The sequence below is a fragment of the Indicator indicator genome, chromosome 13 (genome assembly GCF_027791375.1).
Source record: "Indicator indicator isolate 239-I01 chromosome 13, UM_Iind_1.1, whole genome shotgun sequence".
Taxonomy (NCBI): domain Eukaryota; kingdom Metazoa; phylum Chordata; class Aves; order Piciformes; family Indicatoridae; genus Indicator; species Indicator indicator.
In genome coordinates, this window is record NC_072022.1 from 16,721,715 (window position 1) to 16,783,149 (window position 61,435).

Consider the following 61,435-nt stretch of genomic DNA (forward strand, 5'->3'; position numbering starts at 1 on the left):
CAGCACTGACCCCTGCAGGACTTGTGTCAGTAGCCTGGCACATTGGTGCCACTGTCACAGCAGGACAGCTGCCCAGTGCTGGACAGGTCATGCTCACCAAGCTGTGCACATGAGGTTTATCTTAGAAGCCCAATCAGACCCCCCCAAAAAAAGTGGTCTGCTTCACTGTTACTGGGACTGCCCTTGCTCACTTCACTGTGAGTGACATCCTGATTGTGCCTTGAGGATTTGGTGACAATGGCTTCAAGGCTTTTGTGCTCTTGACTCCCATCCTGGCCTGAGCCTTCTGCCTCCTAGATTGTAAAGGAGTTCTTTTTCAGTTAAAAAAAAAAACCCAAATCACTCTTTTTCATTAGCAGGAAGAGTTTCATTCCAGAAAGCCTCTTTATATAAGTTACATATTTTAATAAGAAGAAATAAATATTTCTCTTTTCACATTAGATAACTCCCTGGACACAGGAAAAAAAAAATCCCAACAAACAAGAAAGCAACCCCAGCTACAGGGGCTTCACTATGGATTTGTTACAAATCAAAGGACAGTCAATGCTTGCTTTCTATGGTCATCACAAATCCAGTTTTAGGAATCAAGTAGATCACAGATGTTCCAGAGACAGAAAATCCCTCCTTGAGGAAACAGTTGCTAAGCAAGTTTTCCTGGGAAGGTAAGTTCAGCTAACACACCTGGTACACCCACCACAGGGGACAGTCCCCTTCGTCCATAGTGTGGCCACGTGCGCTGCAAGTTCCGAGCGTCCATCAACATCCCTGACAGCATTTGTTCTTAACCCTTACCATGATGAGGTCACAGCCATCCTTCTGGCTTTGCACTTAAGGTGCATGACTTAATTTCAATGAGAGTGACTGCCTCCAAAATCGGGAATAAAACCCCAAATGTAACCACTGCTTCCTAGCCTGAGGAGGAAGATCTGTGTGCCTGCTGCCTTTTCAAAGACAACCCTGGAGCAGTAACTAAAGCAGGAGTTAGTCACCCTGGGGTGATCACAGTGTTACTCTAATAGTGCACGTCTCACAGCAGCTGCTGGTGGATTATTTCCCACACCATCCTCTTGCGGAAGTAAGGCATGTTCTTCTGGAAAGGAAAGGAAAGTCCATGAAATAGGAAGTGGTGGCAGACAGAGGCAAAGTGCATGAACACCCCATGAGCTTGTCAATGTGGAGTTCCTTTTACCAACCTTCAGCTCTTGCCTTTGGCTACAAGAAGGCTTTCAGCCACATGGCTCCTAAGAGGGTGAATTAACAACCCAACAAACCCAGGCTGACCTGACTCCAGAGCAGCTACAAGCACTCCAGTAATAGCCCACAGCACTGGGAAATAACCAGGCTCCTAATGGGTCAGAGGCTGAAACCCATTTCTCCAGAACATGCAGAGGCCAGATGCCACAAATCCACAGACTGCTCTACCTTGCCCCAGAGGAACGTCATGGCTTCCACTAGGAAGCAGATATCAGACAAGGATGGAGGAGACAGCTCTGTCCTGTCCTGCTGAGCCCACTTGGAATTTCCAACCCAAGCAGCCATGCACCAAAATCAGAGAGGTACAAAAGCTCAGCCCCTCCCCCTGACACAACAGCTGCTGCAGAACCCCCCTGGCTCTTTCATCTGTGCCAAAAGCTCTGGAGCTGCTCACAGCCTTCACTAACCTGGGTAAAGGTGGTGGCTCTGTCCCTGGAGATGTACTCAGCATATTTGCACATGAACACCCCACAGTCACTTCCGTTGGATTGCTGAGGGATCTCCTAATGAATGCAAAGCAGATGAAGAATTTCACTCTCTGGTGAAAGAAAAGCCATTTGGCAGCAGTACACATTCCCCATGCCAACAATTCCTGACCAGGCACCCATGAACCTCCTTGCATGATCCATCTCCCACTGCTGGACACAAGGAATAGACCAAAAGCACTGCACATCATCCCTGCCCTCTGCTTCCTTCACTAGGAAGTCACAAGCCCCATTCTGGGCAGGCTGATACGGAAGAGCAGCATCCTCCTGGCAGGAGCCTGGCGCTTTGCACACTGCTCTGTTTCCTCCATCAAGCCTTCAGATGCAGTGCTTTGTACTCTCAACTTGCTGAGAACCATCAGCTCAACCCTTTGCTTTGGCACACGCCAGGCTCTGTGCTCCAAACAAGACACCAACCTTTCTGACCACAGCTAAACAGACTGTTCAGTGGGACCTGCAAAATGGGGGCCAGGCGAGAATCACCTCCCTGTGGCAGACTCATTAAGAACAGCATCGAGTTTCCAGCCAGCAAGCAGAGGCACTGCTTCAAGAGCTTATCCCAGCATGGTTCCTGCTTCACCTCCAGCCTGAGATGGTGCCACAAGATCGTGAGATGCTCATGGCCTCTCTCTAAGGGCTTGGACCTACTGGAAAAGTGCTAAGACCTTCATGGGCAGCAGCTCAGGTCAGAGTTCAAAGCCAAGGAGTGCTCACATACATGGGACTCCATGCTACGAAGAGTCCACTCTGAAGAAGCCAGCTCCAGGTTTCTTTTCTCATGGCTTTCTTCTTGCAGGTATTGGCTGTGGAAAACAAAACCAAATCTCACACATTGGGTTTACCTCTGGAAGAAAAGCTCTTGGGCTAAGGCCTCTCATTGACGAAGTGCCCAGGCCACCAGCTGCTGGAAGAATGCTCCTGAGGAAGCAATTATTTGCTGCAGGCATCTGTCTTGATGACAATGTCAAAAATAGCAGTAACAACCAGTAAGGGCACGAGAGCTCACTACAATCAACAGGATGAGCTGTACAAGTGTGTGTGTGTGTGTGTGTGTGTGTGTGTGGGAAGTCTCCACACAAGACAAATTTGTTTCCTATTTACAAGAAATGTGAAAGTTTGCAGTCACATTACAGAAACGTAATCCAAAATCCTTCTCATAATTCATGACATGAAAGCATCTACTGAGCAGTTACTTACAACAGAGTCTGACAAATCTTGTCCCCTTTCTGTCCCATGGAATCATAGTATTTGATGGTCTTCCTTCTGACATCTATGACCTGTTATTAGAAGATCACTGTTAGACAAAGCACAGCCTTGTGCTGCACACAGAACTAAACCTACATTACCATCCCTGTGAGCTTTTCCTCCCTGTCCAAACAAAAGCCAGTGTGACTCACCACTAGTGCCCAGTGCACCCTCAGGTGAATGGGCACAAAGATGAGGTCCTGCTGGAACAGATCCACACCTCTGGTCCACCTTCTTACTGCTGTGTAGCCCCCAGAGATTAGTTTTGGGTAGAAGAAAGTACTAAAGGCATGGACTGCTGCGAATCCCTCCTTCTTATTTCTTTCTGCAATAAGCCTCATGTAGAAATTGATGACCTGTACCAAAAGATGTTCTTGAGATGTCAAGTAAGGCACAAGCTTACCAAAGAAACACAGAGCAACATGTCTTTGCTGGCCACCAGTAGAGGCTTAGAATTTGGCACTTAGTTTCTTCTCTTCCTTGGTAAGAACACCTGCCACCCACTGCAGTAACCTGGACTAACTCCTAGAAGATGCCTCATACAAGAAGTAAAAGAACTTCCAGAAACACCAGACCATGAAGTCCCTAAATTAAGAACTGCTCAGACATTTCTAGGCTCTGCAGGGGAGGTTGTCAAGGAACTCTGCAAAGCCTTGTGCAGGCAGTGCAGGGGTGTTGGTAAATCACTGGATTGCAGCTGCTTTACCTCATCGTTCAGCCAGCGATGCTCCCGCAGTGTGCCGATGTCCTCACGGGTCACCTTCAGTTTGAAGGCACTGCTCAAGATCTCATCAGGCTCACCTCTGCCAAATGCAGCATGGACCTCTCTCTCTAAGGCCTGAAACGAACAATGAGCTGGGGAAGCACTTGTGAAACAGAGAACTGAGCACCTCTGGGCAGCTTTCAACTCAAACAAGGCCTGGAAATCAAGCTCAGGTGGTACAGCCAACAGCATGTTCTTGTTGGTTGATTTGGTTCAGCATCCTAACTTGGAACTTCAGAGCCCAGGTTTGCTTCAATTTGTTTTCACAAAGGAAGCTGATCTAATCCATGTGGAGTCACAGACACACCAAAGCAGATGAAAAAAGGAGCAGAAGTTCAGGAAACACCTTTCCCACAGGCTGCAGCCCTCACAGTACCAGGGATGAAGCCAACCACAGCAGGTATTCTCCATCCCAAGGCAGCTAAGGCAGGAGCCTGAAAGAATTGGCAGGTGGGGACTTCAAAGGGCACTGAAGGAACAGCAAAGGGGGAAGCTGAGGCAGCTACATTGGAGTCAGGCAATCAGGAGCCCAGGCTGCGTGTGCAGCTGGCTGTCATATGGATGGTTCTGCCTAAGTTTGTTTTCTCTAACACTGTTAGCTGTGGTACCTCTGTGAGCACAGAAAAGTGTTCTGCTGGTTTTTCCAATCTTGGGAATTTATTTTCTTCTGCCTCAAGGCCAGTTGATTTTCTGGACAGAACAGGTGCCAGATGTAATTGGAATAATGCCTCTTCTGAGAGCTCAGCTCCAGACTGTCCCTGTTAGACAAATGGACATGAGGCTAGCAAGTAAGCACAGGTTTGCTTACTCAGGGATAGTGCAGAAACTCTTGTTCATGGAGAAAACTGAAAGGATTTTCTATACACATCCAACCAGCCAACTCCAAAAGTACATTTTGTTGATGACTCCATTCCAGCTGTGCACCCATGTAGTGCTGCACTCAAAGGGTGGCAAGAGATGAAGAGTGTTAGTTTGGCTTGGACTGGTATTAATAATCCCAGCAAAGCCTCCACATGGAGATGTCAAGTTGAGATTGAAATGAATATTTGTCATTTCCATAATGATTTTTTTTTTTACCTAAGTCCTGACCAGAGATGCAAGTCAAAGAGATGTACATCCCACCTCATGAAACAAGAGAGGACTAAAGATACCACAGTCCAGCTTTGCAGGTCAACTAAGCATGTGCATGAAAGACTTTGAATCCCTACTCAATACATTAAAAGGGAAGAATAAAAATAGTGGTGCAGTGCCCAGAAACACAATTAACAGCAGTGGGAAACCCTTTGCAATAGTGCTACTCATCAAACAATGCTCCCACTTGCCCTGGGAAAAAAACAGCTGGGCCAAATACCTATGTTGTTGAGTGAGTAATGTGAGTGAAGAGCACAAACATTTCTGATCAAACAGCTGTACTTTCCTAAGTGTAATAAGGAATAATACAAGCTTACCCCTGCAGACACTGCTTTCACTGGTCTTCCCTGTTCATGAGAGTTTTCTGCAGGAGTGTAGTACCTGTGAGCAGAGAGAAGAAGAGAGAGAGAGAAGTGAGCTGTGTATCAGTACTGCCCCAGGCAGTGAATTCTCAAGAATTCACCTTTTGGATAAAAATGCTTTTCCAAGGCTGATTCTGACTAGAGCCTCAGTCGCACACATGAACGTATGACAACATTATCCAGCACCACTCCTTCACAGCAGCAAGACTGGCATAGAATGAAGAGCCAGAAGCTTTGCAAACCACCTTCCATCTCCATGTGCAAGACTCCTTTTGTTTCTCTTTATCAGTTTCATTATTTGGAAACCAGTGAAGCAACCAGCAGTTCCTCTAACAAGTGCTTTCTGATCTATTGGTGGTAACACTGCAGGCTAGATCTTATACTGCCAGGTATAACACACACTCACATCCAAATAGACTTAGCTTTTGGAAACTAAGACCAGTACATTGAAGGAAAAATGGGACAGCTACAGGATGTTTACTTGCCTTCTATGGGCTAGTCAAGAGAGTGACTATCTCCATTTGGAGAGGATTACCATTAGAACCATGCAGACTCTAAAGAGCAAACAAATATGCAGACATTAAAATTGTTCATATATATATACCTATATATATGTCCCTTCTTCACAAACAAGAATTTGCACTGTCACCAAAGATCCTCCTGCTCAGGAGGGACACCTACAACAGACTCTCCTGGTATCCTACACTCTTGAAGCCTTTCAGGCCAGCATGGTAAGAGTAGGTATGACAAGCCTTGTCAAATGCCTTCACCTCCTAGCTAAACTGGGAAGTGGGGGGAAGGCAAGAAAATGTTCCTTTTCCTTGGACCTACCACGCTCTAGCAGTTATTTTATTTCTTTCTCTCCCCTCAAGCTTAGGGGAACCAGTGACAACTGAAGCATAGGAATGGTGCTGCACCACTAAATACAGTACTAGTGTTTAAGAAGGGAGAACAACAGTGATAGAACTGGCCAAAAAACAAGACTGCCTCAACTGAATCCCTCTCTGCTCCCATCTATGCCTTCTCCTCTCTCATTCAAAGGCAATCACTGCAGAAAGATGCCATTCATCAGACTGCCACACAAAATCCCTCTGCTGCACTTACTGCAACCAAAAGCCCATCTTCCTCAATGACACATCTGAACTCAGAGCCCTGCCAGTACCAATGAGTCCACCGGCCTCTCAAACAGGAGAGAATCCAACAGCATGCTACCTTTTTGGTCTCATGTTCAAAGCCAAGGCATTCTGTAAGGCACAACAAACTTCTGTCCCCACCAGGCTTCACCAGCTCTCTAATCACAGAATCATTAAGGTTGGAAAAGACCTTTAAGATCATCAAGTCATAACCCAGCTTCCATGACCACTAAAAACTGTATCCTGAAGTGCCACATCTACACACTTCTTGAATACCTCTAGTTTCAAAGTGGAAGAAGTGGAGTCACAGCTCAGTAATGGTTTGGCAGAAAGACAAAAGCAGAAATGGATTCTGCAAATCCAAGGACAACTTGGTATAGCCACCACTATCACCCTCACTGGCCAGCCTTTCCACAGCAAAGGACCCAGAAAACACCAGACCAGCACAATCATTTGTCACACAGCATGGCTTTAGGTATATTTGAGAAGCAATTGGGTTGTGAGAAGCAGTTCCAGAGCTACAAGCTAGCTATTCATCCTCCACAGCACTGAGATGATAAATACGATTTGTCTTCTTCTGGACACTACTGGAGGCTGAAAGAGACATGCACAGAGCCACAAAAAACAAGAACCATGATTAAAATGACTCTACCTGATCAGATCACTTCTCTGAGACCACTGGGGGCTGCAAACATCTGCACAGTTGATACCTGCACAGAACAGCAGTAACATGAAAACAAGAGTCAGTTCTTGATTACCATCAGATGTAGAGAGTTCTCTATTCTGGGTCATAACACACACAAATAGTTAATGACAACTCTATGGTTAGGAAGCTCCACCTCTGGCAAACTGAACTTTGACAATCACATGTGAGTGTAAAGGAGATGAAGCAGGGCATTTATTCAGTTGAAATCTGAAGATTTCAACTGAAGATTGCAGCTTGGCTACAAAAAGTGATTTTTTAAAACCTAGAGGCTCCACCAGGCTCAGGTGGTACGTTTCATGAGCAGCTGAGGGACCTGAGGTTGTTTAGTCTGGGGAAGAGGAGGCTGAGGGGAGATCTCATTGCTCTCTGCAGCTCCCTGAAAGGAGGTTGGAATGAGGAGGGAGGTGGTGGAGTCACAGTCTCTGGAGGTATTCAAGAAACTTAGGGACATAGTTTAATGGCCATGGTGGTCTTAGGTCAGCATGAAGTCATTTCAGCCCAGAACTAGCTATGATTTGGGGTGGAAGTGAAGCCCCGTTCTTTTTTATCTCCCTTTCTTTCCAGAGACAGACCATTTCTTTCATGCCAGCTGATTTAGATTTCCTTATAAAAAGACACAGATTAATGACACACCAGCACTGACAAATCCTTTCAGCATAATCTATACCTCTGACACTTGAGGTAATGCTCTATTTTGATTTGAAGCCTACCTACAAAGCAGAACAGATATGAACCATGTGGATACTCACTGGTCCTTAGTGTCATATATGGGTAGATATCTCCATATTTTCGTTCTTTCAGGTGACCCTCAGTCATCACTGGTTCTTTGGAGAAGGCTTGAACACTTTGGTGAGGCAAAAACACACCAGAGAAGAATGACAATTCATTTATGTATGGTATCTGTTATCAGTGCATACCAATTGACTAGAAAGGATACAGTTTATTTGTACACTACTGCCTACATTAGAGTTGGAAGCCATAGTTAAAGCAATAGGAACGTGTAAAGTGGAATTAGGCTCTTTAATTCTTTCATAGGAACATCCTGTCTCATGCACTGATTCCATGACAGCATGCCAAGGGCATTTCCATGAAGAGGCAGTTTACATTTAGAAGCTTGACCAGTCTCAGCTGGGGCCTGCTGAAGACACAGGAGACATTTTTTGTCTCTTTGGAGTTTCAAAAGAGACTAATCAATCGTAAAATTTGATTACTTTATCTTTTCACCAGCCACTTTTCAGGGACTTCTTTGTTTTCTTCTTTCAAAAGAAAACATAAACTTTGCACATCCTACAACTATTTCTATTAACCTAAGAAGGCCAGTTTACCTATGGAACAGGACAGCATCCACTACAGCCATCGCTGACCATCTCTTTTCAATCCATTGGTTAAAGATTATGCTGCCAGTGAGAATGCAGTGTCCACAACATACATACTTCTGTGGCATTTTAATGCTGACCTGAGAGGCCTCATGCTCATAAGCAGCTGGAGTGCATTAGACACACTCCACAGGAATGCCCTGGTGTAGCTTCACCTGAATGGAATCCATTTCACATGCTCCAGGTCTGCTCTGAGGTATAAGCCACACCACAATAACAATGACAGAGATTAGATGCTATCACCAGTGCACCTAAAATTACACGGGATACTGTTTGCCATGGAAGTTTTGTGCACCAGAACGTTTCAACATGAAATGCTGCTCTGAAGTTGTATGGTTACAAGTTTTCTAGCTGTGAACCACCAAGCACAGATTCTCCTAAGCCCTGGTAACCACCCTTGTTTCACAGCACTAAAGAGAAACTGCAAGCAAGCACTGCATTTTCTACTCTCTTACTGTGTAGAAAGGCATGCTGGAACTTCAGAACCATCTTGCTATCACTACTTTACAAGAATTAGAACCCTTCTGCACAGCTGTGGAGTGTAATTATTCCACTAAGATAAATGCTTCTATTATTTTTGTGGGTTTCGTTTGTGTTATCAACAATCTCTTCACACAGTTACTGATAATATACAAGGCAGAATTACACACAAGTTCCCCTTCACAGGTTGCTTGCTTTTCTGTGCAGATGTCTGCAACTCCCAGAGGTCTCAGAGAGGTGATGTGATCAGGCAGAGTCACTTTAATTATGGTTCTTGCTTCTCTTGGCTCTGTGTGAGTGGAATTGTACACACTAATGGTATTTTGTCAACTTAGTGTACTGCAAAGAGAAAACTTCCTGTCACTGGTATGAGAAGGACTGGGGGAGGTGGAAAGAACAGAGGAAATTCTGGCTTTCCCTTTGTTTACCTTAAGTTTCATACTTTCAGATGAAACTGGATTCCTGACCACAGAAAAACTCATCAACTGCAAACAAGAGGAAGATAAATTCTCTTTGATGGTGCTCCAGAATAATCAGAGCTGGGGATTTTTATACTAGAAGTCACACTGCCAGCACCAGAGGTAGAGACCACCTTTCTTAATGCAAGAGACAGAAAGGAGTATCAGAAACACATCCACACATCAACAAAGCAATTTATCTCTTCAGAATACACGCCCAGAGAACAGCCATCCTTCACTGCAGGGAGCTGAAGAGAGTGTCGGTCTTTTAGTTTGCCCCAACACCTACCCTGTGACACTGGCCAGACCTTTGAAAGCAAGAAAGATGATTTCCCCTCCACTTCCATGTACCACAGCCACAAATTTACCACCAAAAAGTTAATAGCTCTTTTTCCAATAACTACCTGCAGAAGCTTGTCAGCTGTGGAGGAGGGCGGATCCCAGCATATTTTTCCTTTACCAGCTGCAAAAGCTGTTTGTATTTCTCCTTTTCTCCTCGCTGAACATCCTAGTAGAATGAGGGGAAAAACCACAGATAACCACAGCGTATGAAGCAAATGTTTGCAGTCTGGACCATGTGTGTGGTGCACAGGCTGTTCCCCAAATACTGGCACACTATTCAAGTTTACTTTAGCAGGAATTCCCACACCTTCATTTGGTGTTAGCCCTGGTCCAGAAATGTGTCCCCCACTCAAAAACTCAAAATTCCATCTGCAACAGTTCCTTCAAATGGAGGCCTCTTCTCTTCAGCTGTGGTGAGCACCTCTTGCAGACTAATTTGCATTCTTGTCAATATACATATTATTAGGAGCTAGGAGTCCCCAGAGTGTCTTAATCATACTCCACAGCTTGCCACAGCCTGCTTCTCAGTACTTTGGTGTAAGTGCTTCTCCCACGTGAGCTAGGTTAATCAGGAATTTGCCAAGTGTTGCTTCAGGTATTGGAAGGAAAAGCCAGGGAAAGACCTCTCAGATAGTCTGGTAAGGATGAATTATCAGCAACTGAGTGGTTTTTTTGCCTACATTGTCCTTTTAAAATTGTTACGTCAAGACCACACTTGAACTAGGCTAAGGACAAAATAGTGAAACAACCAGAAGGGTCCTCCCCCAGTACACCACTTCCATGAAAATTCATTTCATTTTTGTAGCAACAAAGCAGTGCTCTGTTCCAAGACTGCATAAACCTAAAGGCAAACGGAATGCCATGTGCTGTTCTTTCAACTTCCTTACTACACCCACTGTGCAGTTACAAACTGACACTTTGGCCTTAACATACAACCTCCTTGTAAGTGCTAAGTTGTTTCATTTCAAAAGTCACCTCTCTCAGCCAGCCTACCTCTTCAGCAGTACAGTAAAACCTCCCCATTTTCATGACTTCTGGAGTGGTAGATTCTGGCACAGCACGCTCCTTAATTGGAGGCCTTAGTGTTAAGCTGACGTCTGGAACAGGTTTGATGAAGTGTTTGCCATTCCTGCCCAGGCTAAAACCATCAATGGAAAAAGAAATAGCATCAAGAGAACATTCAGACATGCACCTCCCGATTCAAATTCCAACAACTATTTTGTAAAGCACGTACACTGATGATGATGGAGACAGACAGGAGAAGTTTGTGACTTTCAGATGAAGACCTGCTGCCTTCAACTGGCCAGTGGGAAAGTACACAGAAATAAAAGTGAAAATCAGAACAACTGCCTTTAATATACACTGTTGTTTGATCTGCACATCACAAATGTCCTCAGAGGGACAAGTTATGTCCATGGCAGACCAAGTCCTGAGTCAGTATAAAAGAGTAAATAACCACACAGGTGTGTTATTCATACCATCCAACTGTCAGTTCTTCTAAAAGCACTGTCACCAAACTGTAGCTGATGCTTTCCTCACAAAAATCATTCTGGTAGAGACCTCTGGAGATCATGTGGTGCAAACCCTTGCTCAGGACTCTGTCCTGTTGAGTTTTCAAGCATCTCCAAGGACAGACACTCCACAACCTCTCAAAGCAACCTGTGCCAGTATCTGATCACCCTCAGAGTACAAAACAGTGTTTCCCAACATTCAGATGCAATTCTCTGGTCTTCAGTTTGCACCCACTGCCTCTTGATGATCTTCGAGGTCCCTTCCCACTAGATATATTCTGTGATTGGCTTGTCAGTGGGCACCACTGAGAAGAGTCTGGCTCCCTCCTCTTCATTCTCTCCCTTTGGATGTTTTCACACATTGATGAGATCCCTCTAAGCCTTCTGTTCTCCAGGGTGAACAGTACCAGCATTCTCAACCTCTCCTCACAAGAAAACTGCCTCAATCATCTTTGTGACTCTTTGCCGGACTTGTTCCAGCAAGCCCACATCTTCCTTGTGTGTGGGAGCTCAGCACTGGACACAGCACTCCAAAGGTGGCTTGAATAAAAAAGAAGGATGACCACTCTCAAACAGCCATGCAACACTATTCCTAGCACAGCTCAGGATGCTGTTGGCCTTTGCCACATTGGTTCATGGTCAGCTTTTTGTCTATCAGGACTTCCTTCTCCACAGTGCTGCTTTCCAGCTGCCCAGTTTCCAGCATGTACTGCTGCATGGACTTTCTTCCCCACAGGCAGGGCTTTGCATTTCCGTTTGCTGAACTTCATAAACTCTCTGTCCAGTTCTCCAGCCTGTATGCATCCCTCTGGATGGCAGCACACCCATCAGGTGCATTAGACTCCTCCCAGCTTTGTATCATCTGTAAACTTGCTGAGGGTGCACTCTGTGCCATCATCCAGGTCATTAATGAAGATGTTGAACAGTGCTGGCCCAAGTACTGATCCCTGGGGTAAACCATTAGTGACTGGCCTTCAACTAGACTTTGTGTCACCACAGTATTTCCAAGCTGCAGGCACAAGAATACCAATTCCATTTTGAGACTGGAAAGCAAATAGTAGCATCAAATCACATCATGAGCCATTCCCTTCTCCTTCCAGCCACGTTTGACTTTCAGCTAAGTGTACACACAGTGCCTCAGCATCTACTAAAGAATAATTCAAATCAAATACAATGGTAAAGGTTAGGCCTTTTATCAAATGAGGAACTATTTTATGCCAAATATCATGGAGATTTTTGAGAAAATGTTGATGTGTTTCTTGGGTTTGTTCTCTGTGTGTGAGTGTGTGTGTGTTTGGGATTTTTTTACTAAGTTACGTTTTCCTGTCAAATTAACTATTTGGGACCTTTTCAAAAACATTTCTGGCCTCAGCCTCTTCTCAAGTTTCACACTTCTTCCTACCACATCTAATCTGTGTCTAATCTCCAGTGTCTATGAAGTATCTGGATTTGAAGGAAAAGTTTAAAGTTGAAGGAAAAAAAAGCCAAAGAACTGGAGACCTCCCTTAGTATAATAGCCTGGAGGAGTTCCAGGATACCTTGGAAAAGTATTGCTAGGTAGACACAGAGGAAGTTTAAGAATGAAAGGCAGGAAACCTTCAGAGAAGAAGTCAAAGAAAATGGAAGAATTTTTACCTCAGGTGTGGAACTGTCTTATGAGAAAGGGAAAGTGTTTCTCTGTTCAAGCAAGTATTGGTTCCACAAGGCATTTTTTCTACAAAAGAAGAGCATAAGCCATCAGTGACTATCAAAGGGAACTGAAGAGTTTTATGAGTTTACAGTAAAGAGCTTCATCAGAGATAAATGATTTTCTTTTTCTCTCATACATCATAGTATTATTTGTGTTATGTTACTTCAGGGCATTTTTGGATTTTCATACTGGCTACCACAGAAAGTTGTGCACACAAACTATTGCCTGCCTAAACCTGAAATTAAAAAAAAGGGTTATCAGGATGTACCACCTAAAATTAGTGTTTAAAACAATTTATCACTGGCAAGCTAACAGTGGACATATCAAAACTGAAGGACTGCATCCAAAGCAGCTATGCTACAGAGATGGCAAGATAAATACCTGGCCCCAATCCAGAGGCAATGCCAGGATGCAAGGAGAAAACAGAGTGCATGCTCACATATTCCTATACACCACCTTAACATCATACAAATTAAATACTTGATATCACCCTTACCAAGTTGTAGCATTTCTATTTCTAGTGCAGAACCTGTTGGTCTCTTGGATGAAGGATCAGAAGTAGTGGCTTGACTCTTAAAAAAAAAACAAAACAAAACCAAACCAAAACCAACACAACAAAATGAGTTTCAACATGAGTATAATCTGAATGTGAATCCAAGCTAACGTGAATTCCAAACTTGAGGACCATGATTTGCTGGTTCAGATTGCAGTGGAATACAAATCTTTGCAGGATGTCTGACAAGCATGCTTGAATTTTTTAATACAAGCTGTCACATATAGTGATTAAAATAATACAAGCTTATGAATGAGTTCTCATCAGTCAGCTCCTAAACACTGCATAGTCTGATAGGTTGGCCCTTGAAAAATGTATTTTGTACAAATAAGAGTTCGTGACTTTATCAGGAATGAATAATAAAAGTATGAAAATTTCTTATTCCTTTTATCCTATGGGGCAGTAAGATTAAAAAAAAAAAAAAAATCACTACAACTTTGAACAAATTAGGTTCATGACTCATTTCTACAGACCTAAGGTCCTACAGGAAACCTGTCCTGTACTGGCAGGTAAAAAAAAAAAAAATCTAGCAAAAAAGAGGTTTATTCAGAGGAAGTACACAGTTTTTCCTGTAAAACTTCTTAACTAGAAGCTTGAGAAAAAGCGTAACAGTTTACAAACACACTACAACCATAAACTTGAACAACTGTAAAGTATCTGAGAGATTGCAAACATCTTGCTCCTTCCTCAGCTGCAAGTGCTACAGCAGAGTAGGCACACTGGAATAAGCCAAACTCAGCACACAAGAGTAACCAGCTATGAACGGCAGGACAGCTGGACAGGCTACTGCTGTACAGGCTCAGAGCAGGCCCACTTAAAGATGATTTAGGGATAGCTGCTTCCTCTGTCACCTTGTACAGATTCTACCCAGTCTCAAAAGACTTGCTAACCTCTTCTGCAGACTCTGCAGTCGGAGTGGCATTGTGTTTACTTGTTGTCTTGGCTGGCAGCTTCACCATTGCAGAAACTGCTGGAGCCTTCTCTTTATGCACAGAGATAACATCACCTGGAAAAGAAGAGACAGGCCATAGAAGACCATGATTTAAAAAGAAATGAGAGTTCTAGTTGCACTAAGGCCCATCTCCTTAATCCCACCTAAAGCAGTGTAACACATTGCAAGTCACAGACCCTTCTGCCAAGAACAGAAACTGTTGGGTTTTATCAGTTGGCTCACTGAGCAACGCTTGAAGGGGAGCTCAAAGACTGCCCATGAGTCTGCCAGCCAGAGCTGCAAAAATACCCTGCTTTTGAGAACATTCCCTGTTTCTGGAGAAGCACCACAGGATGCAACATATCCTCCTCATCCTCTCCACAAGGGCAGGCACTTTTGCAGTATATTACGCATCACTTTTGTAGAGCTGAGAGAAGCTCTTCGCTGAGTGCTAGAAACCAAAGCTGCCCGAGCCTGTTCTTTTCAATATGAAAGAAGCTGAGACATGCAACCCCTCCCTCAGACAGTATTTCCAAACAGCTGCAAGGCACAGCTGCCTAACAGGGGGCTGCAAATCCTACAACAGCCTTGGTTTGAAGATAAGAGGATGACACCATATTTTTGGAAGCTATCTGGTGCACTTACTAAGATGTGGGAACTCTTTCTACCAAGAGTTGGTCTTGTTGCTAAAAGGAGAGGTAGAGGAAGAAGAGATCAGTGTGATGTGTTTGTCAAAGCTGTTTAAGCCTGAAAGGAACACTTCAGCAGCCTCTGTCATTAAATCAGGGGCAGCCAAGCAGGAAGCTCCCTACAGAACTTGTAGAACTTTGTAGAACTTGCACAACCTTGTAGAACTAAGAAATGGCATATAGTCTAAAAAGCTCTTCCCTTTTCATCTGCAAAGAGGGGAAATGAGGTAATGTCCCTCTCAAATCATAACCAATGCAGCTGGCATCCAGAGGCCCCAATGTGTCTGCAGGCAGCTGCAATGTTTTACCTTTAAACACTTTACAGAAGGAGATTCAGAGAAAGGCTCACTTAAGACAGCACATCTCTACCTGCTGTTCTCGTCAAGGCCTAGCCTCTGATGCATCTCCATCCTCCTTTACTCATTCTCCCACTGTCTTTTCATAATCCACATGCCAAAATTGTCAGGGTCAGACAAAATGGACTCTTACGATTTCAGTTCAGCTTTTCTTTTTCCCCAAAGCTCACAGAATAGCTTTTTTGTTTGCCTACCATCACTTTGAAGTGACTTTCCCTCACAGCCCAGATTCAAACGATTTCTTGTAAGATGCAGAGGTACATTGTGAGTGCAGGGAGGAGGGAACACACAGCTGGGATTTAAAATGCTCTTTCTGATGACATGCATGCTGACCTTGGGTAGCTCCTGCTGGCAGTAAAAGTCTTGTGCCTTGCCACAGCCAACACAGAGAACATTATAGATACAACCAGGCCCTAGGAGACACCCTCAGGCACTGGCTACACCATGGCCACAAGGAAAGAAAGGCTTGAAAAGCCACAGGTTCAGTCACAGTGCTGAAGGACAAAAGCCAGAATTTTCCCAGGTACACAAAACCTAAGGAAAAATCAGGCAGATAAACACTCCTGTTGTGGGCAATACCTGATTTTTGCCTTTTTGATGGAACCTCCTCCTCATCTTCCAGAGGTGGCTGAATGCTGAGGAAAGAACACACAAAACAGTGTTTTGCTACCATGGCAGGCTTCCAACAGGCTGACTGCCCTTCAGGGGCCCAGACATTCAAAGTTACTTTTCATACCACAAAGGTCTCCCCATCCAAGTGCCCCTGGTAGCACCTCAGACAACCCTCTCTCAAGTGCCACTGCTGAGCACCTCTCATCAACACCCCTCACCTCTCCCAGTCAACAGACTGCTCACAGAGACCTGGTTATCTCACTAAAGGATCCTAGGCTGCTTTTTTTCCGTAACACTTCCAAATGTTTTACGTTTGTTCCCAACACCAAAGAGCTGCTAAAGTGCAAGTACAGGAAAAACCCCAACTTATTGGAAAAGCTCACTAACTCCTCATACACCTGTATTGCCTCAGGCCCTCTTTTCAAAAACTCCTCCCTCATCAGTGCTAAGCACAGTTCATGAAGATTTCTAATTTAAAATTGTACAAAAATTTGAGTTTTCACAGGTTACACCCCAACAACAACAACACACTGTGCTTCAGTAGTGCAGTTCTAGAGCAGCTAATGTTGATCTACTTTCTCCATCAGACCCATGGCCAGAATTTTTCCTTCCCATCAGGGCAAAACTTCAAGCAGCAGATGTAACCATCAGCCGGTGGTTTAGATTGCCTTGAACAGACTCATGCAGGGGACCTGGGAACATCTTTGCCATGTCACAGTACATCTCAAGAGATCACTGATGGAAAACTTATTTTCTACAGGTCAGCTTCTGAAGCTTCCTAATGCAACTTCACTTGGATTTCACCACATCTGCATCACCTGTCACTCCCAGTGATCTCTTAGCAAAACTGAGAGCAGAACTGTGCTCAGCATGGCATTAGGAACACAGGTCTGTGCATAAACTGCCTCTTTCCAGATGCTTGCTTTTCCCATTCTCTTTGTAACAGAAGACACCAAGCAGGGTCTACTATGGAGCAAGTTTTTCCCAGAGGGAGCATCCACATACTTCATACACATCACTGATCCATTCATTCCCTCTCTTCAGGAAGAGCAACAAGTACAGAGACGGCTTATCCATCTGTCACTGTAAGCTCTGGGACATCATCAATAGTTAATGCCTGAGAAGGCATTTGCCTTTCTTCCACTCCACATACCATACACATCACCACGTCATAACTTTCCTCCAGCCCATCTATCCCTGGATGCATATATACTGTTCTCCTTCAACATCCCTACTCCAAGTCTCCACCCCTTTTCCTCTTTTCAAAATCCCCTTGTGCAGATGGAAAGCAAACAAGTGAGTGGGTTTGCCACCAGAGTGATCGCGGGCATCTGGAACCAAAAACCATGTCGGCATCACACATGAACCACGTCCGTGGGGACAGGGTGACCTCACAGCAGCCTGAGCCACTGCCAGAAACACAGGACAGCAGGACCAGGAGAGATGCATCACGCTTTGTTTTACCCGCCCCAGTGCCAGGGTGGAAAATGGCGGTGGGTGGCACAGATAGACCTCTTGGGAGACCCACGCGAGCCCTACCGCCATGGACGGCGGTTCTAGACGAGCAGAGGGGTCGACTCCAGCCCTCTGGCGGGGAGCTGGAATGAGGGGAACCCCAGGGCAAGACACCGCACTGCACCCGATTTCACGATGTCACAGAGCAACTATCGGCACTCCCGTCGTCGGATCGAACCACTCAGGCCGAAGAGAGCCGGCCGAAGGCGCCGGTGGGCTCCCGCTCCCGGCAGGCGGACCCTGGGGGCCCCGCAGGCCCCAACCCCAGGAGGCCGCGGTGGGTTCGGAGTGGCTGGTGAAGGAGCGAGATCCTTGGGGGGCCGTGAGGAAGCGGGGCGGCTCGCTGACCTGGGGAGCGGCCTCTTGCGCGGCGGCGGGACTGGGGAAGGCGTGGGGCGGCGGGCGGCAGCAAGAAGAGCGCTGAGAGTCCCCAGCAGCCATTGGTACATAGGCCCGGCGGGCCCGCGCCGGAAGGACGCCCATTGCACGCGACACCCACCCCGCCCGCGCGCGCGCGGAAGGCCGCCTTCCCATTGGCGGCCGTGCAGGGTCTGGGGCGAATCTCCCGCGCGTGCGCCCTGCGTAGGGCCTGCCCGCGCCCCTCGCGATGCTCTTCGGGTTTGCCATCCAAGCCTTGCCCGTCGAGGTGGGGAGCTGCTGGGCTCTTCCTGGCGCTACTGGCGGGAATAAGCCAATCTTCTCTCAGGGAGAAACCCCGCTCGTACTACATTGGCCAAAGGCGCCTTTCCGCGGGACAGGGGCAGAGACAGGGACTGGCGAGAGCAAGCGGCGGTACGGGCCCTGCCTGTACCCGCTGGCTGCCGCTGCAGCTCCCCACACAGCCTGTGGAGAGGCACAGCCGGGGAGCACCGAGCCTTGTCCAACATGAGCGAGAGAACTTCTTGCCCTTGCTCAGCTCTCTCCCGCCGCAGTATCCCGCACGGCCACAGCTGCAGCGCGACTGGAGGGCAAGATGCTGGGGCTGATTGACTGTGCCATACCCAAAGTTCTTGTCTCTAGAGCAACTTCAGGGGGATGCGATGTTGTTCCCATACCTGCATGCTGAAGCTGCGTGTTCTGACAGAGTGGAGCAACAATAATTCCACTGAAGAATTAATTTGAAAGCTAGAGGAATAGTTGGTGATTTAAGTAAACAAGTGTAGGCATATAAAGCATAATAAACACAGATAATATATAAATACACAGGTATATAAATAAACATATATAAATATACATAAATAATTTTAATAAATAATAAATACATTCTTTCCAGAATTTTGTTCCGTTGCCTCCGGAACAGCAGACGCTGAGCAGAGCCTCCTTGAGCTCCGGTTTCCCCCGGAGGGAGCTTCCCCACTCCGCACGCGCCTGCTGCCCCCGCGCTGCAGAGAGCGGAGCGCGGCCGGAGCGATGCCCGACGGTGGCCTGAGGGCGGCGTTCCCGTCCCGCCTTGCCCGCGGCTTCCTCGCCGGGCCGGCCCTGTCCTACCCCCCGCCCCCCTCCCCCGTGTTCTCCGCCTTCTGAGCGGGCGAGGTTCCTTCCCCTTTGCGAAAGCCGGAGGTGGGCCACGGTGTGGAGCTGAGGGCTGAGCGCCCTGTCGGGAGCTGCCGAGTGCCTTCCCGCGCTGCTGGCGGGGACAGGCCGTTCTCCCCTGAGGGTGACGCCCCGCTCGCCTCATAAGGATCAGAGGCGCATTTCCGCGTCCCGAGGGACAGGGACCCGCAAGAGCCAGTATCGGCCGCCTGCTGGTGCCGCTTCCCCCAGGGCCTGTGGAGAGGTGCAGCCCAGGAGCACCGAGCCCTGCCCGGCTGGAGCGAGAGACCCTTGTCCAGCCGTGACGCGGGAGCGCCCGACTGCCCGCCACAAGAAGCCCATCCGATGGGCTCGCTGAGCTCTTTGTTGTGGAGAGCTGCCCAACAAACCTCCCTCTGGAGCTGCATGCTTTGAGCTTCCTGCGTCAAACCTTGGAGTGTGTTTGCTCCAAATGAGGATATTTGATGCATGTTAGTCCAGAATCCTGTCATTTAAATGCACCTGGATTACCTGTGTCCCATCTCTGATCCAATAGCAAATGCAGATAATTTCAGAATCTGGGCTTATTAACTGTGTGTTACCCAAAGCCTCTTAGAATCATAGAATGGTCCGGGCTGGAAGGGACTTCCAAAGGCCATCCAGTCCGACCTCCCTGCAGTGAGCAGGGACATCCCCAACTAGATCAGGTTGCCCAGAGCCTCGTCGAGCCTTACCTTGAATACCTCCAGGGAAGAGGCCTCAACCACCTCCTTGGGCAACTTGTTACAGTGTTCCACCACCCTGATAGTGAACTTAGTCCTAACATCCAATCTAAATCTGCTCTTCTCTAGTTTGAAGCCGTTGCCCCTTGTCCTGTCACTGCAGGCCTTTGTAAACAGTCTCCATCCTTCCTGTAGGTCCCCTTCAGGTACTGGAAGGCTGCTATTAGGTCTCTCCAGAGCTTCCTCTTCTCCAGGCTGAACACCGCCAGCTCCCTCAGCTTATCCACCTATCAGAGGTGCTTCAACCCCCTGATGATTTTTGTGGCCCTCTTCTGGACCCACTCCATCAGGTCCATGTACTTCCTGTATTGAAGCACCCTGGCCAAGTCTCCCAATCCCATTTTGAGGTCAGAGTGGGAAGTACCACCTGCCTTAATACTTCTCCACTTCCCACTACCATGCCCTCCCTGTCAGGAAAAGAGCCCTGGAGAGGCATCAGCAATGCCCAGGGCTGGTGCTGGAGGCCTCTGGTTTCCCCCAGAGGCATCTCCATTCTGAACTGTTTCAAAAAAGGGCTGCAAACTGAGACCAGGGAAAATCTTGGTGTGAAGACAGAGCGCCTCCAACCTTCCCAGCATCTGCAGTGGGTGACAGCAGCAGCTGTCCTGATACCGCATCTCCTGACTATGGCGGTCCCAGGTCCGTTATCCCTAATTCTCTCCAGGACAAGCAGGCAATTGCTTGACCACTTGCTTCCTGAATCCACCACTCTGTATCACATTTTGTCAGTGGCTGCTGGATTCATGGACCCTCTGGTCTCTCCATGGCACTGGCCCGAATGATGTGTGGTGGCCATCTCTCTCAGGATTGCTCCTCAGCTGCATGGTGTGATTTTATTTACCTATTTTTCAACAGATGGAGCTGCGACTAGTAGGCCAGGTGCTGCTGGCATGTGCCAAGATGAGTTGTGTCATTCTTCTGTGGTTGAGGGCAAACAAAAATACCATGGCGCAGAAAATACTGCTGCTAGTGACTCATGTCCCTACAATGCCACATTAAACTTCCTAAACACAGACAGATTTTTTTTTTTTTTTCCTAAGCAGATGGTGAACTTTCAGATGTGACTGGCAAAAGCTGTGGAAAGGGGAGATGATAGCAGGCTCTTGAAAAAGGACAGCACGCTCAATACAGCTGTGGCCATGTTAGGAGGATGATGCTGGGAAAGCTGACATGGAACCAGGTTTAAATTTGGCTGCTAGACTGAAGGCCACACACAATGAGGAGCCACACATTAAAGCCAGTCATATTTACTGGGACAAAACCAGTTTCTGAAGGATGCATTCATCATGCCTGTGAACTAGCTGTCAGAAGGTCTCCTGGACTTCTGCTGCATTAGCTGGTGGTGAAGAGAGGCAGAAAAGAGAAGAGGACCCCAAGGAAAATGCTTGCAGTAAGGATGTAATGAACTGAGTTGCAAAATCTCAATATTCGAGTTGTGCTCCCATGTGTGGATTCCACGGAGCATCCTCACAGCCCCAGAGAGCTCTATGAAAGCTTGGGCTACAGGAGGGCAGCTGGGGTGAGATTTTGGGGCAGGTAGCCCCAGTCATGCCTGACCATGGGTTGCAGCTGGGGAGGGGGATTGGAACTAGATAACCCCAGCCATCCTGTGATTCAATCTTCTCAAGCATGTGCTTCCATTTAACTCTCACTTTCAGTAGATGAATTATTTCATTATCAGTCCCCTCCACTGCTCTTCCAGAAACTGTCCATTTCTAAGTGGGAGCTGGAGCTTCCTATCAGGACAAGCCACTGGCAGATGGATTTGGAACAGAAGTAGACAAGCCACACATAACTTGGCAATGTCGAATTCTACTTTGTCTGGGATGGTTTGCAGGAAGATGTAAAAGGAGCCTTTATGTTGCAACTGATCCTTTCAGAGGGGTGAGTATTTCCATCTTATGAAAATGTCTGAGCCTTCTTGCTTGCTTCTCCTGCAGGGCTTCTTCCTTTTCCTTCACCAACAGATTCAGACCCTGATGTAGAGTCCAGTTTATCTGACAACTCATAGTCAAGACTAACCACACCACTATGAAATTACTGAAAAGATAACTTGACAAACAGGAGCAAGTTCTGGAAAATAGAGACACAGAGTGAACACCCTTGAAAAATTGGTTCAAATTAAAAAGAAAAGTTTAAAAGAGTATCAGAGAAAGAGGAAGCACATAATTTGGACTGTTTGTTTTTTTAGAGAAACTTAAGTGCTCTTTCCCCCCTGCCTTTTGCATGGCCCTTTGAAAACCTATACATGAAAAAATATTGCTGCTGTTTGTCAAACAGTGACAGCTGGGGACCAGCCAGGGAATGAGCTGGTCAAGCAGCCCAGGGGACTGAACCCACTGGTGGGACTGGACCTGCTCTGGCTTGCCCTTTTCTCATTCAGCCCTGATGGTTCTTAAGGAGTATTTCAATGGACACAAGCAGTTGTGGGGGCATTCCTGCATCTTCTCAATTGGCATTTTGGACCAGAGAGGATGTGAGTGTTTCTACAGTAAGGTAGTTAACAGGCATTGACCCAGCATGACAACCACAGGTCTCAGGCCAAGAGTCTTGGTGGTTGGAGCCAGAACAGTGCTTCTGGCTCTGGCTCTGAGCTTATTGTGGCCTTTCAGTATCTGAAGGGGGCCTACAAGAAAGCTGGGGAGGGACTTTTTAGGATATCAGGTAGTGATAGGACTAGGGAGAATGGAATAAAGCTGGAAGTGGGGAGATTCAGGCTGGAAGTGAGGAAGAAGTTCTTCACCATGAGAGTGGTGAGAGCCTGGAATGGGTTGTCCAGGGAGGTGGTTGAGGCCCCATCCCTAGAGGTGTTTAAGGCCAGGCTGGATGAAGCTCTGGCCAGCCTGATGTAGTGTGAGGTGTCCCTGCCCATGGCAGGGGGGTTGGAACTAGATGATCCTTGTGGTCCCTTCCAACCCTGACTGATTCTATGATTCTATTCTATGATTCTCTCTGCTCCAACAGGCTCAGATTTGGTGTTGCTTTAATTCAGTGTGACCCTGCCTGACTTGCTAAGGAGCAGAGCTGAGCATTTCCACAGTCAAATTCACATTAAACTCTGCCAGAAGGCTCTGGTGACCATATGGAGCTGGGGGAGAGGTGGGGGCCAGACCTGACCTTTATTGTACCCCTCCTGACCCTCTCGCTGCTCCCCACCCCTGCCCCGAGGTGGCTATTTCCATGCAGCTCAGGTTGTTCCACAGAGAGCTTAGGGCTCTCTGCTAAATAAGACAATTAAATCCTTGAGTCCAGGTTTTAGTGTTTCCATGTGCTGTCAAGTGTCTTAATCTGGGCTGTTTGCGGAATTTTTATCCCATGGATCCCTTGGTATGCCTGGAATGTTTGCTTTTCCTACTGTGTGCTGTGTGTTTGAGGCACTCCTGTAAAAACAAGAGCTTCCTGCCTGCCTTGTAAATCTTTCCTTGACTGGCACAGTTGCCTTTGGTGATTAATCAAGGAGTGAGCTGAAGCTGACACCCTCGGGAAGCTCACTCCTTGAAAATGCCCAGCACATTGGTGAGAGATCTGAGGGGGGAATGAGAGAACTGACCAGTCTTCAGAGCCTGCCAAGGGGACACGTGGTGACACCAGTTTTTTATAAGAGCTTGGGAGAGGAAGAGCTAAACGGAAATTCCAGTGAGCTAAGGAAATGCTCTGGAAGGCTGGGACTTAGAGGTATTTTGTATTGTATCATCAAGTGTGCAGCTAAAACCTGCAGCTCCGCATGAAGGTCTTTACTTGGTCCAACCTAGGGCTGGGCTGGGGAAGGGTGAGGTCTACCCCATGCTTTATGAAGGTTCCTCCACTGTAAAAGGAGAAACTGCTGAGAAGACCAGGACCACCTTATTGGTGCACTTGGGCTTCTCTGTAGTTCTCGTGGCTGCTTCCAGGTGTCACAGGCTCTGCCTGTATGTGATACAGGGCTGCCAAGTTAGCTCTGAAGAACAGTTCACCTCCAGAACAACAAAAATAGCTCCCACATCCTGGCCAAGGGGCCTTTAATTTGCCCTGGATAATGCAGCTATTGCTCTTCCAACCCCTAAAACTGCGTGCCATCACCATCCTTGCCCAGAGCTGGCTGTGAGATTCCTGAACTGACACTGTATGTGCAGGGCAGTCGTGTGGACTTGTCCCCACCTTCCCGGAGGAGGCACACCTTGGCAAAACAGGTGGCTCAGGGAGCAGAGCTTCAGGCTGCCAAGCACTGTTCACACATCATATCACAGCTGAGCAGGCAGCCAAGAAGAGTCTATATGTTCATCTGAGCTGAGCCTGGGCACCCCTCACCCTCTCTGCTCTGTACCTCATCCCAGTGCCTCTCCCTTAACACTTCTTCCTGCAGAGAAATGCTCATGCCCATCTCCTTTCATGATAGCCAAGCAGCTTCTGAAGAAATGGAGGCATCAATTGGGCTTTGAAGAATTTGGCCATTTAATTGGTGTACTGATAAGACATTATTATCACTGGCATTTAAATAGAGGAGAAAAAGCAAGGTACTTCCTTCCTTTCTTCTTTCTTTCCACCCATCTATCCATCCATCTATCTATCTTTCTCATTGTATATTCTATATACTGCAAAATAAAGTTTATCTTTACAATTTATCAGGCAGTTCCAAACTGTTGCTAGCTAAAAAGACTAGCCTAGCTGTCCTGAGAAGGTCTGTTGGAACTGTAGCATGGTGAGGACTTTGGGAAATCACTCAGTCTTTCTCCTGACTGCTTTTGCTCTGCATGTTGCTTGGTGGCTGCTGTCTCCCCTACTCGCAGTGCCAAGCTGCTGTATAAAAATGCCTCTCAGTTCTGCATAGGAGTTGGTGTAACAGCAAACAGGGCTGTGAATCCAGCTCCAAGATCCCACACAGCTGTCCCTCGCCACTGCACAGGAGATGGCCATGGATGTGGGTCACCAGACACTGATTCACCTGGAGGAGAGGTCCAAAGAGTAGCTGGTGCTTCTGCTCTCATCAGAGAACAGGGAAAGCAAAATCCTCCCTCCGAATCCCTATTTCTTGTGGCTTCTTAGCCAAGGGCAGATGGTAGCAGGGACCCAGTGGGAGCTGCTCCGGGAGGTTGCAGTTCTCAGGTTCAGATACAATGCCTCTTGTCCTAGTGGAGCCACAGTATGAGCCACTGCTAGGGAAGTGCCTAATTCAATGTCCCATTCCATGGTGGCACCCTTTTGTAGCAGGACAAGAACACCACACTCACACCAGGGGCTTGGTGCCCACTGTGGCTTCCTGAGAGGGTACACCTCAAAACCATGACATGGTACCCAGAAATGAAGGGCTGTTCCCAGTCTGGTGCCACCTGACACCTGTCCTTGTTATCCCTTTACTTTCCTCCTGTGTGTAACGTCTTGAGGTGGGAGCATCAAATGAGTAAAGATGAACAGCATGAGGTAGGATTTGGGTTCCTGGACACCCCATGTATGGGAACCAAATTCCTCCTACAGAGTGGCATAAATCCCTCTAACAGACCATCAGGTCTCTACCAGGACAGGCAGGAGGCAGGAAAAGCATCAAGAAGGCAACAAGTTCCTGCTGCATGTGGAATTTTGCAGTGAAGAATGACCTCTGCCCAGTGCCCTTCTTCCCGCTTCTTGTTTCATATGTCCATGCATTAGAGAAAAGCTATTTGGCAGCCTGCTTTGTAAAGTGTCAGCACTAGGCACAAAAGTGGGCAGCCTTCTTCTCTCCCCCAATCACCCCAGCATGACTTGGCCAGGGCTGATCTTCCAGTATGGATAGTTCTCACTTCCTCTATGTTTAGGAACACACCACCAAGTTGATTTTTCCCAGGCTGCAGCCTTGGCAGGTTATTCTCACAGCCAGAAAGACATGAAGCTTTCTTAGTGCTGCAGATGTGTGCAATCACTTTCATCACAAGAGAGAAATGAGAAGAGGGTACAACCCTCCTGCTTCTGCAGGCAGTGGCTCCAAATTAGGGTGCTGATCCCGTGCTTGGCTGTGAGGGGTATGGACAAGAAGACCGTGTCAACCTGGAGGTGCTCTGGAGCAGAGACAAGTGTGAAATGTGCCCAGCAAGGGAACACTGCCCATGGCCACCTAGGCATCACTTTCTCCAGTGGTACTGTTTCAGGCTATGCTCCCACCCAGCAGTGGGGCAGGGGGTGGAGCTGTGATGTGGACGCCATGGGGTTTTCCCTGCCGGCCCTCCCAAGGCCAGGAAATGACACCCCGCTTCCCATTTCTCAAGAGAGTGAAAATGCTGCAAATGTGAGAAGATGGCCCAGCAACAGCAAAGGGCTTTGCTATGAAAATGCCAAGCTGTGTCCCCTGGGGCTCGTGGCTCCCTGCATCTCACTAGGCCACAGCAGGCTGCTGCAATCAACCTTTGTTCTCAGTGGCATCTCCCAGGTGGATGCCGGCCACTGAAAGCGAAAATCTGGGTCCAGCTGCACTGATGCCAGCAGGTCAGGAACAACAATCCCCTTTCAGAAAATGAGGAAATAAAGGAAAGCACTAAAGAACAATTAAACATTCAGGAATGGAAATTACTCAGGGGCTTAAAATACAGAGAAGAGGAGGATGCATATTGTCCTGGCCACTTTCTGATGGCCAGGTGGCTTTGTCACAACATCGTGCATTGTCCCTCACATTTACTACTTTGTCCCTTATGCCAGGGTTTAGCCCCTGCTGCCTGTTTAATGGGGCTGGAGAGCACAGAAGACATCCAGCCTCAGTGCACCCTTGCTGGGCTCCTGTGACGACAGCTTCCCAAAGGCTGAAAAAAGCTTGGGGTTGTCCCTGCTGTCAGGAATTGGGTTTGGTCATGCAGTGTGGTGGCTGCTGGAGCCAGAGCTAGGAAGGTAAAGGCAGAAGATACCAGTGTGCACACTCAGAAACGCATCCCTGACTGTGTCATGCTCACGAATCTATGTTATCCCATGGATGAGCAGCAGCCCAGGTTTTTCTAGCCATGCTTTTCTTCCCCTCTTTGAATTCTTGGGAAGAGGCTTTGTGAATGCACCTGTGTGGCATCACCTCCCTGGGTGACTGAATAACAGGGAACTGCAGCAAGAATACCCTTGCTGGGAAGGGTGGATGTTCTCTGAGTTACCCAGGTGCCAGTTTTGGAACATCCCAGCTGTGTGGCAGGCAGTCCTCTTCTGCCCCAGGACAAGGTTAGGGGGAAGTGGGATGGTGGAGCAAGAGCAGCCTAACCTTATGCAACTCTCACCTGGGGTCAGACTCAACATCCCCACAAAGGGGAGTGTCAGAGCTCTAGCTCTGAAATAGACATCTGAGGAGTGAAGGCAACTGGCTCTTCCCTGGAGCAATAGGGCAGGTAGGAGCAGTGCTATCTCAGGGAGGGCTGCCTGTGGCAATGTCCCCATCAGTCTCTTTCCAGTAGGACCAGCCCTGGTCCCCCATGACTCCAGCTGAGCTCCTACCAAGGCAGTCTGAGCTTTCCCGTGGGCAGGAAGGTATCTTCCTCTACTGAAGAACAGCCATATCAGTCACCAACTTAGGAAGCAGCAACAAAAGGAGCGAAGGGATTGGGCAAAAGCAAGGAGGACCACATTCCTGCCATGCCCTCCTCAGTCATCTTGAGGTGCATTCCCTGTCTGAGTTGTGACTGTGGGAAAAGCCACAGGAAAGGGGTTGGTCCTGTGGTGCAGCAGTACCTCAAGGCCGCACATCCCCACAGTAGGGCAGTTTGGGACACCCTCAGAGTGGTGCAATTCCAAGCTGCCAAAGAGAAGCCAGTGTCAGAGGGTAGGGAAGAGGACTCACAGAATCACAGATCTGCCCAGATTGGAAAAGGTCTCCAAGGTCATTGAGTACAATCATTAGCCTAACACTGACAAGTCCTTTACTAAACTGTGTCCTTCAGCACTATGTCTACACAACTCTTAAATACCTCCAGGGATGGGGAATCTACCACCTCCCTGTGCAGCCTGTTCTAGTTCCCGAGAACTCTTTCAGTGAAGAAATTCTTCCTAATATGCAATCTAAACTTCCCTTGGCACAACTTGAGGCCATTTCCTCTCATCCTATCACTTGTTCACTAGGGAGAAGAGACTAATCCCCACCTCACTTCAACTTCCTTTCAGGCCCTCAGCTGCCTTTTCTCCAGACTAAAGACCCAGTTACCTCAGCTGCTCCTCACCAGACCTGTTCTCCAGACCCTTTACCAGCTTTGTTGCCCTTCTCTGGACCCACTCCAGCACCTCAATGTCCTTTTGTAGTGAGGGCCCCAAACCTGAACACAATATTTGAGATGTGGCCCCACCAGTACTGAGTAGAGGGGTAAAATCACATCCCTAGTCCTGATGATTGTGATCTTGTAGGATTGTCTCCAGGACTGGAGCACCCAGCTGGGATGCTAGATGGAGAAGAGCCTGGGTGCTGCCTTTGCTCCCTGCCCATGGGGATGTAGCGTGTGGTGCCCTTGTGGGGCAGCCTTGGGGCTCCCCTTGCCATCCACTCTGCATGGAATTTTGCACAGGAACAGTACAGGAAAGGTGCTTGTGTGATTCCTTGAACTCCCTTCCCTTCCTACCTGGTTGCACTTTGAACTGGGAAAGAAGCAGGTACCTGGGGGGAGCTTTACAGGGTAGCTTACCACGGAGCATCATGGAGCTCAGCAGCAGGGCTTGGTGGCAGAGGGACACTCACCACCATAACCATAGCCCCAGGACATGCACTGAGCCCAGCCTGAAGCTCTGTCTGCGAACTTCCTCTCCACTGCAGGCACCCTGAACTGCCCAAATGCCCTGGTTATCTGGGCTCAGCACAACCCAGGCATTTTGGGAACCACAAAGACAGCCTAGGTGATCTCATCCTGCAAGTATTTTCTTGGCTCATACGTCTTGCTCCAACGCCTTGCCGATAAGGCTCGGCGGTGAGGTCAGTGGGAGAGTTTTGCATTGCAGAGCTGTGTGTCAGACAGGGAGCCTGGGACCAGCACACCTGTGCTCACCCACAGCTCCGTGGATCCAGCTGGAGCTGCTAGTGCTTGTCCTAGGGCACGGGTCCAGACTGGCTTTCCACCTGCACACCCCCACCATTCAGAGGGTCCCACCACAGTACCCCACTGCTGTCTGCTGCCAACAGGTCTTGCCCGGTGTGGTGCCCGGTCTTGCTGGCTGCTGTTTCACCTCTTCCAGGGGAAAATGAAAAGGTTGAGGCTTTTCTTACCCACATTATTAGAAAGAAAAGGAGGAAATTGTTCAGATCACTTTCCAAAAAGGTGTTATCAGTCCAGGAGGGGTTTCCTGCTGCCAAAAATAGAGCCGTGTTAAGACAGCAAGGGAACTGGGATGACGCAGGCATAGATAAGGCCAACAGATGAGCTGGGAGAGGCAGCCCAAATGCTGGGGAAACTGGGCTGGCTCCCTCAGGGCTGAGGGTGGGGTGCCCTGGCCACTTGGGAAAGAGCAGGGCAGAGGCATACCTGGGTCCTTCCAGAAGTGCTGCTGCTACGCTTGGTATCTGTTCATCCATCTATCTATTAATCTGTCCATCTGCCTGGTGCTAGACCTGGGCTAGTCTGTCCAGGCTGACATGTGCTTGTGGACATAAGGGCAAGAACAGTGCCCTCCTCTCCTCCATACAAAGGGGTAGACCCTCACTGGGGTTTTGGAGTCTCCCCTGTACACATGGGGTCGGTGCTGATCTCCACTTCCAAAACTCCAGCTGGGTGGATTTAACTTGTCACTGGTAAAACTGGGCTGAAAAACTTGTTTCTTGAGCCCCATTACTGTTTGATGAGCTTCCAAGCACTAAGTACAGGCTCAGGACCTGCCTGGCTTTGCTAAGACCAAATCCAACTCTGGGTCTGTAAGGCAGTGCTCCTGTTCCTCTAAGCAGTGACTCCTCCCTATGCACCTCCTCTGCATGTTTCCCTGACTTTGAGTCTGTTACCTGCTATATCCTAGGGATTAATTTTTCCCTTGTTTTTTGGAAGAGAGGGGAGGGAGCTGTGCCTGCAGGTCCCTGTCTACTATCACATCCTGTGGCTTTCAGAGCACTTGATGTGGCCTGGGGTGATATCAGGGTGTGGGATAAGGTAGATTTCACATCAGCAGAACCAGCAAAGCAAGGAGATGAGCCTGGAGATGACTGTTCCCCCTCTTGAACTGACTCCTGGGTCTCCACCACTCAGAAGACACTCAGTTCCCTTTCCCAAGAATGGGAGCTTAATGTCCTGGAGCTAATGAGCAATTTTCCCCTGCACCTGCCTCTCTGAGACTCCTGCCTTCTCTCCGGCCATCTGCCATTTCAGGCCTTGCAGGCAGCCCTGGCTTTGGGCTCTGCACTGGCAGCTTTGGGTACTCAGGACTAAGACGGTGCTCGTGTTTCTCTGCTTTGTAGTTGAGGGTTCTCCGTGTCCCCCCATAAATTATCTGGGGCTTTTTGGTGTTGAAAGGGGGGAAAGGAATTTGGGCCCTGATGGCTTCCTCCATAATCTCATGTCCTAAGCACAGTGGGTGGCCAAGCCCTGCCGTGGTCTGGTGGCTGTGCTGCAAAGGACATTAGCCCAAAGAGGGAAGTTGTGGATGGGAGGGAGGAAGGAGAGGAATATCCAAAGTTGCCAAACCCAGCACCCGACTGGCAAGACCTGGGAGATACAATGCGCTTGCAGCGAGCAGCCATCCCCCCACTAAGAAGGGTGGGCAGGATGAATGTGAGGAAGGGGGAGTGTGAGGGCAGAGCAGATGGGATCAGCAGGTTTTTGTGGGGCTGGGTTGGCCCTGCAAACAATAGCATGTCTCTCCAGGCTGTGATTAAACAGAAAGATTTATGCTTACAGACAGCTGGTGGGCAGAGCTCGCTGGGCCCCCCTCCCCAGCCTTGGCAGCTGCGAGCTCCCCGCCCGCCTGTAGTGTCCTCAGCACACTGCTGCACCTGCCACCCAGGGCCTGCGCTTGCCTGTGAGCACCCATGGGATGTGCAAGGCCCCTGCCACAGTTCAGGAAGTACCCTGAACACCCAGGGCAACAACCCCATGAAAGCTCCAGGTTTGGGGCAAAGTGGCTGCAAACTGCCCAGCAGAGAAAGTCCTGGGGGCGTTGATCGACAGCCAGATGAACATAAGCCAGTGTGTGCCCAGGTGGCCAAGAAGGCTACCAGTGTCCTAGACTGGATCAGGAATAGTGTGGCCAGCAGGATCAGGGCAGTGATTGTTCCCCTGTACTCAGCACTGGTGAGGCCACACCTTGAGTACTGGGTTCAGTTTTGGGCCCCTCACTCCAAGAAGGACATTGAGGTGCTGCAGCATTTTTTGGAGAAGGTCAACAGAGCTGCTGAGGTGTCTGGAGAACAGGTCCTGTGAGGATCAGCTGAGGGAACTGGGGTTGTTTAGTCTGGAGAAAAGGAGGCTGAGGGGAGACCTTCTCAGTCTCTACAACTCCCTGAAAGGGGGTTGGAGTGAGGTGGGGGTCAATCTCTTCTCCTTAGTGAGCAAGTAATAGGACGAGAGGAAATGGCCTCAAGTTGCACCAGGGGAGGTGTAGGTTGGAGATTTGCTGCAAGAGTGGTCAGGCATTGGAACAGGCTGCCCAGGGAAGTGGTGGAGTCACTGTCCCTGGAGGTGTTCAAGAAATGTGTGGATGTGGCACTTTGGGACTGGGTTTAATGGCCATGGTGGCATTGGTTCGATGGTTTAAGTTGATGATCTTAGAGTTTTTTTCCAACCAAAACAATTCTGTGATTCTGTAACACGCTCCGGTGTGCTCCGTGCAACACCCCTGCGGGCTCGCAGTACCAGCTGGGCTTCGGTGGGCACGGGAGAGGCAGTTTGGGGATGATTTTGAGGAGTGGAAAAACAGGGACGTCAGTCGCGCTCTCCTTGGGGTCCTGACGCCGCCAGCCCCGGCCCCGTGTCCGCGCTCCCCCTGCCGGCAGCGGCCCCACCGGGCCGGCGAGGGCTGGGGCGGAGCGGAGCGGGCGGGCCCAGTCCCTGCATTCCGGGCATAGCAGCGCCCGGGCCTGGCCCGCGCTGCCGGCGGGACGCCCAGTGCCGCCGCCGCGCTCTCCGGGCAGTCACCGCCGCCGCCCCGCTCCGCCATGGTCCGGTAAGTATCGCCCTGGCGGGGCTCCCGTCGGCACCAGAACTCTGCCGGGACCTCCGGCTCGGCTCGCCCTTGCTGCGGGGGTAGTGGCTGGGGCAGAAGGCAGTGCCCTCCCGGTGGCTCTGTGCCCGGTTCCCGGGGGCTACCTCGTTCCCCCATTCTCGGGCCGCGGGGGCAGCGCCGGTCCCTCTGGAGGTCCCTGGGGAGCCAGCCCCCAAGCCAGCCGCGACCCCCGACCCGGCTCCGGCATCCGGAGCCAGCCCCGACCTCCGACCCGGGCCCAGCCCCGGCCCCCGGAGCCAGCCCTGGCTGTGGGTGCGATGAGAGCGTCAGTGCTCAGCCTCGGCAGCGGGGAGGCTGCAGCGGCACCCTCACCGCCGCCACCAACTCCAGCCCGGCCGGTGCGTCCCAGCCACCCTGCCGAGCGGCACTCCTGGAAAACAGACCCTGGTGGACTAGGGTCTGTGCTGCATCATGCCTGAGCTAGCTCCCAATTGTCCCCTCTTTGCCCTGCATAGGTGCCTCGGTGTGGCCAGGTGCTGAAGGTCCCTGAGGACGCTCTTCCCTGGTGGATACATAGCTTTGCTTTCGTCGCGAGCAGAGATGAGGACAGCGGAGGACTCAAACGGGACGGTCCTGCACCGCCTGATCCAGGAGCAGCTGCGCTATGGGAACCTGACGGAGAACCGCACGCTGCTGGCCATCCAGCAGCAGGCCCTGCGTGGCGGTGGTGGTACTGGTGGTGCTGGCAGCCCCCGCTCCTCCCTGGAGAGCCTCAGCCCGGAAGAAACCCAAATGGTGCAGCAATCCACTCGGCAGGAGCCCCAGGGCCAGGAGCATCACTCGGACCATGTCTACTTGGAGAACAGTGTCCTTCGGCTCTGCCAGCCCCAGCACAAGGGTGAGGAGCTCCCAACCTATGAGGAGGCCAAGGCACATTCCCAGTACTACGCCTCTCAGCGGTCTGGGCAGCAGCCTGGAGGGACCAGCCTGCTGATACAGGGTAAAAGCACCCCCCGTGGGGCCGAGAGTGGCACCCGACACCCTGATGAAGGGCTGAAGGACCTGAAGCATGGCCACGTGCGGTCGCTCAGCGAGCGGCTGATGCGGTTGTCACTGGAGAGGAATGGAGCCAAAGCACAGAGTCCCATCAGCACCTCCCACAGCTATCCCCAGCTCTCCCGCCACCACCAACTCGCTGCTCCCCAAGGGCAGTACCATGAGGGGCCAGAGCTGCGGGGACCTCCTCCGGAGTATCCTTATGTCATCCCTTCCCAGGACGCTTACCTGGCCAAACCTCAACCCTGCTCCCAGGAAGGTCCTGGATTTCAGCATCCTGAAATCAGGTAACCTGTGACCCCTGGGCCCCACTTTTGGGTGATCACTGGGTGCCTCCAGCTACAGTGTCCCAGGAGTGGCTGGAATGGATGCTTGGAAGATGTGTGATGTAGAGAGCAGTGAGGGGCCTCAGGCAGCTGTTGCTGAAGCCCTTGTCCTTGCTAGGCTGGATCTGGTTCAGCCCATGAGGATCTGCAGGGACCCGTCCTTTCCATTCCCCAGTTTCCCCCAGCACAGTTGGATTTTTCCAGTCAGTGATGAAAATCCCACTGCCTTTGCAGATCCTGCCTCCACCCCATGTACTGGGAGGAATTTGGGGTTAATTTAAGAGCTGGAACTTACTCAGGAAACAGCTAAATGTGGAACAGGCATGGGGCATTGCTGGAAGGCAAACATGCTCCCTGCTCTGCGGAAAGCCACCCCATGGTTCTGAGCCCAGGGTTGTCCGCGCAGCACTGGTTTGGTGCCAATGCTGTGGGACTGCTGCTCAGCTGAGCCTGGGCTGGTGCCAGGTGGTTCATGGAGGCAATGAGTAGTGCTGGGCAGCTCTCCCCTTCCCTTCAGCAGCTTGACACCTCTGTCAAAACCCAAAGTTGTCTGCAATAGGACTGCAGAGTAGTCTGGGGAGCCAGGAGGTCCAGGCAGGAAAACCTTCTCCTTCCAAGGAACAAAGAGGGGAAGGGGAGCTGCGAGGAAGATGTATTTATTCTTCCTTACTCCTATATCATCCCGCAGGAATGCAGGCCTTTGGCAGGCAGCCTGCAGCAGAATGGGGCTGGGCCATGCACAGCCGCCCCACTCAGGGTATTCGAGGTGGCCATGGGTTGTCGAGGAACTTGAAGTGGTTGCATGAAGAGTGACCATGCTGGCCCTGCTCCTCCAAATACAGTGAGGATGTATTAATAGTTTGGTGGTGAGAAGCCATGCCGGGAGACCTGGCTTTGCCCAGTACACAAGGAAAAGGGGCAGCATTGCTGGCTTCCAAGGTGCATCCTTTGCACAGCTATCTGTCTGCTGCATCCCCACTAATTAGGTAGGCCTCAGGGGCTCAGAGCCCATCCTGACCAGTCAGCCAGACCCTGGAGTTGTTAGATCAAGCCATCCCTGCAAGATGCAGTTTATTTTGTCCTCTAGGGTGCTTGGGCAAGCATCTTTTGGAAAGCAAACACTTTCCAGCTCTGAGAAGCAGGATAGGTGCTTCCCAGAACCTCGCTCCTCCTTTGAGGAGACCCAAAGGCACTGGTACCTTCTTGGTCTGTGGATGTGAAGTGGTCGGTAGGATGCTGGAGATGCAGTCCTGCCCTACCAAACCAAAAGCATTCCTCTCCTCCTTCCCTGCAGGGTGTTGTCCACCCACATCCCTGCTGCTTTCCTGCCGCCACCAGGTGCCCTGTGCCCAGGCACGCTGAGCCCTGCTGGTGTGGAGGCACTGGTGAGTGCCCAGGCGGTCTCAGCTGGCAGCCGCCTGGCCCAGGCAGATGTGGTCCTGCGGGAGAATGAGAGGCTGCAGCGGGAGAATGAGAAGCTGCGGCGGGAGCTGGAGAGCTATGCCGAGAAGGCCAGCCGCATCCAGAAGGTGAGCCAACAGCGGCAGCTCTGTGGCCATGGCATCGTGTCCCCCCACCCAGGGGGCTGCTTAACTAGCTGCTGTGAAAATTCACTCCCTTGAGCATTTTAATCCCATCTCCCCCTCCCTCTGGCAGTTTGTTTGCCTCTGAGCAGCTGCTTTTCGGTGGTGCGGCAGCCAGGCCAGGGGAGAAGGAGCCCATTCTCCTGTGACCCCCTCCCGCCGCCTGGCCTCCCCATCCCTGGCCTCCACAGAAAGCCCTTTGAGCAGCTGCGTACAAGGGGTGGCTGTTCCCTGCTGGCTGGACTACAGCAGAGCTAAAAGCTGCAGAGGGGCTCCTCTGCAAGAAGAAAGAAAGAAAAAAGTATTTTTTCCCCAAAATGTGTGCTGGGGGTCAGCCTGGGGGGCCCCATGGGTGCACCAAGCTCTTCTGGTAGCTGGAATCGGGCTGAGCAACCCAGTGAGCTTTGGCCAGCATCTCCTTTTCCTTTCCTCATTCCACAAATATCTAACCCCAGCCTGTCCCTTCTTCCACTCCAGCTGGAGAGTGAGATCCAGCGCATCTCAGAGGATTATGAAAACCTTGTCAAGGCATCTTCCAAGCGGGAAGCCTTGGAAAAAGCCATGAGGAACAAGAGAGATGGTGAGATGCGACGGCTCCAGGACTTCAACCGGGACCTGAAAGGTGAGGGACACTCTATGTCCCCATCCCCATGGAGGCTGTCTCCTGGCCTTTTTCCTGAGTTTAACCACAGGAAGCCAGGCTTCTCCCGCTTCCTTCATTCCAAAATCCTGTAGATTAAATTAAGATTTAAAAATCTTAATTGGGTTTAATTTCCTTTGGACCAGAGCGGTTGGAATCTGCAAACAAGCAACTGGCCAGCAAGACCCAAGAAAGCCAGGAGAGCAACCAGGGCAGTGTGGCCAAACTCCTGGCACAGAGTAAGTCTTGAGGGATGCCTGTCTTTGCCTGGCTCCCCATGGCATTCATGAGCAGGAAGGCAGGGCTTGTCACGCTCCCTTTTGGCTGGAGGAGGAAGGGGTGGGTGGCAGGCGGCAGCTCTCACCCTTCCCTGGGGAGGATGGAGGCACTCTTGGCGCTGGACTCGAGCCATTAATCCCGCCGGGCTGGCCAGCCAGCGGCGTGACCCGCATACTCCACATTCTTGCTGCCGCGCCGGCTCTTCCAGCACTGAGCCCGCACTCCCGCCCCAGCCAGCCCGGCCCTTCTTCCTCCCTCCTCCACCTCGCAGCTGCACAGGACTGGGCTTTTCAAGGGGGAAAATATCCCTAAATCCATTGCTTTAGCAGAGAGATGTGGTGTTGGTTTTAGGTGGGAGGAATTGCATCCCCTTCCCTGGTGTGTCTGAATTTACACCAAGCGGCTTTTACCCTTTATGAGCCAAAGCATGGGCTGTAATGTGGCAAATTGAGGCTTTTGTCCATCTGCCCAAGCAACTGGGATGCCCCTGGCCCCCATATGCTGTGTCTGAGGGATGGCACAGCCAGGTTTTGGTAAGCAAAGAGTGCCTTAGGGTAGAAAAGCCTCCTTGGCTGAGACGTGGGGACTCTTTTGCAGGCTATGAGCACCAGCAGGAGAAGGAGAAGCTGGAGCGGGAGGTGTCTCTGCTGCGCAGTGCCAATGAGGACCAGCGGCGCCGGGCAGAGCTACTGGAGCAGGCACTGGGCAGCGCCCAGGCACGGGCAGCCAAGGCAGAGGCCGAGCTGCGGAAGAAGCGAGCCTATGTGGAGAAGGTGGAGCGACTGCAGGCGGCGCTGGGCCAGCTCCAGGCCGCCTGCGAGAAGCGGGAGCAGCTTGAACTGCGGCTCCGCACCCGCTTGGAGCAGGAGCTGAAGATGCTGCGGGCTCAGCAGGTGGGTGCCAGTGAGGTACAGCAGTAGGTGCTGGTGAGCCACAGTCCTGTGTCCTCTCTGCACCTCCTCATCCTCTCTTTTGGGTGTTTTTTTTCCTGCTGCTCCAGAGGCAGGCGAGTGCTGCAGGCGGAGGAATGCCAGAGCTGAGCGCACACACACTCTCTGAGCAGCTGAGGGAGAAGGAGGAGAAGATCCTGGCCCTGGAGGCTGACATGACCAAGTGGGAGCAGAAGTATCTAGAGGAGTGCACCATGCGGCAGTTTGCCATGGATGCGGCAGCCACTGCAGCTGCCCAGCGGGACACCACCCTCATCAGCCACTCCCCGCGACACTCCCCCAACAGCAGCTTCAACGAGGACCTCCTCCTGGCCAGCCACAAGCACCAGGAGATGGAGAACAGGTAGGCCCGTTTTGCTGGAGTTGTTTGCCCCAACAAGCGTGTGCCATAGCTTGGTCAAGCACATCCTCCTCTCTGGTTCCTCTCCTAATTTCTGCCTCTTCTCTCCAAGGTTAAAAGCCCTTCATGCCCAAATCCTGGAGAAGGATGCTGTCATCAAGGTCCTGCAGCAGCGCTCACGGAGGGATCCCAGCAAAGCCCTCCAGGGCTCCCTGCGGCCAGCCAAGTCTGTGCCCTCTGTCTTCACTGCCTCTGCTGCACCGAGCTGGCTAGGGGCTGGCCCGGGTGACCGACTAGCTGAGGGCAGCTCCCAGGACAGCACAGGTAAACGGAGGCAATTGCCTGCTCTCTGCCTTCAGCCAGTGGCAGAGAGTTGCCTGCAACTTCCCTGTCAGTTTTGGAATCAGAGAGAGCTTGGGGAGGGGGGATTTCTCTGGTGAGCCATAGGAAGAGAATGGAAAGGTCAACAATCTGTAATGGCTTCTCCTCCAGCAGGCAAAGCCACTGATGAAGGGGCAGCAGGGCCTGCCACCTTTCCCCTGCCCTCCCACTCCAAGCATGGCAGCAAGGATGGCAGCACTCAGACAGACCGGGCAGCTGAGAGTGGCAGCCGGAGCGAGGGCACCGAGCATCCGGCCACTTTGCTGGGTGAGTCCCCTGGGGATGGCACAGGGGAGAGCTGGGGATGATCCTGAATGTAGGCTGGGCATCCAGGAGACAGGCTTTGCACACAAACACTCTTGGGGTTTTTGAAGGCTTTTTAAAAGCCCCAGCTGAGACTGGTGGCTTTGAATCCATGAAAACACTTTCTTGCTTTTTTAACACCGTGAGGAGAGGCTGTACTACTAGTATGCTTGCTGCCAGCCCTTTGGTGGGGTGGGTGCCATGCTGATGCTCTTCATCTCTCCTACAGCTCTCACATTCTCTCTTTGCAGAGAGCTCAGCTGCTGCCAGAGCCCTGGACCTGTCTGACATTGTAGAGATCCTGATTTGAGGGCACTCAGGGGTTGCACGTCCACCCCTCCACCCTCCCTGCCTGACACACAGGCAGAGCCACCCTGTCTGCACCTGCGCAGGATGGAGGAGCTTGCATGAAGAAGGACTGAGCCAGGAGCTCAGTAACAGCCCTACGGCCAGTCTCAGCGAGTGGCCCCTGTGCACGGGAGGGCCACTGTCCCAGCTCAGCACCCCCAGGAGTCCCCAGCTGCGCAGGGCGCACTGGAACCCAGGGACCCCACAGTGGTGCTGGGGCTTCCTGACCCCCCTGTAAATACACCCAGGTTTTCTGTGACAGCAGCAAACTTATTTACCCTTTCAGCCTCTTCTCCTTCTTGAGGCGGGAGACTTCTTTGCATTCCCTCCCTTGTTAGCTCCATCCCTGTTCTATCTTTGGGTCTTGGCCATCCACCCCACCCAGGTGCTTGGTCTCTGACTGGAAAATCCCTCTGTTCACCCAAACAGTCCTTGCAAGTCGACATCTCTGCATGAGGGCAGAGCCAGGAGGGATCCTCTGTAGGTCCCGTCAGCCACCTGCACCTACATGGCCATGATAATCAAGGGAATGGAGGGTGGAAAAGAAATCCCCCTGAAAGCAGATGAAATGCTCAGAGTGAACTGACAGCAGCTGATGAAGCCGGTGGGGTGTGCCATTCCTGGCTTCATCCCACTGTATCCCTGGCTACTGGCAGCTGGCTTCTGCCCATAGCCAGTGCCAACAGCTTGCTCCTCCAAGTTCAAACACTTCTCGTCCCTACCCGTCATGTATATATCTCTTTTCTTTTCTTTTCTTTTCTTTTCTTTTCTTTTCTTTTCTTTTCTTTTCTTTTCTTTTCTTTTCTTTTCTTTTCTTTTCTTTCTTTTCTTTTCTTTTCTTTTCTTTTCTTTTCTTTTCTTCTTTTTCTTTTCTTTTCTTTTCTTTTCTTTTCTTTCTTTTCTTTTCTTTTCTTTCTTTTCTTTTTTCTTTTCTTTTCTTTTCTTTTCTTTTCTTTTCTTTTCTTTTCTTTTCTTTTCTTTTCTTTTCTTTTCTTTTCTTTTCTTTTCTTTTCCTTTCTTTTCCTTTTCCTTTTCTTTTCCTTTTCCTTTTCCTTTTCCTTTTCCTTTTCCTTTTCTTTTCCTTTTCCTTTTCCTTTTCCTTTTCCTTTTCCTTTTCCTTTTCCTTTTCCTTTTCCTTTCTTTTCCTTTTTTTCTTCCTTTCAATACATGTGCATTTGCTGGACAACTGCATTTTTTATTTTTCTCTCCCAGACACGTAAAAAATGCGTTTGGTTCTCATGCATTGTTTACAAAGTGGAAAACAAAACAAACAAAAAATTATGAAAGAGAAAAGAAACAACCCCACAACTTAATATATTTTATATTAATATTGGTATTTCTTTTAAGTATTTTTTCGTGCTGTGAACATTTTTTTTCCTGCCAAAGACAATGAGTTCTTTTTTTGTGCGTTTTAAGTTATCTGAAGTATTTAAACATGAACTTGGCTGTTTCGTTATGCCGCCCTATACCGAGATTGCTGTAGCATTCCACTTGGTATAACAATATTTTAATAATAAAAAAAAAACAAATCTTGACCCATGGTTCCTCTTTTTTTTTTTTTTTTTTCCCCAATGCAATGGGGTGAGATGGAGATGCTGCCAGGGGGAAGGGGCCTAGGGATGGGACCCCTTTTGTTGAAATGCTGCTCTTCCCAGCTCCCCAGGACAGCAATTTGTGGGCCAGCTGCCTGAAGGCAGGGGGAAACTTGCTCAAGAACAGCTCTGTATTCCCCAAAATTCCATTGAGATCCTATTTCCCCCATCTTGATGGAGGAAAAGGATGGAGTTGCCAATGTAGTTTCCTTCCTGTGTGTAGTGCTCCATAACCTGGTCCTGATGGTATCCTCTTCTTCCTCATGTGGCTTATTTCTGCCCTCCTAAGCCCCCACCATGGGGACTCTGATGGCCACATCTTGAAGCACAGACGGACCTGGTCCCCAAGCTCTTTCCTGGCTTTGGCAGCCACCTGCAAGCCCTTCCCACCCTGCTTAGCTTCTTGGTCTTCTGGAAGACCAGTTCTAGTGTTCAAGCTAGGACTGCCTTAGGGCTTCCCTAGTCACATCATGTTGCTACCCAGTCCTTCTCCTCTGAATATTTTGTGTGCTGCTGTCATTTGCCTTTTATTTTTAATAGCTGTTGCATTAATGCTTCCCAGAGAGCATCCCCAGGGACTCTGCTCTGGCTGGTTGGGTGCTGGCAGCCCGGCTGGAGCCATCACCAGCTGGACTGGGGCTTTCCCTTTTGTGCATCACTTGGCTTTCATTGGCAGCTCTTTTTTTTTTTTCCCTTCCTGCTGTTCCTGGGGACCAAGAGATCTTCTGTGAGTCTCTGCAGTGGGTTTTAGCTCAGATTATGGAGAACAATGGCATAAGAAACCAGTTTAGCTGCCAAGTCCTTGCTGGAAAGTGGCTTAGGACTCTGCTGAGGATCACTGCTCTTGGTTGGTCTGTGATGCTGAACCCCAGCCTAGCTGAAAGGGGCATGGCTGAAAACTTGAGGCTTCCTGCTGCTGTCCCCAAAAATGGATTCTCTACCTGGTGTACAAAGTCCAATCCACACAGAGAGATAACATATCAAGTTTATTACAGTCATGTGCAGGACCAGATGCTAGCAGGGTGATGCCAAGAAGCTAACAGCCCTTTTGAGACAGAAGGCTCTTCCTTTCACAGTGCTCTGCCTCCTTTTAAGCTTCATGGTCCATTATTACCCCTCAAGGTTTTATCTTGTGAAGCACCTCTCAGTTTTCCAGCACTCTGACCTTGAACAGGTCTCCATCCCTGTGAGAGCAGGCTAGAGAGACTCCAAGCAATGGGAAGCTTGGAGCCAGGCTCCTCCCGTTACTTCTGAGTTTTGCAAGCAGGGAAACAAGCTCCCACCATTCGCTGAAGGACATCCTTCTGCCCTGCCCAAAACAGGGCCAGTGTCGGGGAGGACTCATAGGGAGCTGCTGCTGGGAATATGCTGGGCTGGGGGTCCTGGTAGCGTCCAGCCAGGGGCCATATCATACCTGCCCTGCCTCCTCCAGCTCCTGCTGCCCCAGTGCTGCAGGCAGCAACCAGGGAAGGCTGGCAGCATTCCTGGCATACCACAGCTCTCCCGCCCCACGCTTTATTTACCGGAACCCGGATGCTGAGTGGCTTTGCAGCAGGTCTGGCTGTTTGCAGGCAGCTTTCCAGGTCCAGGAATTCAGGGAATGGGCTCCTGTTGAGAGTTTTGCTTACTGCTTGGCCATTGTCCATCCTGCCCATCATCACTCTGTGGATCGTCATGCTCAGGGCCTTCACAGTATTGGGGAAGCAGGAAATGGGGGTGCATAGCCCTTTAGAAGCAAAGCAACAGGGAAGAGCTGTAAAAAAAGGGAAGGTGAAGGAAAGCCCAGAGCTCATCTGTGAATGCAAGTGTCAGGCCATGAGGAGAGGATGCTTGAGCATGACAAACTAGGGCAGGAGGTGATGTCTCCATCCCCCACGGATGTGGTAGCAGTGTCCAAATTCCTTTGCTTTGGTAGGGTTGCTTTTCAACCAGAGCAACAGCCCAAGAGAGCTCGGTACTTTGGCACAAGGAAGGCTGGTGTGGGGGTGTGTTATCACCTGCTTTATCACTCTGCCATTTCAGGCATTTCCCTCCACCCTTTTCACACCATCTTACTGGGTTTCGCCATCAGCATCACTGGGACCCACGTGGGTCCTGCTCAGGCCAGGGCATGTCCTTGTTGCTGTGGCACAGTTGCTGGTGACTTGCTGTTTCAACTTAAATACCATGCAGGAACCAAGCCTCCTGCTCACATTCCCATTATTGTGTCTATGATCTCTCTGTCTTTGATCCTTGTGGCCCAGCATCCCTGTGTTCTTGACTCTTGCATCCCTGTGTCCCTGTGTTCATATATGCTTGATCGTCACTTCCACATGACCCTGCATCCCTGTGTCCTCAATCCTTCCTTGCATCTCAGCATCCCTGTGTCCTCGATCTCTGCATCCCTGTGTTCCTGCATCCCTGCATACACAATCCTTGCATCTCTGTGTCCCTGGGTTTCCATGACCAAGGAAAGGGGTGGCTGGAGATTCACAGATTGCACTGGATTGGAAGGGACCCTTCAAAGGTCATCTTGTCCAATGCTCCTGCAGTCAGCAGGGACACATCCAACTAGATCAGACTGCCCAGGGCCAAGTCTGATCTTGAGTGTCTCCAGGGATGGGGCCTCAACCACATCTCTGGACAACCTGTTCCAGTATTTCACCACTCTCATTGTGAAGGACTTCCTCCTGATGCCCAACCTAAATCTACCCTGCTTGAGTTACAAACCACTGCCCTTCATCCTATCACTACAAGCCCTCCTAAACAGTCCTTCACCAGCCTTCTCCTCTCCAGGCTGAAGAGCCCCAGTTCTTTCAGCCTGTCTTCACAGGATAGGTGCTCCAGCCCTCTGATCACCTTTGTGTCCCTCTTCTGGACCTGGTCCAACAGGTTCATGCCTTTCTTGTGTTGGTGGTCCTAAAGCCCAGATGCCTGCTGAGCTGCTGGCTAGGCTGGCACTTGCATGAGACACCTGTAGGCTGCACATTCACCACCCTGGAGAGATGGAAAAGGGCCAGAGGGCTCTGCTTCAAATGCCACCACTGTCATGCTGGTGGCTTTGAGTGAGATCCCCTGTCCTGGGGCAGCAGGCTCTTTCAAGGTCGAAAGGGAGATGGCTTATCTGTCCCGGGGGCTATTCATATGGTCACAGCAAGTCAGGATCAGACTGAAGATCTTGTTTGGGACCTGTGGCCAACCACTAAGTCTTATTCCCAGCCAGGACCACCTTGTTCCCCTGGTGCCATACCACAGCAACATCTCTGCTGCTTCTGTGGTTCTGTTGTCTCGGTACCATAACACAGCAACATCTCTGCAGCTTTGGTTCCTGTTTTTCCTCATTTCCCCCTGAAGCCTGGAGGTTGGACATTGGTCCCTGGAGCATCCTTGGAGCTAGCAGTCCCTTCACTGGCCCTAATCGCTCTTTACTGTCTCATGGATCCCCTCTCCTTTCTCGCTTCCCAAGTGCTGAAGTTGGAAGGAGAAAGACAAGCTCATCACAATTTCCTTATGATGGAAAAAAGCTCTTTGAAAAGCTGAAAAATGCCCACTAGGATTTGTGAGAAAGGGAATTTCACTCCCCTTCCAAATAATCATGATTCTTGTGGGGGGAGTTTGGAAATGCTGTGGGCCAACCTTGCAGCTGGCTTCCCAGCAAACCAGTTGGGCAAACCATGGTGCTTTCTCTTGCCTCAAGTCCCAGCTTGCTTGTCAGGCTGACAGGAATGAAGCTCTCCCCGCCAGGCCTGCTGAACCCTTCCCCTCCCCCTTCCTCCTTTCCTTGCTCCACTGCCTTCCCCAGGTGTTCCCCTAGCCCACAGCTCCCTTTCCATCCTCCCTAGCCCCAGGTCCTTCCCAAAGCCCTTCCTTCCCAGCCTGTGGCAGGCACACTGGGCTCCTGCCCTGGCAGCCAGGTTGGGAATGCTGCCTGGCACTGTGGTGGGCTGAGCAGAAATGGTAGGGCCATGGCAAATTCCTCATTCCTCTTCCCTGTGCTGTGCTGCCTGGCTGCCATTTTGCATGCAAACTGTAAACAAGCTGTTATTACTCTGGAATCTTGGAATAACTGTGGCTATTTTTTTCTCTTCCCAGTATTCTAAAAAGGCAAAAAAAAAATCCCTGTGGTTTCTGAGTCAACTTTTTTCCCCCCCTCAATCTCTTTTCTTGCCTTCCCACCACCTCTGTGACCTTGAAAAACCAGGCAGACGAGCTCACTGTCTCTCTCTGCTTGCACTCACTTCCCAGCCATGCTCTGCCTGCTGCTCTTGCTGTTCCCCATGGCCACCGAATCACAGAATGGTGGAGGTTGGAAGGAACCTCTGGAGATCATCTAGTCCAGCCCCACTGCTAACACAGGTTCACCTAGAGCAGGTTGCACAGGAATGTGTCCAGGTGGGTTTTGGAAATCTTCAGATAAGGAGACTCCACAATATCTCTGGGCACACTGGTCCAGGGCTCCAGCACCCTCAAATAAAGAAGCATTTCCTTGAGAAAAGCCTAGTGATGGAGTAGTAGGCATGATCTGGTTCATCAGGAACCTTGTCCATATTGCCTCCCCTGGCCGAGGTGGCTGGAGATACTCAAAGTGGTTGGGAATGCTCGAGGTGGCTGGAGATGATGGAGGTGGTTGAGATGATCAAGGTGCCTGGAGATGCTGGAGGCAGCTGGGGATGCTTCATAGTGGTGCAGATTGTGCAGGCAGGTGGAGCAGGGGCATGGCTGCTGCCTGTCCTCATTGCTTGGTCTCCATGTCCCCAGCAATTGGAAGAACAGTGTGTCTAGGTCATTGCAGGCATCTGGGTCCTGAGGGGAGCATGAAAGCAGCCCAGCTAGCCAGCCTTTGCAAGGCAGCAGGTATTCCTCAACCGGCCCTGCAGGTCTTCTGGCAAGGTTAGGAACCCTCCCTCCCTTTTTCTGCCTCCTCACCCTCCTGCAGGGCAGCTCTGTTAGGCCTTTGGTCTTAGGTGTGATTCCTGGAAGCTCTCCCTAGACTAGGGAGAGCTTTGGGTTGGCACATGGTGGGCAAGGACCAGGCAGAGATTGGCTGTGACCAAATGTGTATCTCCAGCCCAAGGTTCAGCACTTGCAGGTCTCCAGAAGGTCAGAGCTGATTGCAAAAGGGATGAGATGGATGAGGTCTCCCACGGAACTGGGGTTGTTTAGTCTGGAGAAAAGGAGGCTGAAGAGGACACCTTTGCAATCTCTACAAATCCCTAAAGGGAGGTTGGAATGAAGGACAGGATGCCATCCAGAGGGACCTGGACAGGCTGGAGAGGTGGGCTGAGGAGAATCTCATGAGGTTCAGTGAGGCAAAGTCTTAGAAGAAACTTCTTCACTGAAAAGGTTCTCAAAGACTGGAACAGGCTGCCCAAGAAGGTGGTTGAATCCCCATCTCTGGAAGTGTTTCAAAGAGGCAGAGATGTGCTGAAGGCCATGGTTTAACACCAGCCTTGGTAGAGTTAGATCCTGATTGGACTCAGTGACCTAAAAAACCTTTTGCAACCAAAACTCTTCTATGCCACTCCTCCAGCTCGACTGCAAGGGTTTGCTGGTGTGTGGGGGTTGGGTTTTGGGGGGTTTCTTTCCCTCACCCAGGGATGTTACTTCACACGAACGGTGAGTCAGGGCCACGCCGCCCCAGCACTGGTATGTGGGTCACACACCTCTGCCTGCCTGTGGGAACTGCAGCTGCAGGCAGTGTGGGGCAGGGTGGAGCTTTGGGCCAGGGCTGGCTGCAGGCAGGGCATGACCCTGTGCTCAGCTACATCCCTGCTCTCTGGAGGAGGAAATGCCCCAGCTCCATGGTCAGGCCCGAGTTGTTTCATATCCATAAAGTTTTTGGGATGCCTCTGATGCTGCCAGCAGGCTGAGGAGCAAGGGTGAGCACAAATGGATGGTGGCAAGGAAGAGGAGACCTGTGCCAGCCAGGATGCAGAGGATGGACAGGGCCCACATTTTGCCTCTTGCCTGTTGGTTGTTTGATGCTGATACATGACAGCAGGGCTGGATCTCTGCTCAAAGAGAAGGCTGCAGCTGAGGCTCAGCTCAAAGGGTGGTGGTGATGATCAATAAATTCATCCTTGAGCAGCATATCTGGGAGAAAAACAGTGCTGCACTGTTGTAGGAGAGGTCTGTCTGTGCTGGGAAGGCACCAGTGTAGGAGCTGGGAGATGGTGGGTCCCCAGGATGTGTGGACTCTGGACACCAGCTCTGCAGTGGAGCAGCAGCCACATGGATGTGTCAGTGTGAGTGCTGGAAGGCCTGGGGACTCACAGCTCCATGAAGGTAATAAGAAAGCATCAGTGAATGGGACAGGGGTAATCCAAAGTCTGGAGTGTTCCCAGTTCAAGGCCTCTCCTCTGGGACCAAACACATCCTGGGAAGACAAGAGAAGCGATAGCCAGAGAAGTGGGCAGGAGCAAAGGGCTCTGCTCAGCAAAGCTGGGTTACAGGAAATCCCAGTATCTCTGAGGTTGGCAGGGACTCTTGGAGACCCCAGGTTACCTCTCTGCTTGGAACAAAGTCACAGCAGGAGAGTCAGGACCTCATGGAGTGGAGCTGCCGTTGCCCATGGGCTTGCGGGTCCCCCAGCATCCAGGCTTACTGGTTTACCAGAGCAGGAGCATTGAATCATAGAATCACAGAATGGTTTGGGTTGGAAGGGTCTGCCAAAGGTCATCCAGACAAACCCCCTCTGCAGTAAGCAGGGGCATCCTCAAGTAGATCAGGTTGCCCAGAGCAACTTGAGCATCATTTTAAATATCTCCAGGGACGGGGCCTCATCCACCTCCCTGGGAAACCTTTTTCAGTGTTCCACCACACTCATGGTAAAGAACTTGCTCCTAACATCCAATCTAAATCTGCTCTTCTGTAGTTTGAAACCATTGCCCCTAGTCCTGTCACTGCAGGACTTTGGAAACATACAGAGAACTCGCAGGATGTTGGCCACATTGGCATTGCTGAGTAGAAAAGTTAGGACAAGCTGCTGGAGGACTGAACAGTGAGGACAGCAAACAGCCTCAGGTTGCACCAGGGAAGGCTTAGGATGGAACTTAGAAGAAACTTCTTCACTGAAAGAGTTCTCACTGAACAGGCTCTCCAGGGTGGGGGTTGAGAGCCATGGTTTAGCACCAGACTTGGCAGAGTTATAGAATGGGTGGACTTGACCATTTTTAAAGGTCTTTTCCAACCAAAGAAATTCTGTGATTCTATGGTTTCATGACAGCTGAGCACACAGTAATCAGCTAGAGCCTGGGGACACCTCCCAGCTGCCTGCCCCCTTCCGAGCTCTCCCAGTGCCCTTTCTTGCTGCTCACAGCAGCCATTACACTGCCTGTGTGTGTAAATGGAGCATTTCTGTATCTGTGTGTTCCCTGGAAGCTGCAGGCAAGGCTTTTGTAAAGGTCATCAATAAGCACCCCTGATGCCCACACATGCCCTGCGATCAGTGGTTCAGTGCAAGCAAAGAGAAGTGCAAGGACCTTTTTTTTTGAGTGAAATAAATTTATTTTAACTAAATATCATTTGCATCACCCTCAACAGTGTTTGAGTTGTCAAGGGCTCAATATACCTTTTTATTTCTTCATTTATTTTGACCAAACCCCCCAGTCCTAAGTGTTTCACTATAACACTTTGGAAACCTGACTTCCCATCAGACAGGGGCTGTTTTCTGAAGCTTTTCATTTTCAAAGATGTCACTGAAAATATTTAAGCAGAGATTGGACAGAAAAAAAACTGAGCATCTTGCTAGACCCAGAGTAGGTTTGGTTTTGTTGTTGTTGTCTTGTTGTTTGGTTTGGTTTGATTTGGTTTGGGTTTGTTTTTGTTTTGTTCTGTTTGGTTTTTTGTTTTGTTTTGTTGCTTGCTGAGTTTTGCTGCAGCAATAAAGTTTCAGAGGTTTGTGGCAGGTCCTGGCACACCATCCCAGCAGGACCAACCAGCACAGGCACAACAGGGATCGAGCAAGGAGAAAGTCCCCAGGGTTGCAGGGCCAAGTCCTCAGGGTGCTGGAAAGTGTCCAGGACAAATATCTGAAGGGAGCCAGGGATTAATTAATAGGATGGAGGAAAATCGTGGTTGTTAGAAGCTCATTTGGAAGAGAAGGTGTTAGGAAGAGGGATGGCACTTCCTTGGATGCAATCGAAGCCTTTGCTCAGGGCGGGGGAAAGCCTTTAAGAACCACTGAGGTCTTAACACCAGCACTGAGTTACTGCCCAGTAACAATGCTCAGGAAATTTTCAGTGAAACATTTTCCCATATAGAAGTGGCTCGATTTTTTTTTCCTTTTTTTTTTTTTAATAATAAAAAACCCCATGAGTTCTCCCTTCCAGGAAAATTTGGACATTTGGCCTTCCTGCCCACTGCAGGGAAAGTTTCATCTTGATTTTCCTTCCCTCTCCACTTTAGAGCTTAAATTCTTCTAAAAACCCAAGCATGTCAGAATTTTTATTGGCTAATCAAAGCGAAGGTGCCTATTTCTCACTGTACTCATGCTCAGGAAAATCACTGAAATACTTACATTTGAGGAAATTTAAATTTGCTTCAGCCTGAAGGAAAGTTTTTAACTCCAGCTGCTTGAAATTTTACATGTACAAGGTTTTCTTGAAAATTTCTCACTGGATTTTGGAGGAGAATCACTTCCCTTGAATTTTCTAATTTCTCAGCTGAGAAAGTGTTTCATCTCAAGCTGACGCTTTGAAGCCAAATGTCACACTCTGAAACCTCCTCCCCCCTCCCCGGTGTTTCTCTCCACAGGTTTTTGAATGCCCATAGGCTGAAACAAAGATGGGATGTTGCAGCCGCCGCCAGAGCTGGGGCCGGGACCTGCTCACTTCCTCCCTTCCCCGTGTGCCCAGGGAGCCCCAGCTGCCTGCCCCACATCCTCGCTCCCACCACCAGTGCAGGCTGGAAGCTGCGGGGAGAGGGGTGACAAAGGCGTTACAAAGCCTTAAATGTAAAAGAAAAAAAACTAATTCGTTTCAGGGAGAAAAACACAAACTGTGAGAGGCAGAATGTGAATTCTGGCCTCGATGGAAAATGACACAGGCTGGAAAAAATTCCCACCCGCATTTTTACAGCCTTAAAGCGTGATCCCTTTTTTTTTTTTTTTTTGTTTCCCACCCTCTTGCATAAGGTCCAGCATGAATTAACATAGCCCAGACTTGCAGCCCTATGGCATGCCCCAGCAGTTTGCAAGCAGCACTGTATTTGCAGAGTAAACAGGGGTCAGTATGGAAGGTAGGTCAGGGCCATGTGTGCCTGGGCCACTTGAAAGAAGCATCTGCCATTTTTGGGAAGCAAGGGCAAGCCTCTGCCACTGTGACTAGCCATACTGGAACTCCTGGCATGTCTTGGACCCACCAAAAGTTTAGGAGCATGTTCCCACAGCAACCAAAACATATTTTTTCCAGATGTTTAAAAAAAAAAAAAAAGTGGAATTAAAGGGGAAAAAAAAAAAAGAAGAAAAGAAAACCAGCCAACAGGAAATTCTAAGAAAATGAAATCAGCCAGAAAATTGGCGGGTGAGTCCCTCTCCCTGGCCCTTCCTGGTGAAAGTTGGCTGAAGACAGGCAGGGAAGATGCTCATGGTGTAAAAGAGGTCATCTCCACTTGGGAAGCACACCAGGGCCATGATCTCCAGCTGTGGTTAATGCTGAGCTGCTGCCTTCTGCACCAGACCAGGAGCAGCTCTGTCCCGGATCAGAGCCTCCACAGAGACATTATCCTGAGACAGCTGTTTTGGGTTGTGTCCCTGCAGAATTAAATGTGTGCCTACAGCATCTGGGAGGCTCCTTCTCTGGGACTCAAACACAACTCACTTCTGCCCAAGAACTCCTATATTTTCATCTTGGTCTTCACTCCTCTTCCATTCATTTTTCTCCCCATCGTGCTTGGCTTTACAGCACATCTATTTAACCAGCAGCACTTTTTCCTCCCCACCTTTGGCTGGGTGCAAGGCTGTGTGGAGCCAATCTGGCTCAGGAAGGACCATGGGTCAGCAAGGAGGAAGGCTCAGCATTGCCCAGCACCCCAGCAGAGCTCACTGGCAGGTCAGAAAGACCAGATCACAAGCCCCCAGCTCTTCATTCTCCTGCTGCTTGCAGGTTGTAACCTCTGCTGTCCTCTTTTGTATCAGGCATTTGCTTGCAGTGATGCTGGGCAAGCTCCAAGCTGGTAGCGAGTCTCTGCTCTGCCATGGAGCACGTGTGCCATGGCTGCAGCTGAGCTCAGGAAGGCAGCTGGTGGATTTGTGGGCTTTTGTGCTGCAGAGGAACAGGAGGAAGAGGGAAGGAACGTGGCCTTCAAGGCTGCTGCACCATGGGCAGCAGGAAGGCTTGTTCAGGAGACTGAGGTTGCAGACAGCATCACTCTGTGATAAAGCACGTATGACATCACATCACCCCTTCTGCTTGCTTCTAGGCAGGAGAACCAGCCCCAGCCCTTCCAAATGACATCCTCCTCATGCTCCACCAAACACCATGTGCACTCCCATGGCTAAAACACCATCTCCATTCTACGGCCCATGTCCACTCCCACTCCTTGGAGGCTGGTGCCCTGAAGATGGGAGGCAACGGAGAATGTCTCTGAAACTGGAGCATCTCCAGATCCACAACCTGTCCTGGCTCCAGTACTAGAGATCCTTGGTGTTAGAACTAGGGTTCCTTTGCGTGATCCCAGCATAAATCCTTCAGAACAGAATCATAATTGTACAGGCTTCTGTTGTGCTGTGGATCCTTCTTGCTGCCTCCACACACAGTCTCACATTGCACAGCTAGAGCACAGCTGTGGATCTCCGCAACTGCCAGTTCTTGCTTACATGCCAGGGAACAAAAATCCTGGGATGACAAAGCAGCAGCGTGCCAGTGTGAACTCTGCCACCATAAAACAAACGTGAGGCTGGACCCGTGCAAGCCAGCATGGGCAGAGCATTCCCACGCATCTGGGTTTGGGGCAGACAGGTCCCACTGTTGGTCCGAGACAAGCTCAATCCCTTCCTTTGATGGAAGAACAGCCTCCATGGTGGGTCTGCTTTCTGGGCTTTTCTTTCCCTTGAAGATGCCATTCTGGGGTAACAGGTCCCTGCAGCTCTCAGTCCTGCTCTCCTCCTGTCCTAGGTGGCCAGGGACATGGGTCAGTCTCTTCTGTGTTTTGACACTTAGCTGTGACAACCAAAAGATGTGGGCTTGATTGTGTCACCATGGGCACATCAAGGGCTCAGCAGCAGACAAGAATTTGCTGGGTAACCCTGGATGCTCCCCCAGCTTGACTTCAAGAGCACAACTAGAAAGTGTTGTCTGGCTCCAACATGCTGAGGCAAGCACCACCTCTTCTTTCAGGTTCTGCAACAAACCACCGGTGCTTTGCTTTTGTGCAACACCTGGAGGCCTTCCAGAAGCTGGAGCAGGTAGAGAAGTCAAGGAAAGCTGTGTCCCTGAGCCTCCCAGGAAAGTCAGGTCGGCCTGAGGTCCTGCAGGGAGCATTTGCTGATGAGGCCCGACTCTGGCACAGCAGGTCAGAAGGGTGTCATTGCACTCACCCCCTCCTCAGGAGCACAACCAAGGTGGGTTTTCTGATACCCTGTTTTATTTTATCCTGTTCTCCGACCCCAGTTTCCCAGAAGCTTCCTCTTGTATTCTGGTGTTGTTCAGAAATTCCACAGATTCTTTCAAAACTCCCTAACTTTCTCCCTATAATCTCAAGGCTTCACCACCCATGAAACCTTGTGGTATGAGCAGCATTTCCCTGGTGTGGTAACGCTGACATAACAGGGTGGTGAATCAGGGGGATCTTGCTGCCTGAACTACATTGTATCATTGTTATTGCTGAAGTTTTGCTATTTTAAGCCATAAAGCCCGGCAAAATCCAGTCTAAGTAAATGGCAAGTAATCCATTGTATCCAATTTCAAACCTATGAATTGGTGAGAACTATATTCATGCAAAAGCATTCTAGTTCATGAGATCCTCCTCCAAACAAACTGGATGCCATTCGGTAATCCAAGTGGTCTGTAACATTATAAAGTGTATAAATAGCCCTTGCTGGCCTTCGCCTGGGTGTGTCTGAGGGGTAGGGGAAATTATAACATGAGCTGAAAGCTAGTGATGAGTTTAGGGCTCAAACTGACATTTGATTCTTGTTTCTGCACAATACAAACACTAAGGCAGGTCAGCTTTGCCTGGTAGAAATCTCCTGAGACTATCTTTTTCAGGTCTATAAGTAACACCTATCAAACGGGGGTGCTCAGTTCCCAAACTAACTGTGGTCCCCACGGAGGACAGTTTGCCTTCTCCAGATTTAGACCTGCCTGCTTGCATTAAAACCAACTCACCCAGCAGCATCTAGTGCAACTGATGCTCTCCCAACTTTTGCAAGAGAAGGTTGACATGTCTGCTGTGGTGGGTTGAAAATTCCCCCCAACATTAAGTTTTGCCAGACCAGCTCAGTTGGAAGCAAATGAAAGGTGCATTTACAAGCAAAACTACAATCTACAATGACATGCAATGAATATGTACAGAGGTACAGCCTATTTAAAGGTACAGCCTAAAGCTAACACATCTGCAGATGGAAGGGGAGAGGCTACAGAGCCACTAAAACAAGCGCAAGCAGCTCCCCAGATGTCCTAGCAAGATCTGTGAGTGCCTGGAGGTGATGGGGGAGTTTCATCAGCCCCCAGGTTACAGCAGCCTGGCCATCGACAGCCAAGCCTTGCTCAGATCCCAGCCTTGTCCAGGGCACGGGTGAACGAACTCCAGCGCTGGAGTTTGGAGCGGACACTATGTCCACATTCTTCAGCCCAGGGCCAGGAATGTCAGCTCCTGTCCTGACGCCAGGGGCTTGCATTCCTCTCCAGTGCTGTTCCCAAAAAATGCCAGCCCAGAATGGTGCTGGGGAGAGGGGTGCTGTTTGGTCTGGGGTGGGGATGAGATGTGCTAAGGCGGCACAAAAGGCTTTATGGAGCCAGCCATGGGTTAGCTTGTGTGTGCTCGCCCATGTTTACTAAACATTGCTCCCAGCCAGAGGGAATGGCTGGAATTCACCCCCCCCCCTTCACTCCCCACCAGACCCCAAGGACACGCGGGTGGACCCAGGGAATTCACTTCTCCAGTTTGTTGCCATGGCTGCATATTTCAAAGACCCAAGCAGTGTAAAAAAAAAAAAAAAGGGCAGCAGAAATCCAAAACATTTCACAGGGAGGGAAGAAAGAAAAATAGCAGAAGGAAAAAATGCAGAAGAGTAATGAGAAGGACTAGTGAGTCCAAGAAATGCATTAGATCATCCTTAGAAACGGGTGTCCGAGGAGTTCTCCATAGCTCAGGCTATTCTAATATTTATTGTGTGTTATTTAAACCATGAGTCCCAGCACCAGCTGGGGCTCAGGCACACTGCATGCTTCTCAGAAATATTATTGAAAGCTAATCCTGGACCACTTGAACTCCAGGACCACTTGAGAGGTGCTGGAAGAGACCCATTCACGTTGGCTGCACAAGACAATTTGCTTCCAGATGAGCTGCTGGTAGGATGACTGCAGGGATTTATCTTGCAAGCAAGATCCAGTGCATAGCTAGCAAGCAGAGTAGTGTGGGATATAAGCTATGAGTACAGTATAATCCTTGGAGAGGCTGAGAAATGACAGAGCAGTGGATGGCTCCAGCATGAGACTGCAGATGAGCCAGGGCAGAACTCACTTAAGTGCCTTCATAGATGGTGCGAAGGTGAGATGTGAACCTGAAGGTGGGCAAGCATGCTGAGTTTCTCTGATCCTGAAGGGACAGAGTTCCTGCTGTGGACAGGATGATGGGATTCTGGCTTATTTGTCACTTTGACCAGTTCAGGTTTGCATGGGAGCAGCAGCTGTGCCAAAACCCAGCTGGTTTGAAAGTGTAACCTTGTGCCACCTTTGACTCTATCCCCTGGGAGGCATCTGGCTCTGCTGCAATGTTTATTCTTTTGTGGGATTCCTGTCCTTGGTGTTAATGAGAAGAAACAGGTATGGAATGAAGGTGCCACAGCCTCTGCTCTGTGCTGGGAGCACCAGGGCCACAAGTGACCCTACATTAGAGCCTCTCTGAGCTGTGGCACCCACCGGAGCACTTTTCCTAGGGATGGAACCAGAGAGAGGTTAAACCGCAGAGCAAGGCACCCTAACGCCGAGGGCAAGAGGCACTGCCAGCACTCGGAGGGGGTCCGGTGGCCCATGCTGGTGGGGAAGCACCTCACGGCGGTCCATCGCACCTGCTGGCATCCCAGCAAAATCAAGCACTGGAGGCTGGGGGTGAGCCGCCGCACCGAGCCGAGCCGAGCCGAGCCGAGCCGAGCCGAGCCGAGCCGAGCCGAGCACTCACCGCACGGCCGGGAAGCAGATGCTGGCGGCGTCTGACAAGAGCGGAAGGAGGCGGCCTCAGGCGGCGGGGCCTGGAAGGGTCGGGCGGAGGCGGTGCCCGCCGCTGCGCAGCGGAGCCGCCGCGGTGGTGCCAGGTCCAGGCGGGCAGTGACACCTAGTGTCCCCCCGCGCCCCGCGCAGCGCGGGCACAGCTCCAGCACGCTGTGGCACGTACGTGTGCTGGCACATTAGAGTCGTAGAACCCTTCTGGTTGCGAAAGACCTTTCAGATCATCGAGTCCAACCATGCTCTGCCGAGGCTGGTGCTAAATCATGTGCCTCAGCGCCACATTTCCGCCTCTTTGAAACACCTTCAGGGATGGGGATTCAACCACCTCCCTGGGCAGCCTGTTCCAGTGTTTGAGAACTCTTTCAGGGAAGACACCAAATATTTGATGTCAAAGTGGCTTATTAAAAATTGCATTTAGTCAACAATTTCCCATGTCTTAGTGTGTTAATGATGGATTCCAGCTGAGGGCTTTCTTGCATTTCTCTCTGGTTTCATGCTGCACACAATAACAGGGCTTTGATACAAACCTCACTGCCCTTGCCTGCACACACAAAACATAGTTTATAAATTAAGGAAAGGAAATTTGTTGCCTTCTCCAGCAGGGATGAGTAGCATGAGTGATGCGATGCCAGTATTACCAAAATAATAGCAGTCTTAATCTGAACAGCAGGACTGTGTACTTTCTGCATGGCTTTCACCCCATAAAAACACCTGTAAGTGGTATTCCAATGCCTTTTGCATTGAGTGATGTTCCAGAGATGGTAAGCACCATACTTACAACAGAAAGCTCATTTCCACCTGACCTAATTGTCACCCTGACCCCCATGGAGATACATCCAGTAGGGAATGGGAGATAGAATTCATTTCTGTGTTGTATCACTGGATGCTGTGTCTTCTTCTGTCACCTGCACCTCAATAAAGAAGCCAAATAAATGGAAAACGTTGAAGTGGAAGTGCTGTGGGAGCCAATTGAAATCATGATTCTGCTTTACAGGGAAAGGCCAAGGAAATGTAGCTTATTTCACAAGAGAAATCTTGGTGGTCACAAAGCAAGAAAGTTCCTGGTAGCAGTGATTTTTAAAGACCATGAATCTTTGTGGCAGGAGAAGCTGAAGTGAAATGCATCAGTGAGAGGCTGGTCTGCTCTGTCCAGGCATGGGAGAGCCCACAGCTGCCTGTCTCTGCTCCCTGCAGGATACAGCCTCTTTGGATCCTCTGCCTCCTTCACGCTTTCTCAATGGAAATAACCTCTGAGCCACATGGCTGGGGACAACTCACAATTGGATTAAAATCCAGCCTGCAGGGAGAGCGAGGAAGCTCTCCCTGTTTCTGCAGTCCACTAGGTTAGTGACTTGCTGCTGAATCACCTGGTCTAGAAAATGCCTGGCTTGGGATTTTGTCACAACAGTGACAAAGTTTTAAACAGCAGAGGAATGAGCTGGTGAAAATATGCCAGGAACCTGGAAATCACTTTTCCAGCACTCTTGAAAGCTGTCATCGAAGACTAAGTGAGACCTGGCCTGAGGAAGTGCCTACTTACAGGATCCCTCCTCACTAACTCTGAGACCTTGAGAGCACTGAAATCTGTGTAGGAATACTGGATACTTTATGAAATGCATTTAAAAAATGTTTTGGGTTTTGTTTGTTCTTGTTGAAGGAAGGAGTTTTCATTGAATTTCAGGTATACATGACTTCACGTGGTGTGAGCTGCTGGAGAAAGAATGGTCCAGCAGGGACTCTGAAAACATCCAGAAATGGTTGGATGGGAGTAGGCCAGGTTGTCTTTCCACAGCCCTTTTCCAGACCCTTACCTCCTTTTCAGGATGAGGATCTATGAAAACACAGCCCTGAAAGAACAGATTGTAGTCAAAAGCACAAAGCATTTTAATGAAGCAAAACATCCTGCTAAGTCTTTTGGTTTTATTGGTGTTGATTACATTCCAGGGTCCAAAGGAAAGGACTCTAAAAGAATCTATTAAAATAGTTGGCTACGAGATCTGCAATGTAAGCATGGTTAAAATAGATCTATTTTTATCTCTATGAGAATATATCAGTTACAGGAATCTGTTTTTCAGAAGTAAAATATGTCTTCAATAAAAAGCGTTCAGTGTCACAGTTCTGTCCAGTGCTGGGAACAGAAGCAGATACCTTTGATTGGCCATGATATAACTCAGGTCCTGTGTGTGGCTGAGAAAATCAATACTAGTACTCTCTTTCATTGCTGTGGGTCCTGGTGGGTTTGAACACCTTCTGCACTGGTCCACAGGCCACCAGAAGCCATGGGAAGATTTCTGTTGCTGACCATGAGTCCATGAGTATCACCTAGCATTCACCATAGTCTTAGTATATTTGGTTACAGCAATAAATTAACCACTGCCAAATCTGCAGGATCTAATCATAGATGCCCAGCTTACAGACTGGAGCTGTAGCCCAGGTATCTATCTTGTGTGTGTGGAGAGCTCTCTGATGCTAGGTACTGCATTTCATAGAATCATAGAATCAACCAGGTTGGAAGAGACCTCCAAGATCATCCAGTCCAAGCGATCACCCAGCCCTAAGCAATCAACTAGACCATGGCACTAAGTGCCTCATCCAGTCTCCTCTTGAACGTCCCAGCGATGGCGACTCCACCACCTCCCTGGGCAGCCCATTCCAATGGGCAATCACCCTCTCTGTGAAGAACTTCCTCCTAACATCCAGCCTATGGAGTTGTGCTGAACTACAGTCTGTTGTTTCAGCAGAGATACGTGGAAGCACTTGAAGACAGGTTTTGAAGGTTCAATTGCACTGAAAGGCAAGAAAATATCAAACAGGAGATAAAAACTCAAGAGCATCAGGCTGCCCCAGAGACAGCTTTCTGGGGTACAGCAATACTGAGCTGGTCTTGGGTCTCTGCCACCCCAAATGATTCTCAAGATGTTTGGACCAAGGTGGTTTTAACGTCATGGGTCAGGGATGGTCAGGGGTTGGTTTTAACACCACCGCCCTTTGATAAACTAGAAAAAAACCCAATGTTTTTCAGTCTCACCCAGAGCACCCTGGGTCTGACAGCTTGCACTAGCTGAGGGACCTGACAAAGGCCCACTGAAGACAAATCCTTTGACCCAAGGTGAGACCTGGTCTTCTGTAAAATGGGAAGTGCTCCTGTCAAGATGGGGCTTGGCAGTATCTATTGGCAGCTCTTGTGAGCTGGCATCCCTCTGCCAAGAGGTACCCTTCAGTTTCAGGTGCTTGCTTCTCTTCTCTGTTCCTCCAGCAGATATATTTCCAAATTTCTCAATTTCCCCATCAAAATAATTTCATTTATAATTTTTTTGCCTGTTCTGATACAAGCTGAGCACTAAGCTCTGATTGTCTGAGTGCAGAATAAAATGTTACAGAAGTATAAGCCTTGTTGTGCAATTCACGCCTTAAAATGGCCTCAGATCCTGGCAACTATTGGCAGGGAAACCACTTCAGGTGAAACACAGCCTAGCTAACATCCCCATGGGTGTCTTGGGGAGGGAGAGGTGAGACAACCAGCTCTCAAATGTGATGAATGTATTTCATATTTAGCAATATCATGATGTGCAATGATCCCTTAATAAGGCCAAGGCATGGCACATGCCTTGACAACCACACACCCTAATCGTATCCTGTTGATGTGCTTTCCTCCAGCCACTGCTTACTTAGTGCCATAGTAGCTCTCAGTTAGCTTAATGTTCCCAGGATGTTTCTTTCATGAAATCCTAATGAAATCCTACCTTTCTGGGAGCTTGCATACAGCATTTCCCTCTGCTGCTGTGTGAATGACTTTTCCTCTATACATAGACTCATAGAAAGGTTTGGGTTGGAAGGGACCTTAAAGATCATTTAATTCCAACCCCCCTGCCATGGGCAGGGACACCTCCCACTAGCCCAGGTTGCTCAAGGCCTCATCCAACCTGGCCTTGAACACCTCAAGGGAGGGAACATCCACAACCTCCCTGGGCAACCTGTTCATGTGGGTCCACTCTCAAGCCTGTCCAGGTCCCTCTGGGTAGCATCTTGTCCCTCAGGCATGTCAACCCCACACTTAGCTTGGTGCCATGACCCAGCATGCCTGCTCCTGGCACTTCAAGTCAGAAACAATCACACAATGCTGCTGCATCTCATCCGCCCTGTGTGTCCTTTGTGGTGCCACCTTACTACCGACTGTGTCGCTCAACCTCTTCCCAAAGCAAGTGAGTGCTATGACTCTGCAGTGGCTGACCAGTTTGCTCTTCCTTCTCAACGGTAGCTTCATGGACAATTAGAAATTAAAAGAAGAAAAAGTAGAAGTCTGTTTTGAAGGGAGCAGGCTGGAAATCTGATTCTTTTTATCTGTGCCTCTGTGCTAGGTCTCTGCTATTCCAGTCACAGAGGATAGCAGCTTTCTCAGCTAGTGCCTTCTGTTCAGAGTATCACAGTATATGAGAGGTTGGAAGGGACCTCAAGAGATCATCAGGTCCAACCCCCCTGCTAGAGCAGGATCACCTAGGATAGTCCGCACAGGAATGCATCCAGGTGGGTTTGGAAAGTCTCCAGAGAAGGAGACTCCACAACCCCCCTGGGGAGCCTGTTCCAGTGCTCTGTCACCCTCACTGTAAAGAAGTTTCTCCTCATGGTGAGGTGAAATCTTCTATGTTCTAGTTTGAACCCACTGTTCCTTGTCCTAGCACTGTGTACCACCGATAAGAGCCTGGCCCCCTCCACTTGACACCCACCCCTCAGATATTTATACACATTGATCAGATCCCCTCTCAGTCTTCTCTTCTCAAGACTAAACAGCCCCAGGGATCTCAGTCTCTCTTCATAGGGGAGATGCTCAAGTCCCCAAATCATCCTCGTGGTTCTCTGTTGCATTCTCTCTGTAATTGGCTGATAAGATGACATAAAAAAGTTGGTGGAAGGGTCTGTATGTTTTGAGATTTCAGATCTTCCCTACCCTAAAAGAGTCCATGGGTGAAGCCACTTATCTATTTACACAATTCAATGTGTAGTCCTTCCCTGCATTCTCAGTTCTGCCTCTTGAGCTTTGGGAAAAGGGATGGCAAATTTAGAGATCTGGGAGAAAAAGGCAATAAGCTCCCAGCCTGTTGCACCCAAATGAGAAAGAACTGGAAACCCTGAGACACCTTCCTCTGTGAAAGACAGAAGTGGGACACCCCTCAGGAAATGGCAGCAGGTGAAGCAGAGAGGATGAATGGGTTTATCCCTACCCAGAAGTGTATGTCCGTGTCCCTGTCCATGGAAAGGGCTTTATGCTTCCATTACAGAGCCCTTTAGAAGTTGCCTGAGGAAAAAAAAAAAAAAAAACAAAACTTAAATAGCTTAGAAAACTTAGTGCTTATATAGGCTCAGCTGTGACATCATTCCCTAGGTCTCTTAAACCCCTTTTTTGCCCGTTTCTAATGTCTCTCCACAAGCAAAGCCAAAGCTTCACTATATTTCTGTGGAGAAGCCTAGCTGGCAGAGGTCTTTGTGCAAGCAGTGAGATGAAGGTTCCTGGGCTATGTAACCAAGGTGCAGTTTTGTTGGAAGCCATCCAAATGCTGAGGTCACCTGGTACTTGTAAAGCAGAGAAACTGTTTGAAGGCAAAAATGTTGGAAGACTGATTGAAAGAGGCAGAAGGACTTCATTCCTGTGTCTATGTGAAGGGGCCAGTTCTCTTCTACAAGGAATGTTACAGTCATTTATAATTGTAAAAAGGAGGTGGGAAAAGCCACCCTTTATAGCAGCAATGTCTGTGAGTCTGGACATGGAGCAGTAATTACCAAAGCCCTGTCTCCCATCTTCCAGCACCCACATAAATATCCCTATATTGTATGTCTTCCATGAGGTCCTAATGGATCAAATTGTCATCAGTACCATTAATGTTCAGCTATTTGCTTTTGCAGATTTCTTTTACATCCAGAAATGAATACCAGCTCTTCTCTGCCCCTTGGGACACAGTGGTGGTAAATGCTGATACAGTCATGCTCAGAGCACAAGCAGTGATGCATCCCACTGCCTAGTCAAGCAAAACTTTTCTGTCCAAGGGTTGTGAATTCCCAGCTATGCTAGCAGCTTTCCATGGAGAGTCTTTGTGTATCCTCTTGCAATATAATCTTACCCAGAATGGTTTTGAAAGACCATGAACTTAATGCTGCCAAAGTAGTCCATGCAGCCAAAAAAAATCAACAGGTCTTCAACATTTGAGCTGGCCTGTAAGTTGCATTTTTTCACCTTTTCCAAATGATATGTTTCTTTTCATCCACGAAACCTTCATCTGACTTGTAATACCCCAGATTATTCTTCTGAGTGTTAGCAGACTGCATGTTAATTATAACTGCAGGGCTCAACAAGCAGTTAGCTTCCTGGGCATAAAGGAACAGACACACAAGCAATGACTTTAGCCCTAAAAGTGTCTGTGCACAGGCTGGCAGATGCATCCTAAGAATGTGTTTATTTGCATTTGGTTTATGTGGTTTTGGTGACCTTTTGCTAAAATCAGCCAGTGACTTCCAAGAGGCAAGTTACATACTTACTAAAAAGAAATGCAGTAAAACAATCTAGTGTGGGTCCTTCTGCTGAATATTGCATTTCTGCTGAATATTCATATTTCTGTGCCCAAGGCAGAGATGATTGAGGTTAAGGTTAGTAAGATTATTGGTGGACAAGATGGCTGTATGGAAATTGCCTCTTTGTTCCTAATGAAGGATGGCAGCCCATAAATGAGTTATGGGGAAACTGGAGCATGGTGACTGTGTGGGGCTTCCTATGAGTCCTGTCTCCTTTAGAGGCTGTTCTATAGCTGAGGAGTGCCTGCATTTCCTTGTCTGTTCTGCCAAGTCTTTGAGAAGCCCACGGGGGGGGAGGGAAAAAAAAAAAAAAAGAAGAGCTGTTTGTCTCCTACCTGGCACCTACAACGTATTCCAGTCTTGCTGGGCTCATCCTACCTCCAGAGAGCAGCAGCAATTTGTTGCTGTTCCTTCATAGCTTCCACAAGACTGTGAGTGAAGCAGGGATCCCTCAAAGTGATCAATCCATGCCTACACACAGATGGCTTTGGCAGCATTGCAGCATGTAAGCTGCCTGCTAAGTTCCTCAGAGAAGGCTATTAAAATTTTGCTTGGTCTTTGGGCAAGCCTTTCAGGGAATGCATTGTTGAAACTGCCCAAGAAAATAACGTAAGTGTACTAGCTATCTTAGGATGTTAACAGCCTTCAGTTCTCACAATTTGAAGCATGCTTAGTTGTTATTACTGTGATCAGATTCTTTAGTTTAAGAGACTGAATGAGGACTGTTGCTGAAGCAGGCTGATTTTGTATTCTCTGCATTTCTCAGAGCTTGGTACAAATTC

General features: G+C 49.5%; 2 protein-coding genes across 2 annotated transcripts; one reads left to right on the forward strand and one right to left on the reverse strand.

The window, feature by feature from the left end:
• Nucleotides 1-608: 608 nt before the first annotated feature.
• Nucleotides 609-18,041, reverse strand: SENP2 (SUMO specific peptidase 2). Its single transcript, XM_054386209.1, has 11 exons — nucleotides 17,743-18,041; nucleotides 10,729-10,873; nucleotides 9,798-9,901; nucleotides 5,196-5,259; nucleotides 4,356-4,505; nucleotides 3,691-3,822; nucleotides 3,137-3,340; nucleotides 2,937-3,016; nucleotides 2,458-2,542; nucleotides 1,662-1,757; nucleotides 609-1,090 (listed from the first exon to the last, which is right to left on the reverse strand). Exons 1-11 carry the CDS (start codon nucleotides 18,039-18,041, stop codon nucleotides 1,028-1,030), a joined length of 1,422 nt encoding a protein of 473 aa, XP_054242184.1. The 3' UTR covers nucleotides 609-1,027.
• A 14,478-nt stretch (nucleotides 18,042-32,519) lies between these two features.
• Nucleotides 32,520-38,096, forward strand: AMOTL2 (angiomotin like 2). Its single transcript, XM_054385992.1, has 9 exons — nucleotides 32,520-33,271; nucleotides 34,605-34,839; nucleotides 35,371-35,515; nucleotides 35,680-35,772; nucleotides 36,410-36,705; nucleotides 36,813-37,105; nucleotides 37,215-37,426; nucleotides 37,595-37,750; nucleotides 38,038-38,096. Exons 1-9 carry the CDS (start codon nucleotides 32,529-32,531, stop codon nucleotides 38,094-38,096), a joined length of 2,232 nt encoding a protein of 743 aa, XP_054241967.1. The 5' UTR covers nucleotides 32,520-32,528.
• The last annotated feature ends 23,339 nt before the right edge of the window (nucleotides 38,097-61,435 follow it).

Excerpts from the sequence above, each read along its gene's own strand:
- AMOTL2 (XM_054385992.1), top strand. The coding sequence starts at position 32,529 with ATGAGGACAGCGGAGGACTCAAACGGGACGGTCCTGCACCGCCTGATC. Across the intron at positions 35,516-35,679 it reads CTTCAACCGGGACCTGAAAG|AGCGGTTGGAATCTGCAAAC; the intron begins GTGAGGGACACT and ends CCTTTGGACCAG. Across the intron at positions 36,706-36,812 it reads AGATGCTGCGGGCTCAGCAG|AGGCAGGCGAGTGCTGCAGG; the intron begins GTGGGTGCCAGT and ends CTGCTGCTCCAG.
- SENP2 (XM_054386209.1), bottom strand. The coding sequence starts at position 18,041 with ATGTACCAATGGCTGCTGGGGACTCTCAGCGCTCTTCTTGCTGCCGCC. Across the intron at positions 4,506-5,195 it reads TGAAAGCAGTGTCTGCAGGG|GGACAGTCTGGAGCTGAGCT; the intron begins GTAAGCTTGTAT and ends TTTGTCTAACAG. Across the intron at positions 1,091-1,661 it reads GAGCCACCACCTTTACCCAG|AAGAACATGCCTTACTTCCG; the intron begins GTTAGTGAAGGC and ends TTTCCTTTCCAG.